The following is a 72089-nucleotide window of genomic DNA, read 5'->3' on the forward strand; positions in this document are numbered from 1 at the left end:
AAGTCCTATAAAGGTGATGATAACGAACAGTGATCAATCTCATAAGTCCTATAAAGGTGAAGATAACGAACAGTGATCCATCTCATAACTCCTATAAAGGTGAAGATAACGAACAGTGATCAATCTCATAACTCTTATAAAGGTGAAGATAACGAACAGTGATCAATCTCATAACTCTTATAAAGGTGAAGATAATGAACAGTGCTCAATCTCATAACTCCTATAAAAGTGAAGATAACGAACAGTGATCAATCTCATAACTCCTATAAAGGTGAAGACAACGAACAGTGATCAATCTCATAACTCCTATAAAGGTGAAGACGACGAACAGTGATCAATCTCATAACTCCTATAAAGGTGAAGATGACGAACAGTGATCAATCTCATAACTCCTATAAAGGTGAAGACAACGAAGATTGATCAATCTCATAACTCCTATAAAGGTGAAGATAACGAACAGTGATCAATCTCATAACTCCTATAAAGGTGAAGATAACGAACAGAGATCAATCTCATAACTCCTATAAAGGTGAAAATAGCGAACAGTGATCAATCTCATAACTCCTATAAAGGTGAAAATAGCGAACAGTGATCAATCTCATAACTCCTATAAAGGTGAAGACAACGAACAGTGATCAATCTCATAACTCCTATAAAGGTGAAGACAACGAACAGTGATCAATCTCATAACTCCTATAAAGGTGAAGACAACGAACAGTGATCAATCTCATAACTCCTATAAAAGTGAAGATAACGAACAGTGATCAATCTCATAACTCCTATAAAGGTGAAGATAACGAACAGTGATCAATCTCATAACTCCTATAAAGGTGAAGATAACGAACAGTGATCAATCTCATAACTCCTATAAAGGTGAAGATAAAGAACAGTGATCAATCTCATAACTCCTATAAAGGTGAAGACAACGAACAGTGATCAATCTCATAACTCCTATAAAGGTGAAGATAAAGAACAGTGATCAATCTCATAACTCCTATAAAGGTGAAGACAACAAACAGTGATCAATCTCATAACTCCTATAAAGGTGAAGCCAACGAACAGTGATCAATCTCATAACTCCTATAAAGGTGAAGATAATGAACAGTGATCAATATCATAACTCCTATAAAGGTGAAGACAACGAACAGTGATCAATCTCATAACTCCTATAAAGGTCAATATAACGAACAGTGATCAATCTCATAACTCCTATAAAGGTGAAGACAACGAACAGTGATCAATCTCATAACTCCTATAAAGGTGAAGATAGCGAACAGTGATCAATCTCATAACTCCTATAAAGGTGAAGACAACGAACAGTGATCAATCTCATAACTCCTATAAAGGTGAAGACAACGAACAGTGATCAATCTCATAACTCCTATAAAGGTGAAGATAACGAACAGTGATCAATCTCATAACTCCTATAAAGGTGAAGATAACGAACAGTGATCAATCTCATAACTCCTATAAAGGTGAAGATAACGAACAGTGATCAATCTCATAACTCCTATAAAGGTGAAGATAAAGAACAGTGATCAATCTCATAACTCCTATAAAGGTGAAGACAACGAACAGTGATCAATCTCATAACTCCTATAAAGGTGAAGATAAAGAACAGTGATCAATCTCATAACTCCTATAAAGGTGAAGACAACAAACAGTGATCAATCTCATAACTCCTATAAAGGTGAAGCCAACGAACAGTGATCAATCTCATAACTCCTATAAAGGTGAAGATAATGAACAGTGATCAATATCATAACTCCTATAAAGGTGAAGACAACGAACAGTGCTCAATCTCATAACTCCTATAAAGGTGAAGATAACGAACAGTGATCAATCTCATAACTCCTATAAAAGTGAAGATAACGAACAGTGATCAATCTCATAACTCCTATAAAGGTGAAGACAACGAACAGTGATCAATCTCATAACTCCTATAAAGGTGAAGACAACGAACAGTGATCAATCTCATAACTCCTATAAAGGTGAAGACAACGAAGATTGATCAATCTCATAACTCCTATAAAGGTGAAGATAACGAACAGTGATCAATCTCATAACTCCTATAAAGGTGAAGATAACGAACAGAGATCAATCTCATAACTCCTATAAAGGTGAAAATAGCGAACAGTGATCAATCTCATAACTCCTATAAAGGTGAAAATAGCGAACAGTGATCAATCTCATAACTCCTATAAAGGTGAAGATAACGAACAGTGATCAATCTCATAACTATTATAAAGGTGAAGACAACGAACAGTGATCAATCTCATAACTCCTATAAAAGTGAAGATAACGAACAGTGATCAATCTCATAACTCCTATAAAGGTCAATATAACGAACAGTGATCAATCTCATAACTCCTATAAAGGTGAAGACAACGAACAGTGATCAATCTCATAACTCCTATAAAGGTGAAGACAACGAACAGTGATCAATCTCATAACTCCTATAAAGGTGAAGACGACGAACAGTGATCAATCTTATAACTCCTATAAAGGTGAATATAGCGAACAGTGATCAATCTCATAACTCCTATAAAGGTGAAGACAACGAACAGTGATCAATCTCATAACTCCTATAAAGGTGAAGACAACGAACAGTGATCAATCTCATAACTCCTATAAAGGTGAAGATAACGAACAGTGATCAATCTCATAACTCCTATAAAGGTGAAGATAACGAACAGTGATCAATCTCATAACTCCTATAAAGGTGAAGATAACGAACAGTGATCAATCTCATAACTCCTATAAAGGTGAAGACAACGAAGATTGATCAATCTCATAACTCCTATAAAGGTGAAGACAACGAACAGTGATCAATCTCATAACTCCTATAAAGGTGAAGATAACGAACAGTGATCAATCTCATAACTCCTATAAAGGTTAAGACAACAAACAGTGATCAATCTCATAACTCCTATAAAGGTGAAGATAGCGAACAGTGATAAATCTTAAAACTCTTATAAAGGTGAAGATAACGAACAGTGATCAATCTCATAACTCCCATAAAGGTGAGAATAACGAACAGTGATCAATCTCATAACTCCTATAAACAATACAAAACAGAGAGTGGACGATTCAATTCTTTATTGTCCTTGAATTATACAACTCATCGGAATACATTTAGTACATGTACATGTATTTACACGATATATCTAATTGTATAAGATAAACAACAGGTGAGTGAACAGGAGAAGATAGGAGGAAAAGAAATTACAAATAAAAATGATATATGTAATAATATAATTATGTAATCGCATTATGAGATGCACATGTTATTAAAAAAATACTATAATTACATTATTGACTTACAATGCTAAACTTCGTATTTTCACAGCTTGAACTAAGAATTTTCCCAAGTTATTGAGTTCTTTAGTATTGTCTACACTAAGTAGCTTAATTAATTTAGAGACACTTGGTTTTGTGTAATAAAAACTCTTAATAAGTAAAACTTATACGGTACCAATATTTCTTTCTCAAATCTTTGTAAAATGGACATTTCAGGATAAAATGAAACTCATCTTCTATATCATTATAATCACATAATTTACAAATCCTCGCAGTCCTTAAAACATTGTTAGCCTTTTTCAATATTCAAAGAATGTGAAGACATTCTGAATTTAATGATAATTTTTTTCCCTTTTAAGTTGATCGGTCTTTTGAGATATGATTGTAAACAAAAGTTATCTATTAAATGTTGATAAAGAACACTTTTTGGTGAACTTGAAAGAGACGACATTGGGTTTTGTTTGTAAATATCCAATATTCTGAATTCTATTATTTTATAATCTTTAAACTGATTCACACACGACTTTTCAAACAAATATTCTAAACCAATGCTTGACAGATCATGTTTCACATTAACAATCCAGCTGTCATTGTTTGCAATCATATTTTCATAACAATCTTTCAAAATACAGTTATTCGTGGTTTTAATTTTTAACCAGAATTTAAAAATTCTCAATTTTCTTCTAACGTAAAGTGGAAATCTGCCAAGTTCACAATATACCATACTATTGTTGGTTCTTTTGTTTACTCCTAACACTTTTTTACAAAAAGAAAGATGCACCTTTTCAATATCCGGTGCTTTATGAAAACCCCAAATTTCACATGCATATGAAAGAATATTGTGTACATAAGTATCAAAAATTGAACATTCCGTATCAACATTAAAAAATAATGATTTCTCAAAGTATTAGATAGTGCAAAAAGTGCTTTACGTCCTTGTTCGGCAACATGTTTCTGTGTTTGGAAAAATTTGCCATTGTAATTAAACAACATTCCTAAATCCTTAAATGTATTTACAACTTCAAGACATTGATTATTATACATCCATTTCTCATTTTCCATAATTTTCCCACTATTTCTAAAAAAAGAGTGGACCAAACACGGACCCCTGGAAGCATCAGCGGTGGGATCAGGTATCTTGGAGGGGCAGGCATCCTCTGTTGGCCAGTAATCCACAGTCAAAATCAGATATAGGGATGATTTCATATTCATACAAATGAATATTCTAAATATAGTTTCATTACAATTTCTAAATTGTGATTCAGGATTTTCATGACAGGATTTTTGGACATATTTTATTGTATAAGTGTATACTAATATGCAAACGTTTTGTTCGTTCAGCTTACGGGGTTCTCACCTTAAATACAACTGTTGTTATACTAATTAATATTATAAATAGACATAATCAGTTCTTAGTTATATGGCGGGAAAACATATTTCCAATATTTGTAATGATTTTAATGAAAAGTAATATCAATGGTTTTTATGTAACATTCACTTTTAAATGTACCCTATAAGTACACAAAGTGACTCTTAAATTCTCGTTTACCGTTTAACGGTTTTATTCCAATCCATTGTGCACAGAAGCTATAAATATTAACATGTATCAAATTGAGTTTTCTCTTAGCATTTCCATCTGTTCCGAAATCTGAAAATGCTTTTAAGTTGTCTAGTATTAAGTCATAAAATTTGGTTTTATAATCATTTTTTAGATTTTTTTTTTAAAAACGAGAAAGGGTCATTATTGGTATGAATATTTCAAGAGTTTCTCTTCCCTTTATCAGATCTAAATATTTTACGATCGATTCCACTCAAATCATTTTTTGAGTTATCTGTGAAAGGGAAAAATGCAGGTCATTTCGGCTATAATGATTATTGATTTATCAATATTTTTTCATCTTGGTAAACAGTCCGAAATTAAAAATGAGAAATGGTTTCCTGGGAGATTTCTCCGTTATCGTGTGACGTCTGTAAATTAAATAGCTAAATAGCTATCAATATTTAATGGTTGTATAGATCAACTCAATGAGTTTTATTTGATTTCATTATGTTTCAACCATTCTTAAATAAGTTTTAACATATAAAAATCCAGTACTATTGTTCAAAAGGTAACAAATCATTTACAAATTGTTGTAGAATTTAATTTGAAAAAAGAAGAAGATATTAAACATTTTTTTTGTTTTGATTTTCTAAACGCTAAGCCATGAATGTAAACAATTATTATGAGGATTTATCTATAATATGCAGATTAATTCGTGTGATGTCGATTGTATATTATATGTTTAGTTTGTAATGTATGTAAATGCAAGATCACAGAAAATATTATATATCAATGCAAGAAGATCAAAACAATAGGGATGGCAAACACCACAAAGAATTGAAATCAATGTATCTACATATGTATATTAAGATTTAGAACTGACGAAACCGATATTACCAATAAGCGATGTTTGGAGATAATGAAATCTAATGATCAATATCAGGACAAATAATTAGGTAGACCTGTGATGAAATCGCTACATTTCACTCTAAATATCACATATAGAGTAGGAAAAGGTGTTGTAAAGTTACACTCATTTACATGTATAATGTGTTTGGTTTCAATGTACCTATTTGCTAATATTTTGATTAAATTGTTTCAATTCTCAAGCCGGGTTTTTTTTTAAAATAAAGCTATTTAATGAAAAAAAGGTTGGATATATATTTCATAAATTCGATTTCATCTATAGAAAATATCAGTATTTATAAACAAACAGCGCCTTAGCCATATAAAACTTATCTCCCTTAGCGCACCTGACACGTGTTCGCGACGGTTTATCCCGGGGAAAGTGATACTTATTGATTGTACGCGTTTCTTTTCCCCTGACACGCAGAAAACACATCCTTTCACGAGCTGTCATTTAGAATGTAACACCTGCGATGCTGCTGGATATTAAACCTTGGCAGAAAACCCAATATATTAACGTAACAAAAGATGGCGCACACGGGAGTCGGCGATAACCTGCGCGAGTTCACCGCAACATTCAGAAAGAAACCGAACAATGAATTAACAACAGAATAAAACTGTTCACGGATATATATTAAGATGTAGACTTTGAAAATCTATAATATATGAGCGGACTAAGGTTTTGAAGCAGATGCAGCACAGGTGCGTTGAAACGTTTCGGATTTCCGGATCCGTTCTATTTGATTTGACCCGTATGCGACCTCTGAATTATAGTTTCCTGCAACTCACATTTATCGTTATGTGAAAATAGCTTTGTAACATAACTCTTAATTCATATGACCCAGTACTTCAACATCTTAATTGATTGCTAAAGCAATCGTTTTAACAGCATTATTATTTTGGAATATGAGAACACTGATGTTGTAAAAGGAGCATTTCGAATTTCTTAAATTGGTCTTTGATTTTAAATTGTTTGGTTTAAGGTGAAACTAGGGGGATGCTTTTGTCCAATTACGAATGCATTGAAACACTCACAGTTAATGATCGGAAACCTGCTAGTCTAATCTATATAGATATCTTTAAAATATTTCAATGAAGTACTACAGTATACACGCTGTTTTAAACTCGTGAACGTGGTTTGTTTAATTCTTATATGGAGAAATCAATCATTGGAGAATGTGAGATGGTTAAAGTTTTATCTCAAAGACTACAGTGTAGATTATACAATACTGACCTAGATAAATATTAATGATTAAAAAAAGCCACTCCCAAAAGTCTGAATGATAGATATTTGAAGTCCGATTATAGATTTTACAAACTGTTTGTTGATATTAGCAAATGGAGCAATACAGGCATAAATTCTTTTGTGAAAATATTATATCTTACAAACACATTGGCGATAGGGAAACATTATGTAATGGAGTATGTATATATTTATATTGTTAGTTTAAGCAAGTTGGAAAAGAAATGGTACTTGTAGTAACTATTGTGCATGCTCTGAAATTTTGCACATTAGTAAACTAAATTCTAATACATAAATATAATTAAAAAACCCAGATAATACAAGTGAATATAAAAGCAGCCCTTTCTTTCAATAAATTAATGAAATAACTTAACTAATCAATTTGACTTTAACCATAATTGCAAAACAAATGTACATGTATATTGTACATATTGAGTGCCTCATGCACCTTATTGTATTGGTCTGAGAGAATAAATGAATTATCTTGTATAGCGTTTGTGAATTGATAGTTAGTTCAGTTATTCAACTTCTGAAAGGTATGTACAGGTATAAGTACACTTTTGGTAGTATCAAATTTGCATTCAGTTACGATGAATTCTCTCAGCGACATACAATGTATATAACAAAATTTTTAATTTAGATTAACCTGCATTGTAAATACATTTATACAAGTTCTCTTCGGGACTTGGAAACTGTATAATTCTGAAAGCATTTCAATCAAAGAACTGAATGTAAGGTATTGGGTAATTCTCCGTGCATTTATATCTCATTATATGTTTATTAATCTATAGTAATATACAGCCAAATGACTGTACATGCGCAGACATCGTTTAATATGTTAAATTGCTTAAAGTGACATATTTGTCCGTTGAGCCGGGTATATTATTATATTAACATGTATCTTTCTGAAATACAAAAGTTGTATTACTCGTGTCACTATAATAAAAGATTTACTTACTTACTTATATTATTCTTGATGATACAGAGTAATACTCCATGTATCTATAAATTATCTCATTATGTGTTTATTAATTAACATTATTCTTGATGACACTCCGTAATGTGGAAAAATTGAATTTGTTTGAATTGTATGAAATGAAAGCAATAAGGCGTATCCCATACGCGCTAAATTGAAATGGGCTATTCTCAAGTAGAAAACATTAGTGAAAATTACATCTCATATACAGCAACCCGAATCATTGAGCTATTACATGTACATTAAGAAAATATTGATAAACATGTGGTACTTATAATCATTTCATAAATCAGAATGCCCAAATGACAATTATTTGATAAAATGACGTGTATATCACAATGAAAAATCTGGCTTCCATTCATATAGAAAAAAAATTGATGGAATTAAATAGCAGCCACATGCTTATGACTTGTTGTCATAGTTATTTCACACCTTGGAGACGACAAGTGTCCAGTGAATTTTATTAGAAATGTAATGTACCATGAACTTTCCGTAATGCAACATTGAGCAAACGAGATGTAAATTTGCCTATGATGATAATTGAATGAAATAGTTGTCAATTTTCTAGCCGTTTTGTTTTTCTACTGTGTGTTTTTGTTGCGATAAAATGAACCCCTAATGGAACTTATCGAACGTGTCATTGGTTTAATTATATTATTAAAGAAATATTTACCCGTTGACTTTATTAAATGTTTGCTTTGGTCATGCTACATATGGCAAGTGCAAAGTTTGTTATTTATTGACAATTTATGGTGGATTGAACGGGGAGATATTATGATGAATTAAGATTGAGAGAAAAATTTTCATTACCAAGTAGAATAATTTGTCGTGTAATATAAATATCATTATAGGAATATTTCAAAAAAAAATATCATCCTTAGTTTCGATCGAATAAATCTGTCAATTCTCAAATAGCGAATTGACGCCCACTAATTCGGTGTTTCTGTACAGACTTCAAAATCACCTTTATCGCAGGTGACGCTCTGGTTACAAGTGAAAAATGTGCCTTTGAAAAAAAATGTCAGGAAAAACTGACATTTTCTACAGGATTTTTAGAATATTTTTTTTTATCCATGGAGATTTTAAAAATTCTGTATGAATCTAACAAATCGCTACAGAAAGATAGTTTTTCTATGGAAAAGGAATTTTCTACAGAAAAGATGAAATTTCCCATGGAATTAAAATAAAAAAAATCTACAGGGCTCTTATTTTCCTACAAGAATTTTCTCCCTTACGAGAATTAAAATATTCATATAGGAACATCGAAATACCCGAAGGATTTTAAACCCACCTCTTGCCTTCATGTATTTTAACTTGTCATTTTCTCTTCTGATTGTTTTGTTTATTTGTCTACATGCATACAATATCAGTTACACTAGTACTATTGTGGTCTGCATACTGTGCATATCTGTAAATTCACCAACACATAAAACGCTTTTATAAGGACACACATGCAATGTAATATAGCTGAATGTAATCAACATTTACAGTCCCTGCATACAATTAATACTGTGTGTGGCGCGCCGATATCACGGAACTATGTGAAACAATGAATTCAAATGGGGTATTGTTTTTTGGCAAATTTGCAGTGCAAGCTATATAGCTCGCCATCTTGAATTATATCTAAACCATTTATGCGAGGCCTGATGCAAGTCTGAATGCCTTATAGATTACAAATTCCTAAATCACATGTATCACGAAAAAATTATATAATTTGCATTTGCAACACTAACATATTTAGCGACTGAGAGATAAAGCATGATAATGGGTTATGATTTTAACCCAGTTTCAGGGAGACACATGAAAACATAATTATGAAAAATGTAATTTTACAAATAAATATTTAATCCGCAAAATTTAATTTCCAAACTATAGTTTACAAATGATAATCCATAGCAATTACTAATCATACTTTTTTGAATTTGCAGCATGAAAAACGTGGTTTTGTATTCGTAAAGTATGTAATTATTATAGTATCATGGATGAAATGCATTGGACGCAGTTTATAAAACAATAATTATATAAAATCGTTTATGAAATAATTAATTATAAATTGTACTTAGGAATCAGCTCATAGAATTCAAGATCATGCATTTTTTGTGTTTTTAGTTCTGTTTGTGATATTGGCATGTCTTAGAGTGTTTCTGGAATTCCACTGCAGTTTAGTTTTGGTCAAGAAATCAAAAGGCAACGGCCCTGTCCTCTCCTGCACTGCCTCTAATACAAGCAAATGGTCTTAAATGAAACCCTGCAACACTACGATGTAATTTCAAACGCGCACGTGCACACGTGGACAACTAAATCACCAATAACTGGGTTTGACAAAAACTCAGAGACTCTTAGGACCTGTGCTTTACCATGTACACATGACTTTTGCCTATTATTTGCTCAGACCCGTGTACATATTATGTGATCAGCCGCCACAGTTGATCAGGTAAAGCCACATGCTGCATCAAAAAAGAAAAACATTTCTGAATCTCAACTTTTCCACACAGGAATGCAACATGTACCCTAGTGGGTCAAGACACGATAAATCGTATACTCCACCGAAACAGGATAATCTGTCAAATACAGTTTGATGAGAAATGTCAGTGGCCTGCACGATTGCCAGGGAGACGTTGACCTATGACGTGCGGTCGTAACTAATCCTGCGACCAGTCATTTGGTGGGGCAATTGTCCACTCTAATGACTAGTCTTGAACAAACGGAATGATTCACACATCTAAGGAATAAATTTAAACATCCAACACCTCTTCATACAAGGCGAATACGAAATTGGTGCTATTGATTACATGCTTAACTTTTGTGAGTGGTCAGCTGGTCAAGGAATTATCCACTCGTCTAAGTAATATGTACTTACTGACCAAAAAAAATAAATTACAATATTTTATAGATAGGCTAACAGAGGGTTAATACAAAAGAGAAAGAAAAAATCAGGAGATAAAAGATATTAAAACAAAAAACATTTTACAGGTTATTTGATCTTTAATAGAGAACAAAACATAAAGCACCAAACGGAAATCGAACAGGGGGATGACTGGCTTCTTTGTAACAAAGGAAACATCGCATTCAATTAACGTATCAAAGATATCAATTCTGTCAACTACAGTAGATGAAAGTTATACACTCCTTTCGTGACAATACCAATAGACTGGTATTTAAAAAAAATAAAAGAAAGGAAAACCCTGAAATATATTTTCTTTGTTTAAACTTTTCCAAATAAACAATATCTTCATCTTCAACATTTTGTAAATGACACCTTTCTCCGTTTTTTTTTTTTTTTTTTTTTTTTTTTTTTTATATGAACATTTGTAAAATTCCAAAGTTTCTTGTTTAGAGTCATAGAATATTCGTGAAACATTTCATTAAACACAAATGAAAAAGTTTTGAAAATATAATTAACATCAGGGATTTGGCACTACATTACAGTTTCTCTTTGTGTATGGTTACTGGATGTCTTTGTGAGGAAAGTCACTCAAAGTGGATAAAATCACCCAAACACAATCCGCCTTACACGTACGGTGTTCAACGGTTACAGTATTTCAATGCATGAAAACGATGACGCTGATAAACCTATTCAAACACAGACAAATCCTTGTTAAAACATATAGTTTTTACAGATCGTTTTAAAATCATTGGTCATAATTCCATTTAAGTTAACGTTTCTGGACATCAAAGTCGACTGCATGACGAGCTCCGGCAGATGAGCCAGAGGTTTTTATGTGTGCGTAATCCCCATAAGACTGTGAAGTTAATCCTCTGCAATCTCTGTTGCTAGTTCATCTTTATTCAAGTCTTTGAAGACCAAAGGCGTTCTCGTCAAATATTCAGGGTTACACATTAAGTTCAATTATTTGTATCATTCTCCATCTTCCAATGCATCCGCCACCAAGACAAGAACAAATGCAGCTGTCAGTTTAAACAATGATACAACGTTGATTCTTTTGGCTGTTGGAATTTTAACTAAATTACCTAATTTTGACAATCTCCTGTATATTGATGAGTACTGTGAATGTTTGTTTGCTTGAAGTTTCATTTTCACAGTGTGTCATTGTATTTTATTTCATGTTAACTCTGTCTTCTGGTTTTCTTTCCTTATGTATGTAAATCTCATTATTCCCTGTTTGGACTCTGAATTAGAAAATAAATCTATTCTATAGCAAAAAGTAGAAACATTTAAGAAAATGTACATCCCACCCTCAACACCATCGACAACGCATGCATCTATTTCACATACACATTTCCCTTCACCGATTAGATATTGAATTCTTTATTTAAGTCAAAATAGTATCAGAAAGAAACAGCAGTAATTAAATAAATCCTGGTATCGAAATACCGTAACTAGATGTATGAGGATGACTAAACAATTGAAAACGAGCTTTTAATTATTTTAAAAATGGTAATTTGGTGTTATCAATTAACAATTGCTATCGCCCTTTGTGTGAATCAAATTAAGAAGTTTTAATATGCAGTTTTAAAAACGACACCACCATCACATAAAACAAAACAACCAACAAAATCTACAAGAAGGAAATCAAAAATCAATTCTAAAAAACCCTTAAAATAAAAAAAAAAGAAGAGAAAAGAAAAAGAAATAAAAGCAAGCCAAAAAGCCAAACAAACAATAAACAAACGAACACTCCTTCCCAAAGCAAAAAAAAAAAAAAACAACAACAAAAAAAACAACAACAACAACAAAAAAACCACACAAAAAACCAACAACAAAAAAACCAACAACCGCTGTAACAAAGCCTGTGCGTACATTGGTAAGCGTTGTAAGGTTCCGCGTTGCTGGTTCTATTTTGATGGACATTTCTTGCTATTTTGGTTTTATTTCAAGTTTGATGCTTTTATGTCATACATCATTTGCATGTAATTTGTTATTCAGCCTGAATAATTCAAAATATCGAGCATATATCCAGAGGTGTTTACACAGTACTGATTTAACTCCAAAAACAATCACACTCAATATTGTGAATTTAGAAAGGCGTCTAACTAATATTTTTCATTTCACCTAGTAAACCCAAGTCTTACTTATTTTTCTGATGTCAGATTCCCTTTAGATATATATTTGTTTGTCCCTCCCGACTTTCTATTCTAATTTAGGTAGAAGAAATATTCTATGACCCGGATACATGTACCTACAGAAATCGGGATATAATCGGTAAAACTAATATCAATACTAATGTTCATCGTAAAGGAGTCGGTCAAATTGCAACAACCTTTCAGTTTCAATCTGAAAATTGATATTCAAGAATACAAACGGTGATGGTCTATACAATTTATCATAATGTAGAGAAATGTTTTTATTTTGAAAGACTATTTATAAACACTGTCTGCATTACCTGATAAAATCCAGGTAAACAAACAAATTAAACTATTTCCGAAAGGTACACGGATCTGAGTGAAGACAGGTACAAAAATATGTAATGTCGTCACTACTTGGTCCTATTCATCTTGTTCAGAGTTTCCCCTCTCCCCATTGACACGTTTCTCGTACTATACCATGTCACAGGGTGCTCATAGCTTAGGGCATTTTGTACTTAGCCAAATTAAGTAACGAAGTACAAAGTTATTACAACCTAGTTATGTTTCTAACCCCCCAGTAACTGCCGTGTAATGCTGAAAACAAAACGGGATACATGGTTATTGACTATGCATATGTTTACCTCAAACTGCTAATTACCAATTAAGGAACGTTCTGAGTGAGGGATGCACTTTTTTATTTTCAATATCCTTTTTTCCACGTGATTTGAGCGTGAGAAAATGTCAATGAGGAGAGAGAGAGAGAGAGAGAGAGAGAGAGAGAGAGAGAGAGAGAGAGAGAAACACGCAGTGTACGATAGAAGAGGCAATAAGGAAAATTTATTACGATGCAGTGTACTGTTTGGGTCTTGGCTTGACACACTGTATTTCTGATCAGTTTATGGTTTTCAACACAACAAAGAAATAGATAGCAAATTTTTGAAATATTAAAAAGTACAAAAAGAGTGATGTTTGTTAGATAGCGATATACTGATAACTTTACCTGGACCCAGTTGCACCAACAGTTAAACTTGTCATTAACTCATACACCGATACAGTTTTAACTGGACGCTAAATGTCGGTTAAAGTTGATTAACTTTTGTGCAACTGGGTCCAGGATATTTAATCATAACCCGTACTAAATTCAATATATATGAATAACTGCTGTTACGGTAGGATGTGCAATACAAAATTGCCCATGATTTTATTACTTATATTAAGAGAAAACAGCTGTGCACCAGAAACATGTCACCATTTTGTTTACTTTCACAGAGACAATGAAACATGTCCCGTGAGATCACCGCCACTGTAGTTTAAGATGGTCTCCCTTTGCTAAGATGATGACTAGGTTTGGCTTGAGTGACCATTTCCATAGGTCAGACTTTGTTTATGGTCTACTACTGACCAAGGGAAGTAAAACATATACTTTTAAAATGCACAGGTGTTTTCATGGTTCATTGAGCGTGCGTGTATCACCTTTCCACACTGGTCACTTCTGCCCAATGTCCATTTGTCTCCATGATTTGGTTTACTCCCTGCTCTCCTTCGGAGGCTTTCTCTACAGGATTGTTTTCTGATGTGGAATTTCGAGTCTCTCTCTGTTTTTCTTTCTTGTACACGGAATCTTCGTTTGAAGACTTAATTGTCACACAGTGGTCGCTGACAGCTGTGGTCGCTGAAGACAAGCAAAGCAGTACATATACGTATAAAATAATTTATGAACTAACAAATATATCAAGGTTTTGTTATACAAATTCGAATACATGTAAATTTTAACAACTGTTTGATGTACAGAAAAGGATATGGATCAGATTATGCAAATTATTGTAAGACTTGGATCTCCTGGTTATAACTATGTTTTCAACCAATGTGTGTCTCGTGTATTGTTTTGTATAACACTCTTCTCAACTATGAGAACATTGAAATCTTCACATTCAGCACTTCTTCAAATACTATATTTAACAGGGAAAAAACCCCAACAAAAAACCAACAACAACAAACCCATAACAAAACAAAACAAACAACAACAAAATGTACCGGTAATATTTATTCATTGATATGTAGACATACGCGCAAATCTAAGCTTGAAAGAGATAAAAAAAAATCTGTCTAAAAGAAAGTTAAATCAACTCTCATCATACACGTACACATGGGAAAAACCAGATGCCAACCGCTGCGGTTTTTAGGCCCTTGTTATGTCGGGGTCAGTTTGACCGATGTTTACAGACTTAAAACTATTCAAACCTTTAAAAAATGATCGTAAGGCATGTGTCCTGGGAGTGTTGTGACGTCCAGCCTTCTTTGGAGGAGGATGTGCAATAGATGTCATGATTGTTTAGTGATATTTTTGTTTTTGTTCCTTCAGATGATAAACAAAACCCAAATAGAAATATATTTCAGAATTTTAGAGGTTAATTTAACTGGACTTAAGGATGATCTAGAATGTGTAAGGTTCCGTTGTCTGAATACTGAATATAAACACGATCTGTTCCCTCATGTTACATGTACGTCCATATAGAACCTGCGAATATTTTTCCTGGCCACTTGTCAATTATCAATTTGTTTTCTTCAGTAAGCCTCAACAGAATTTATGAGTTGCTCTAAAAGTCACTGAGTTCATCTTGAAGTTGATTGCAGTAATAGCGATGTATATAGCACTAAAAATTGATTTCAATCGGCGTCAGACTAAGATTTGACCCCTTCTTGTCAGGGTCGTAGACAAGAAAAAAGCTATTAAAGCAAAGCAGTCTATTCTGCTTAAAATATGAAACTTCAAGGTTAAAACTATGTTGATTGCACGCAAGGCAGTCTTTGATCATCAGTGGTGTTAAACGTCATGAAAAATATCGAAATGGTGTATACCATAAAATTTACAGAATGCTTAAACATAATTACGATTATGATATGCGAGTTTCATCTTGTGTTTCTTTTCTTCATATGCCAAGGCATTTATAATGAAAGTCATGCTTAAATCAAACAGTAATACAACACGTGAAAAACAACCCAGAAGTTAGAAAAAGCAAAGCAAAAATGTCAAATTCCTCGGAGTGTACGTAAACATAAATAATTCCTTCATTACAGAAGTAATGAAATGCTTCAATCATGTAAATGCATTCAATTATAACTCAACCTTTGACTTTATCAAAATGTCAAATACACACGTGACAGAGTAACGATCGGAATGCCACAATGCTGCAGTGAAATGATATGCAACTCACAAAACGGTAGAAACAATCTCTCCTATTTACGCTTCAGACCCGTCATCCGATACAGCCTTACAAACGTCAGCCACCGGATTGTTTCCATCAACTTTTAAAAAATGATAAGCATACACTAAATGTTTGTTATTCATTATATTTAATATTTGAATTTAAACTAAATGGGTTCTGAGACATTCCTTTGGGTTAGAATTATGTTGTTGTGGCTACATCAAGGAAACAGTAATGCACCAAATATTTAAGCTTTTTCACAACGGTTCATCAAAAATATAGGTAGTTCTAACGTTAACGTGATTCAGTGGACTGTGGATTTTGTCCCGTGTGGATGCTGACAAATATTTCGTGACTAACAAGAAGATTGTAAATAGAATACTTTTAATTGTAACCATTTTCATTCATGATTACGATGAAAAAGTTTTTTTTTTGGTTCGTATTATGATGACATCGATGAACTCGTTGTCCAGATCATCAACAACACAAGCATATTGCACACGTGTGCTCTCTTTTCTCATTGAGCTTTATAGGTAACGTATACTTTGATAAAAGCTACAAAAATCTACAAGTACATGTATTTACACAAAACGGCTGTGCGGAATATATCAAACTATATCTTTTTCTCCGAAGGATGCTTCGAAAACAAGATATTTCTGCACAAGTGATAAATCTGACCTTATACCTTAAATTTAACAAACAAGTTTTTGTTCAGAGGCGGAAACGGTTTCCTTAGAGCAGTGTGAAGGTAACAAGACACAGAGCGGGTACCGGTAACTACAGTTCAACAGGTGGTTGTCGATGTTTTGCACACGCAAGTTCATTTACATTGTGAATCTTCTCTCTTTCTATTGCTTAAAAACAGGCGAATATTTCAGATTCTATATCTACCTCAGATATATAGCGATAAGGATGCTTCGTTAGGTAACCTCTAGAGGAATGTAAACGATTTCAAAAATGTAAAGCAATACTTCAACCACTAGCTGTGAAAGTTTGGCATTGCATAAATTATGTATATAGACTCTTTTCTTCAGGTTCAAGTTGTTAAATGTTTTGAATTTAGTGTATGGATTCGTATCAAACAGAGTTACTTTAAAAAACTTCAGACTGTGAGATCAGCGAAGAAATAGAATTTCACTTAGTTTCTCATCATTTTCACAATTAATCATGGTGAATAAGTGAATATAACGAATAGTAATAACTCCTATAAGGAATGCAAAATTAAGGGTATATGGCAAACACGGACCCCATGGATGTACCAGAGGTGGGATCAGATGCCTAAGGGGAGTAAGTATCCCCTGTCATACCCGCCGTGAGATTGTCTTGATCAGGGAAACGAAGTAATCCGTAGTCAAGAATGGCCTAACAATCGGTATGAAACACGTCAGACAGCATTTGACCCATTGATAGGTTGTATTGGTAGAGTAGATCATTGTAACGACCATGTAATTTGAGAAATCTGACTTTAAACGAGACTGTTGAAACCCCTGTAACATCAATGTTATTCAAAGCATATTTTTATAACATCATCTCCTTATGTTAATATCTTTATTGTTCATATGCGTATCCCATTCATATTTTCTCGTTGATCTAACAGTAATTTGCTTACTCACGGAAGGCGTGGGTGTGTTTCTCCACTAGCATGTGGTTTTCATTCAAGATATATATATATATATATATATATATATATATATATATATATATGATACAGTAAAACGGTTTGTGGACGTCTATCAATTTTAGAGAGTTCTTAATATAGACACAGCTGTTTTGCTATCAATGTGAATATTTTTAGATGACAATACAGCACCAATCAAGCACAACCAAAGAGAAGTCATACTATAAAATCTACCTTTCTCATCCCAACAGAGATACACTAAATCAATTACACACACAATGTACATTTCACAAAGTATTTCACTTACGTATTCAAAGTTATTGAAAGTACATACAAAAATAAAAGTTTTCTGCGAAACCTACCTACAGTGTACATGGAACAGGGAGGTTGGTATGTTTGTGGTGATTGTCATACTTACACGTGTCGTAAAACTTCTCAGCCCTGTAATTCCAATTCTGTCACGATGTTTCATTTTCAATTGTTATATCTAACACACACACACACACACACACACACACACACACACACACACACACACACACACACACACACACACACCACTACATAAAATATAGAGAAAAGGATTTCCATATATAGTTTCAGGTTAGGGTATTCAAACATAGATAGCATGCATTGATAGATTCTAATCACAACGTGATTCAACCCCCGGTACAAGAAGTTAAACGAAAAGAGATTGAAAACAACAAAACGTGGACAGCTCTCCTGAAAATTAAGCACAGTAAACGAAGCAATCTAGATAGAATAAAACAACAACATCCCCTGCATCAGGCCTATGTTACATAGTATTGATGTGTCATGACAACGAAGACATGGTCATTTCACGTAAGAAAGTAAGTGTATGGCTGTCCCATTCATTGCACTTTCCCTATGAATTAAGAGGTTGAAATTTTACAGGATGTTAACAACATAACTACGTCGTAGTACGCAACCGGATACCATCCTGACTCGGAGGCCACATTCTGGAGAAAAGCATTCCATCCTGTCATTATTCAAGTTTTTCCGTTGGTGTAGCAACAGGAAGGGCGTATTCATGCAGGAACTTCCGGATTGTGTTGTGTTTTTCACTACACGTACGTGGAAAATGGAGTAAAACGGCCGTTTCTTTTCAACAAATATGTAATTTGTCAATGCAGATACTACACTATCATTCTAACATTAGCAACATGGTACACAGAAAATAAGGAATCTCAATAATGTTTATCCAACAGCGTTGCGAAATGTTATACAGGAGTAAAGATATTAATCCGTATCTCTAAACCTATACATGTTATACAGGAGTAAAGATATTAATCCGTATCTCTAAACCTATACATGTTATACAGGAGTAAAGATATTAATCCGTATCTCTAAACCTGTACATGTTATACAGGAGTAAAGATATTAATCCGTATCTCTAAACCTGTACATGTTATACAGGAGTAAAGATATTAATCCGTATCTCTAAACCTGTACATGTTATACAGGAGTAAAGATATTAATCCGTATCTCTAAACCTATACATGTTATACAGGAGTAAAGATATTAATCCGTATCTCTAAACTTATACATGTTATACAGGAGTAAAGATATTAATCCGTATCTCTAAACCTGTACATGTTATACAGGAGTAAAGATATTAATCCGTATCTCTAAACCTGTACATGTTATACAGGAGTAAAGATATTAATCCGTATCTCTAAACCTATACATGTTATACAGGAGTAAAGATATTAATCCGTATCTCTAAACCTATACATGTTATACAGGAGTAAAGATATTAATCCGTATCTCTAAACCTATACATGTTATACAGGAGTAAAGATATTAATCCGTATCTCTAAACCTATACATGTTATACAGGAGTAAAGATATTAATCCGTATCTCTAAACCTATACATGTTATACAGGAGTAAAGATATTAATCCGTATCTCTAAACCTATACATGTTATACAGGAGTAAAGATATTAATCCGTATCTCTAAACCTGTACATGTTATACAGGAGTAAAGATATTAATCCGTATCTCTAAACCTATACATGTTATACAGGAGTAAAGATATTAATCCGTATCTCTAAACCTGTACATGTTATACAGGAGTAAAGATATTAATCCGTATCTCTAAACCTGTACATGTTATACAGGAGTAAAGATATTAATCCGTATCTCTAAACCTATACATGTTATACAGGAGTAAAGATATTAATCCGTATCTCTAAACCTATACATGTTATACAGGAGTAAAGATATTAATCCGTATCTCTAAACCTGTACATGTTATACAGGAGTAAAGATATTAATCCGTATCTCTAAACCTGTACATGTTATACAGGAGTAAAGATATTAATCCGTATCTCTAAACCTATACATGTTATACAGGAGTAAAGATATTAATCCGTATCTCTAAACCTGTACATGTTATACAGGAGTAAAGATATTAATCCGTATCTCTAAACCTATACATGTTATACAGGAGTAAAGATATTAATCCGTATCTCTAAACCTGTACATGTAGGTAGATTTATTTAAAAAAAAAAAACCCAACCAAAATCAAAAGACATTCCTATATACGATGTAAAACATACAATAAACTAAAACACTGAACGTATACAAAAATATTATACATACATCGAGCTAAACAAGATACGCTATTGAAAAAATACAAACTTTGTATATACCTAAAATTTAACATTGATAAATGAGCATGACCGTCATGGTTTAAATAGATTTGAACTGTCCATTCACCAAGTATGAAGTCTCTCACCATCAATGGATTAGCAATATTCTTTACTAAAAAGGAGAAATATTTTCTCTTCAAGATAAACGCTTAGAGGGGAAAACTGTGTAGAAATCAAACACATACTTCTTAAAGATGATTCAATAGTACATCTAAGTAAGACCCATTTGAACCAATTTCCTGGGTTCACCGTCAGGTCTTTACAACCCTCTAGGAATTTATCCCCTCCTAAGCTGGAGTATTATATCTTCTTGGATTGCCACACCATATAGTCCTCATGAAAAGGTGAAGATAACGAACATTGATCAATCTCATAACTCCTATAAAGGTGAAGATAACGAGCAGTGATTAATCTCATAACTCCTATAAAGGTGAAGATAACGAACAGTGATCAATCTCATAACTCCTATAAAGGTGAAGATAACGAACAGTGATCAATCTCATAACTCCTATAAAGGTGAAGATAACGAGCAGTGATCAATCTCACAACTCCTATAAAGGTGAAGATAACGAACAGTGATCAATCTCATAACTCCTATAAAGGTGGAGATAACGAACAGTGATCAATCTCACAACTCCCATAAAGGTGAAGATAACGAGCAGTGATCAATCTCATAACTCCTATAAAGGTGAAGATAACGAACAGTGATCAATCTCATAACTCCTATAAAGGTGAAGATAATGAACAGTGATCAATCTCATAACTCCTATAAAGGTGAAGATAACGAACAGTGATCAATCTCATAACTCCTATAAAGGTGAAGATAACGAGCAGTGATCAATCTCACAACTCCTATAAAGGTGAAGATAACGAACAGTGATCAATCTCATAACTCCTATAAAGGTGGAGATAACGAACAGTGATCAATCTCACAACTCCCATAAAGGTGAAGATAACGAGCAGTGATCAATCTCATAACTCCTATAAAGGTGAAGATAACGAGCAGTGATCAATCTCACAACTCCTATAAAGGTGAAGATAACGAACAGTGATCAATCTCATAACTCCTATAAAGGTGGAGATAACGAACAGTGATCAATCTCACAACTCCCATAAAGGTGAAGATAACGAGCAGTGATCAATCTCATAACTCCTATAAAGGTGAAGATAACGAGCAGTGATCAATCTTACAACTCCTATAAAGGTGAAGATAACGAACAGTGATCAATCTCACAACTCCTATAAAGGTGGAGATAACGAACAGTGATCAATCTCACAACTCCCATAAAGGTGAAGATAACGAACAGTGATCAATCTCATAACTCCTATAAAGGTGAAGATAATGAACAGTGATCAATCTCATAACTCCTATAAAGGTGAAGATAATGAACAGTGATCAATCTCACAACTCCTATAAAGGTGGAGATAACGAACAGTGATCAATCTCACAACTCCCATAAAGGTGAAGATAACGAGCAGTGATCAATCTCATAACTCCTATAAAGGTGAAGATAACGAACAGTGATCAATCTCATAACTCCTATAAAGGTGAAGATAATGAACAGTGATCAATCTCACAACTCCTATAAAGGTGAAGATAACGAACAGTGATCAATCTCATAACTCCTATAAAGGTGAAGATAACGAACAGTGATCAATCTCATAACTCCTATAAAGGTGAAGATAACGAACAGTGATCAATCTCATAACTCCTATAAAGGTGAAGATAACAAACAGTGATCAATCTCATAACTCCTATAAAAGGTGAAGATAACGAATAGTGATCAATCTTGTAATTTCTATAAAGGTGAGGATAACGAACAGTGATCAATCTTGTTACTTCTATAAAGGTGAAGATAACGAACAGTGATCAATCTTGTAACTTCTTTAAAGGTGAAGATAACGAACAGTGATCAATCTTGTAACTTCTATAAAGATGAAGATAACGAACAGTGATCAATCTTGTAACTTCTATAAAGGTGAAGATAACGAACAGTGAAATATTTATTAAACAGCTATGTAGAATTATTTTTAATTTTCTATGGGGGTCAAAAGATAGAATAAAAAGAAAAACACTAATTGGTAAAATAGAAGATGGCGGTATTGGAGTAATAGATATACTTACTAAATTCCATGCATTGAAAGCTGCCTGGATACCGCGACTTATAAAAAATGACGGTCATAACTTTATACGTTCACACCTTGATAAGCTATTAAGAGCTTATAATGTAAATCTAGAATATATATTGAAAATGAATTGTTTACTTACTTTAATCAATGTAAAAAAAATACCTAATGTGCAAAATATGAACAATAACGAAATATTACAAGAACCAATTTGGAACAATAAGCATTTTTTGTTTAATGACAAGACTATATATTTTAAAAATTGGATAAAAAATATTAAATATGTAAAAGATTTGTTCAATGATAGCGGTTTTAAGACCATTGATGAAATAAGCAAAGAAATTTGCAAAAAAGCAAATGTACTTTGTGAATATAAAATAGTTAAATCAGCTTTTAAATACATAAGAGAGAAAATTCATGGACACGAATCAAAATTTATAAACATAAAAGATAAAAGATATTTCAATTTTACTAATAAATATTGTACGGTTGAAAAACAAAAATGTAAATTTTTCTATGAAATACTTTTGAGTAAATTGTTTATATCACCTAAGCACTATAATTTATATCACAAAGAATATAATGTAAAGAAATGTGGAAACACATTTATCAACAAAAAATCAAGTTAGCTTTAGATAGAAATATTGCTGAATTTAATTATAAACTGATGCATAATTTGCTTTCCTGTGAAAAATACATGTTTAAATGGAAAAAAGAATCTTCTGACAAATGTTCTCTGTGTCTAGAAACAGAAGATATGAGACATCTTATATATGAGTGTAAAAATGTTTCATTGGTTTGGAATATGGTGTCTTTGGCGTGCAAAGTCAATATTCAATGGAAAAGTATTGTTATTGGTTTTTATTTTGAATGTAATCAAAACAAACGCCTGCTTAATAACTTTATTTCCTTCATTGCGTTGAAGATATACAAATATAAAATGAAACTGAATATAGCATATCAAATCATGTAATTATGCATTGAAAACAAATGCTATTGAACATTTCATAAAACTATTGTAATTTGTCTATATTTTTTCTGCAATGTAATGCATTGTACCTGTGCTATTGTACTACTGATGGTAATAAACTATGAAATCATAAAAAAAAGAAGAAGATAACGAACAGATTAATCTCATAACTCCTATAAAGGTGAAGATAACGAACAGATCAATCTCATAACTCCTATAAAGGTGAAGATAACAAACAGTGATCAATCTCAAAACTCCTATAAAAGGTGAAGATAACGAACAGTGATCAATCTTGTTACTTCTATAAAGGTGAAGATAACGAACAGTGATCAATCTTGTAACTTCTATAAAGGTGAAGATAACGAACAGTGATCAATCTTGTAACTTCTATAAGGAATACAAAATAGAAAATTGGGCAAACACGAACCCCTGGACACACCAGAGGTGGTATCAGGTGCCTAGGAGGAGTAAGCATTCTCTGTCGGCAGGTCACACCCGCCGTGAGCCCTGTATCTTTAATGGTATGTTTTCTTCAATAATATGTATGCCAATGGTCTGCAATTGTACAATCATTATCATATTCTGTTTCAATATCGTTTTCTCTTAGTCATTTCATCTTTAATATCGAAAATGAGCCTTCAAAATTCTTGGTAATTGACATAAGAATCATGTTTATCGACATAGCAATAATTCACATAACAAGTGGGTCACATGGTACAATAATCGATCTAAATTTAACAAAACTGATCGTGTTACAATAGTAACAATTTTCTGGTTGATAGCATGTTGCTCATCTTAAAGTTTGCTTAAAATATACATGTAACTATTACAACCATACTATCACCACTGAATTTACAAATTACTTTGGAAGTCAATTCTTTCTTTTCTCAACGTTTCTATTTTGTTTTGGTGATTAATAAGTTATTCTCGAGTTCTTACTTCCTGTAAAATTTATGATTTAAGCACTAAAAATAAATTTCGAAACTCCTCTAGGAATTTAAATGGAGTGATTCACGTTTTCCTTCCAAATTTTGCTTTTTCACATATAATGATCAAAATCTACTGCCTAATGTGTTTAATTAACAAGTTTCACAAAACAAAATCAAGGTTATACTATACATTATTTGTTGTGTAAAAAAGTTTGGAGTACGTTTTTGTTTATGAAGTTTTGAAAGTGTTTGCTTATCAATCTAAGTTTATGATATACATCACATTTCAAGTATTCTTTATGTAAAATGTACCATCTGAAGGTCAAATCTGTGTCTGTGCAAAATTAGGATGCTTTTAATTACAAAATAAACATTTTACTAGTTTATTAGACTTACGTTTTGTTTACACATAACAGAGTTGATGCCAAGATATTGCCCTTATCCTTACATTATAAAGTTTCAAACGTTAGTTGTCAACTTTGATTGATTGAATTATATTTTGAATGTTTAACATCAAAAATTAATATATATATATATATATATATATATATATATATATATATATATATATATTTATATATATAAAATTGGGATCTAGTCTCTTTAATGACTCATAATGGAAATGACGTGTAGTATATTAATAAAACGTCGTGTCTGATCTTGTTGTTAAGAATTTAACAAAAAAAAAACAAAAAAAAAAACCTTCCTCCTTATATGGCCTCTTCGTTCTATATTAAGAGCCCGAGTATACAGTGGCCTGATTCAAGCTGTCTGACCTTGAATCTATTTTAAATGCTTATTCAACATTGCACAATAACATGTTAGAGCATGTTTGAACTTGTCGCAGAAATTTGTATCAGACGTGCATCTCATGTACTGAGATGTTCATGTAGAAGAACTTTTTATAATCATTAAATTTAAGCTGATACTATTGCACAAGACGAATTGGTAATGGACTTAGACACAACATTTATACAAAGCGTAAAAACAGAAGTAGTCCTAATTCTTTCAGTTCCATTTATTTTTAAGAAGTATTAAACTTCTTCGAGTCTTTGTTGCATACCGTATAACTATGAAATGGTTCTCTAAGTACTAGTAGGTAAGATACGAAAGCCCCGAACAAAAGAGAGCGGAAACCCTTTTCTCTTCCGGCACTTGAATGAAGTGTGCCTTCGCTTTATTTATTCAAAACTAAAAATTGTTAATTACAAACATATTTACTTTACAACTCTTTGGAGTGGACGGAGAGGAAATGTAGAGAAATCGGAAGTTTAGATAAAACGCAACAAGCTGGGGCTTGTTTTACTATGTAGGCCACGAGTAAATCTAACGTAAGTGTGTGTATCCAAGGCGTAACCAAGGTGTCAAAAGCGTGCAACATGTCAAAACACGATTTAAAGCTAATAAATAATCTTGTTTCAACATAATTAAACATCTTGGCATGCCCGCTGAAGTGACACGGGAAAAAAAGACACGCATAAACTTGTCCAGACTTGAATTAAAAATTTTCGATGAAGGTAGGTATAACCATATATTTAAAGCCCGGCAAAACCACGCGTAATCCATGCAGCGATACTACAAACATGGCGGAAATCCCGTTATATGGAGACGGGTGAGATGAAATAACGTGTTTACTTTCACCCAAAAACCTGAGCAAGTACAACCCTAAAAGGGCGTGCAGTACAAACTTTGATACATAAACTAACCGTAACACCCTAGCCCTGAGACAAAAGTAGGTGGACAAGCATGCGAAAACGATCTGTCAAAGGTTGTGATTTTTTAGATGAAGAGGACCCTTTCATGATCGGACTCATCAGAGTGGAACAATTTCTGTTCGTAATAGCTTCCAGATGAACCACTAACAACAGTATCTTTAAACAATGCCGTTACAGAATGCTGTTATAGGACTGCGCCCCTTATAGAGCTTGAAAAAGACTTCTCCCCATTTCAATTAACCGGGAATTGTAAACAGTTAAATCATCACATAGGATGGAATTCATCTTCGAAACAAATATCATAATGCATCAAAAGACACGAGTATGCAAAATAAAGTCTTTTGTTCAACATTAAACATCACTAAAAGTTCCGTCGAGATTGTGTACACCTGATACGAAATGCAATCTCCTAAAGATCAGAGAAACATTCGTTTGTGTGAACATATCACGAAAACTAAATAAAATACTAATTAGGGTAGCTCTAAAACCGTAATTATGCAAATAGAATATGATGTAAATAAAGATAAATCTATTTTTTCTCTTTAATTCAAAGAAGCATGCAATTATTTCTCACGGTGGGAACTGCCAAAACCTCATTGACTGCATAAGCAGACACTTACTGTTATGCTTTCGTCTTTTATCTGTTTAATTAATTTCCGAGAACACCCTAATCTTGTTTAACTACTTGATCTGCACTTCGCGTGCTGTTCCTAAATAGAATTATCAACACTAAAAGAGTCAATATATTGAAACTTCTGACAGATTTCCCAATAAGCGGATTCGTTTGTCAAATGGGACCACCCTCAAAGAGAGAGAGAAGATTTTTGATGACGTAGCCAAGGCTCTTTTAAGAGCTCATCCACTACACCGGAGATAAAATTAAGCATAAATTCAACAATAGGGAATAGGACGGATTAAACGTTACATTGAAAACATTGATAGTGTGCACAACTGAGAGAAGGAATTAGTCTCTCTCTCTCTCTCTCTCTCTCTCTCTCTCTCTCTCTCTCTCTCTCTCTCTAATCCAGAAATAATATAGAAAAAATAGTATAATAAAAAATTATATATATATATATATATCGTGGAAATAAGTAATCCAACTTTGAAATGTGTACCAGCAGCTGGGAACAGTCAGTGCAGTGACTATGTTTACTGTTTTTCTCCATTATTTCACGGTTTAGATATAAATGTCTGTACGTTGACTGTGTTTACGGTAGACAGGCAATAAACATATGGTAGATATCTCAGACAACAAACATCTTACACAGGACAGAAATCATTTACTCACAATAAATGATACAGTACACACAACAGTATAAAAAAAATATATTTCATAAAACAAACATGCTTGCATGTATAAACATATATTATGACACAGTATAGGTCTCAATAAGCTTATCATGTTTTCTTATGCAAATATGTACTCGGTGTAAGAACGCGCAATATACTAACGTGCCTCTACATCTGCAGGGAATATATACTAGGTTCAATATTAGTATTCTTGCGTGTAAAATCACATCAACCTTAGGCAACCTTGAGGAATCCCGATAACATACGATAAGACATCTCATCTAATGGGTTACAGCTTGACAGGTAGGTACGATCTTCTGCCCAGCCTACACCTCAGGGAGGTTTACCTGACATCTTATCTGTTCACTATACCTGCTACATCCAGTGTTTATATTACAGTCAATTTCCTAATCAGTTCATTACATTCTTGTAATTACTTGTATTAAGGAATACCAGAAAATCAGGCTTTTGCACAGTTACTCCATGTTTGGCACTTTTACCTAAATGTTCTTATCTCTTCTCCTCCAAAGCAGAATTCTTTTGTACAACAATTAAATGAAAAAACATAACCTTCTTGACTGTATACATATATAACATCTCACACAGCCTCATAAATAGATACAGTATATATCATGATGTTGAATACCAGCATTGGTTAAACTCCATCTTTCCCCACTCGGTGATTAACTCTGATATTCCCTATAATACTTACCCTGTCAGTAGAAGGGGCATATTTTGAGAGGGCTCAATTTTCGTGGATTTCTTGGGTACCCCAGGAATTTTGAACTACGACGATATACACTATTTATCTACAATCTTTCGATGTATAAAGAAACTATATCAACGAAATTACATTCCAACGAAAATGTAAAATTTCGACAATCCGCAAAAATGATTCCTACCAATTTAAATAATTCCATAGTGTGTTCTAGTAAATCCAAGTATTTTCTATGAATATCTGAACTACAGCGTACATGTATATATAGGATATGAAAAATAAAGATAACGAACAGTGATCAATCTCATAAATCCCATAAAGAATACAAAATTTAGGGAAGGGCTAACACGGACCCATAGACACACTAGAGGTGGGATCAGATGCCGAAGAGGAGTAAGCATACATGGTTGACCTGTCACACCCGCTGTAAGCCCTACATCTTGACCAGGCAAACGGAAGTTAAACTCAATGTGTATAGAACAGCCTAACACACAACAGACAGCATACGACACAGTGATACATGTACCTATGTACTGGTAGCTTGTATTTGTAAATCAGATCATTATAACTACCATAGAATTTGCGAAATGCTGACCAGAGTGCTGAAATCCCTGCACCATCAACTTGTTTGTCAGTGGCTTGCCTCGACTCAAACAGAACATACTTTAGAATATCGAATCAGTTGAGAAACAGAGGCACCATATGCAGGTGATAATGGAATATTGTTATACAAATATGGGAAGTTGACGTGGAATCTGAAGTAATTTCGTTTGTTATCAAGTTGTGTTTTCAGTTTACCGTTGACATCTAAGTTCATTAAAATACTAAATCATATGAACGGTATAAGAGGGATATATTGATGATTTCCCATACTGCTCTGTAACAATCCCATATCTTTTCTTCTCACAAAAATATTAACTGCTGCGAAGGGGAAACTTCAGACGTATTGCGCCACAATATATATTGCAAGAAGTGGTGTAATTCAAATGTGAATTCTCATATATTCTATAGAATGTTTGGTAAATTTGAAACCATAAAACTTCTAAAGTCAAAAGCATTAAAACACTTCATTCCTCTATTCATCACGATCAAATAAAGAGGCACCTGTTTCTTCAAGGAAAATGGAAATCGGAGGTATTCATATCTTATGATCAATCATCCAAACTTTACTTTGGTGAACACCACTCTAATTCTAAGCACAAATACTCAGAGGTTGATATACACTGTAATAAAAAAAAAATGCTGGAATTCCTCATTTACAATATCAAAGTAGTATTTTGTGATTAGGTCTGTTGGAATTCCCATGGGCACAAATTGTGCTCTATAATTAGCTGATCTCTTTAGGTATTCTTTATCAAAACGTTTGTACATGGGAATATGTCTTTTGCATTGTCCTCCAGCTCGATAATTATCCATCGTATATATTGACGACGTTTGTACATGGGAATATGTCTTTTGCATTGTCCTCCAGCTCGATAATTATCCATCGTATATATTGACGACGTTTGTACATGGGAATATGTCTTTTGCATTGTCCTCCAGCTCGATAATTATCCATTGTATATATCGACGAATTTTTATCTAATAACAACGTATGTCAAATCTTGTGATAAGCCAAACTTAAGATTGTCCATCACTAACCTCCCAAATTTATGTAATACTCAACATTCCATTATAACCTGTATATGCTTTCTATGTCTCTCAACTGATTTGATACGCAAGTGATGGTGATATAGGGCTTTCGGCGGATATGACGGGTACACAGGGGATGTTTATTGCTCCTAGGCACCTGATCCCACGTCTGGTATGTCCCGGGGTCCATGTTTACCCGCATCTCAATTTTGCCCTCTGTGTAGGATTTGTGCGATTCATATAGAGATGTCACTAGTACTTCGTAAAACTACACATAATAGCACAAATGGTTTTGATTTCAGTCTACTTTTTGTGTACGCAATTGTTTTCCATCAAAAACATTCATTGGTGCATTTTGACGTTATCGGTTTCAGAGCGTGATGATATGGAATGTGATGGTCTGGAAAGTCGGATCACACTCCGTGAAATCAACATTATCGACACGCGGAGAAAGGATACGTATACAATAGTGCCTATTGTAAGATTTATGACGTTGATGACTGTTCGTTATCTTTTTTTTTTTTTTTTTTTCTTCATTTGCATGAAAACGTTTATTGGTAGCCTTCACTCATGTGCAAAGATAATTGCAACGGAGTTTATAATACAATTTTACATGTGATAGCAGGGCTTAAAGGATTAGATCTCAGTAAATCAAATACTCGTAATTCACATTCTACATACATGGATATATATACTGTCCCCTAGTACTGACATTTCAAACTAATGTGTGCATAATTTATCACTAAATTAGCAGCTGTTCGCCTGATAGATCTCTTATAATTCTGTATATAAAGTAAAAATTGTGTAGAAAAGTACTTTAAAGAGCCTACTTACCTGCATTTGTAAATTGCGATTGCATCGGATTTATTTTTAGATGTTGCCTAAGCTCTATATTTAGCCCACGTATATTACGAATTCTACATGCACTGATGGATATTTTTTGTAATGCTAGAGGTATTCCATGATTAGATAGTGAGGAAAAAACAAATACGTTTTTGTAAAAGGTTTTAAATGGTCGTTCTTCCTCTGACATTATACTATCATTTACCCTTTCAAAAGTGTTAAAATATGTAACTGTGTCAAATGATTAATTAAAACAAACTTCATTCATTATCATTCTGGGACACAAAGTCACCTTGTGTCATTGTTCCATGAATAAAACAAAGCGTTTTTATTTTTTTTAAATATGAAATAATTCAGATGCTTCATAGCAAGGTCAATTGGGAGAAGGGTAATCGTTTACAAAACAAGTAAATAGGGACTCAATTGTCGGCTTACTTATCTGATATTTTGCACACTCTATCGTCCAAAGAGGGAGTCTGATGATTTGGAAAAAAGATGTAATCTGCCAGAATTCTGACAGCTTGACTGTCACGTGTCAATGCACGAGGTCGAGCAAAAAAAAAGAAGAAAAGAAACCAAGAAGGTTATCAGGTCACGCCGGATAGAAATGTGCATTGAAATCGTTTATGTATAAAATGAAAAGTTTATTTTTCCGATATAAAGACCTCACTAGGTATTTAAAGCTCTTTGGACACTTTAAGATGGCGGGAAACATTGTTGGTAAACACGACCTAGAATCGCTTATCAGTGTGACCCAGCTATGTTCGGTTTCTTTTTAATTCTGTACAAAAAGAGATAGAGTTTCTGGCCGCTTGAAAAAGCAAGTGATTATTGATGATGAGATTTAGAGGTTAAGAGCATTCATAAAAATCTCGTTAAAATCAGTCAGGCAAGTTTTGGCGGGAAAATGTTAATGCATCTTTCCTATATACGGAAACACACTGCACCTCTATTGAAAGCCCGTTGTTTCCTATATAATACAGCACGAGAACAATTATTATATTGTTTTGGGAAAACAAAATATGAATTATGCGTATTGAGTTTGACATTTGAAATCAAATGCTTCCATATCTTACTATCTACAATGTTTCATTGTTTCTGAAGTGTTGGCGGGTAATGCATCGCGACAGTTTCTATCAGTGGAGGTTGTTATGAATGACACAATTAGTGAGTAAAAACTATGATGAGTAGTTGATGTCGACCGTAAATTAAAATTTTTATTTAAAGTACGAAGAAACTAAAACTACATCAATTAACATAAATTATTTACGAGTAATTTCTAGGAAGCATCTCAAGTGAGGTTTTTTTTTTTTCAATAGACACACAAGCCCAAGTGAAAATGATTTCCGCTCCGTGGGAATATTTTTAAGATGTATGATTAATAAAAGTTGATATGATCCGATAAATTTGCGTAATCTTTCCTGATTCGTGCTTCAGAAAGCAAGTGGAGCAGAATTTGTTTGAACTTTTAAAACTCAAAACTACAAACGCTATGATACCCTAAAAGTCTTAAAAGAGAAGCTGTGAAGATGACGAAATGGTTCTTTATCTTCCAAAACATATGAAAGGTGAAGATAACGAACAGTAATCATCTCGTAAATCTCATAAGCAATACAAAATAGATAGATACACAGACCCGAAAACAATATTTCACATTAGCATTGTACATGAACTACAATTCAAACAAAAGGTACTTGTTATAGAATCACAAAAAATCCCAAGGTATTTGAGTTTGTACCATGTATTGTTTAAAAAAAAGGAAGACACGCCTATTCATTGAAATAGCGTCTTATAACACCGTTATCATGATTTGTGACAGACACTTTCAAATATTCTCTTATTTATATTTTCTTGTTGGTCGATAGTCATGAACATTATCGAGTGGAAATTCAAAATATAGATCTCTTACATTTGTATATTAGTCTGTTAACGACAGGAAAATACACCGATTTTAGAGACAAGCAACTGCTAAACACAATCTACACTGATATACATGAAAGATAGACACATCCTGTAGGATATACTAGCATACCGTGAGAATCAGCCACAATTTATCATAGGGAAGGTTAACGTAAGGGAAGAAGGATACTAAATATTGAGTGGAAAATATATCTAACGGGATGTAGAATGTAAGGACTATGAACCCGGAGATTTACAAGGCATCACACGAACCCGGAGATTAACAAGGTATCACATGAACCCGGATATTTACAAGGTATCACACGAACCCGGAGATTTACAAGGTATCACACGAACCCGGATATTTACAAGGTATCACACGAACCCGGAGATTTACAAGGTATCACACATAATTCTAATATTCTCTAAATGTAAAGCAAATTGAAAGAAATAATTCTTAAGGAGATGTGACATACGAATTCTAGCATTTTTACCCACTGAGCATACATATATCAAAATATATCAAATATTGTATCAAAATCCTTCATTTATACAGTCGAAATTACTGAAAATTCAAATATATGAAAACGGCGTAGCAATGAATGTATCCTTAAATATTTCAAATTTGATCACAAAATTGAACTTGTCATACTGAGAGTATAAACAGAACTGAGTTTTATCAATGGTGTCAGCTTTCATATATTTACATATTTCTTCTAACGTCGATATCAAATTGAACTCACTACATTATACAGTTTGTCTCTCAAACAGATTACGAATGACCAGAGGATGCAGAGGAGGTATTCAAATCACGAAGTCACTTGCCATCACACTGACTTTGACTACGGATAACTCCGTTTCCTGATCAAGACATACGGCTCATGGCGGGTGTTACCGGTTGACATGGGATGCTTACTTCTCCTAGGCACCTGATCCCACCTCTGGTGTGTCCAGGGGTCCGTGTTTGCTCAGCTACCGATTTTGTATTGCTTATAGGAGTTATGAGATTGGTCACTGTTTGTTATCTTCACGTTTCATTAATTTACTTGTTCTGTGCAGTTTATCCAGAGGATGCAAATGGGTTATTCAAATCACGAAGTCATTCGCCATAATCAACATTGGTGTGTCTCGGACGTTCGAAACATCATGATTCATAATTCGATGTTTAACTTTCTGTAACGGCAAATGGCTTACCGATACCAAATTATCATGCATAAACGAGAAGCAGGACATATATTTCATCACCTGATAATCGACAGGGCCTAAATTGTTACTGTCAAGTTGTTTATGGTGAATTTAATGGATGAACAATGAAGTATATTTACAATAGGAAGGTCAGGCAAAAATAACCGCGAGTTGCTAATAATAACATGATCCGGTTGAAAAATTACATCATCAGGTGTAGCTTCAACTACGAATGATAAAAATGCGTTCGTTGAGCCACAAGATTTTTATCCAAATGGAAGGAAGAGATTTTGGGTATAGTGACACAATGAAAACGTAATATGTATGAAACATCAAAGTCTGTAGTTATAGTTATCGGTTGAATATCGTTATAGTTTTCCAACTTCATTCGATGTACATGCATCTTAACAGAACATACAAATGATCAGGAACTTAAAAAGTACACTATCTTTGAATAATTCAATCTAATCAATATTTTATATTTTTGCTTTTAAATACACGAATAATGCTCAAGAACGATTAAAAGTTTTCAAGGATTTGAAAAAGATTTCTGTTTTTATTCAGGAATACACAGGTACATGTAAATCATATGTTTGAAAACATATGATTATCATATGTTTCAAAACATATGTTGCAAATTTTCCCAGTGTACACCTCCAAGCCTATGTGATCCTGCAGATTTTGCAAGATAACATTTTGTCCGACAAGTCACAATCGTTAGCCAGTATTTCAAGAGTTTCCAAATATAGAATGTTTGTCTGCGTTTCACCAATTGTAGGTGACGTGATATGATCTATATCTATTGACGATTTGAAATTACCCATGCTCTGCCACGAACGTTATAGCAAAGAACATCAGCTCCTGTTGCTTAGCAACGGGCATCACTATGTTTCCAAGAATGTGAAAATTTACAATACGACCACTTAGATATTATATGTTATGAATTTCATTGATGCTCACGTGTACTCATAAAAAGAACAATCCTAATCTAAAGTTACGTGGTATTTACATTAAGATTAAAACATACATATCAAAAATATTTCTAAGTGATATACAAACAAAAAATGCAGTGGTATACCTTGATAGCATGCAATTCAATATGCATGAAAACATAATGGAAAGCTGCTGACATCTATATCATATATATTTCCTGTTTTGGAAACCTTAGCACCAACAAACTATTAATAGCAGAATGTTCGGGCTTAGCCAAGGTCATCCACTGTCGCCGCCATTTTTAATTAAATTGATGATTCATACTGCGGGTCACTGAGACGCCAGGACATTACAATTACGTAAGCTAAACACGTCTCAGGATTAAGTCTACATTTGATAGCTAAACAAGACACAGATTACTCTGTGATTTGCCAAAAATAGTTTGCATTGTAACTCGACTAAATGAGATATGTCTATGGTATAGGTAGCTTAATTTATACAGAATAATGCAAGGTGAATGTTTTAGTTTTGCTGTCAGTAGTCGAATTTATTTTATACTAAGAGCATTTTCCTGTCCTCGATGGTACAAGTGTTGTTTACTTGTGTTTAAGGAGGTGAATCCACAATCTTGTACACAAATTGCTTACTATGTAGCGAACAATTAGTGCACATTAAAATTTATTTTAAAAGACTGATTTCTACATTAACTGTAACGAAGGTTATTTTGTTTTTTAATTCATTTATGCATGTTATGCCAGTGTAACGTTCTGGACAAAGGACTTAAATGCACGTGCATTTCCTGCAGCACTCTTTAATTTGTCCTTCACCTGTCAATTAAAAGTTGGATGAATCATCCATTTGAGAGAAAAAACTACTCTGACTAAAATACGACCACCATCGAAGTCATTAGATGATAAGTCCACGCCATTAAATAAAATAAAATTGCATCCTAAATAAAGGTAAATATAAACAAAGGCTCATCTTAGCCGATGACACGTCAAATATCTTATTTAAAGTTTGCCTGGGTTAATCTCAGAATGCATGATTCATGTTGGGGTCTGGTGGGGGGGGAATGAAATCCGGAAATAAGAAGTGTATGTTGAGTCATTTGAAAGATTATATGCGATCATCACGTACTTTCGATAAATGTTTAACTGCTTTTTGGGAATGTTGCTTTTGAATTTCATTCTTTCCCAAATCAATTATGAATTAAATATTCTATATCCAATACTATCTTAAGTAAAATTTCTTCAGAACAAACATGACTCAAAGCGGATGGTACTAGCAATAAAATACTTATCATAAGTTGCATCCCCGCTACAAAAGTATTTTCCACTCTAGATATGGCATGCTGTTCATTTTCCGAGTTCAAATTAATTCTACATGCTCATTAATAAACTTCATGAAGTCTTAACCTCGTAACTTAGGAAAGTCTTAGAAGCTATAAAAAAAATCCCAGACATTATGCCCATGGGACTTCATGGCCACCTGAGCATCACAGAACTATTGGTTTCTATCAAATGTGCAACATATTAATGATATTTTAAACTTTCAACACTAGATGTCGTTTGTTCTTGTGGTAAAGACTTCCATTGTTTAAATACAAATTTCTTATCCAAACGTTTTCTTTTATTGACCTCAATCGTAGACAAACGGCATCAGATTGGGTTATAGATTGGGTTATAATGCTAAATTGTCTCGTCGTATAGGCAATATATGTGCAAAGTCTCGTTTAAAGTCAGCATCTTGCAAATTCCATGCCCGTTACTCAGCATTATTGTCTTATAGGCAAACACAACATGCCATTAGGTCGAGTGTTTCATAACAATTGTTAGGCCCTTCTTTACATACTGATTTTGATTACGAATTACTCCGTTTACCTGATCAAGATATAGGGCTCACGGAGGGTGTGACCGGTCAGTAGAGGATGCTCACTCCTCTTAGACATCTGATCCCAGCCCTGGTGTTTCCAAGGGTCTGTGTTTGTCCAGTTGTCGATTTTGTAATTTTATAGGATCATTACTGATCTTCACCTTTAAGCAAAAATGGTGATTTTTGAAATTTAAATGCATTTTCACTAAATTCCCATCTGGGCCCCGCACTAAAGCCTGAGCCCTTGACCAGGAGGTAGAATAGTCCACAATTTTTTTAGATAACTAAATGCATTTTAAAACAATGTAATCCCATGAGGATCCGGGTTAGAATAGGACTTCAGTACCCCTTGCTTGTCATAAGAGGCGACTAAATGGGGTGGTCCTTCGGATGAGACCGCAAAAACCGAGGTCCCGTGTCACAGCAGGTGTGGCACGATAAAGATCCCTCCCTGCTCAATGGCCATAGGCGCCGAGCATAGGTCTAAATTTTGCAACCCTTCACCGGCAGTGACGTCTCCATATGAGTGAAATAGTCTCGAGAGGGACGTAAATCAACATTCAATATAACAATGTATACAGTATTTCTTCACAATCAATGATAAAAAGGCTAGATGTCTATGTGTAAAGAAGATTTTTCAAGATTGTATGACTTTTTAAGTTTTAACTTTTGTCCAACCATCAGATCCCCCGACCCCGGAGCTATGACTTTCAGTTTAGGAAGAAAATTCTGTCTTCGTTATTACTACGTACTAGATTTGGTTGTTTCATGAATCTGATTTAAAAAATAAAAAAGATATGTACATTTTAACTATAGGAACACGAAAAACTCACCCTAGTACCAGAATTCCTGACCCAGGGGACATGAATTTCACAACGTTTGCTCAGTTTGTCTGCTAGATGTCCCTGATTGTACAGACCATTTTTACAGATGTCATCATTTTCTAAAATTTGACTCCACCCTTCAGACCCCTTGGTATAGTGACTATAAGATTCACTATTTCAATTTCACATCTAAGAAGTTCCATTCTAAATTCGATAAAAGAAAAAAACCCGGTCATGTACATACAGAAATCTTAACGACGGACGACGGACAATCGTAATAATACAACTAACTTTCACGATGTAAATCAAATAATCCTGAGCCACTGACCGTCACATAACAAGTATAGTAAGATATATCAAATATTATTAGTTACACAGTTAGTTAGTGACCTGACACGGAAAAATGCAAGTGTGAAAAGAAAACCCATATCGGGCGAGGCGAATTTATCACGTCGAAGACCTCTAACTGTATATGTGGGGGTCTATATCATACAACTTATCGCTTCGCCAATTTTGAAACGGCTGCAAGTCGAACCCGACAATAAATTACTCGCTCAATACGGATTTTTTTTCGCATGATACGTTTTTTTCACGGCATCGTGTGACCAAGATCTGACCAATTAGATTTCAACAATGTTGTCTGAGGCGTGATAAAGCAAATATGTCTGGTATTATCGATAAATGTTCAGAAAGAAGAGAAATTCTAAAGATATATACCGAAAATTAAAGATTCGTACAGTCTTATCAGGGGGTCTCAACTACGAAACCGGGAATTATGAGTTATTCGATACAGACCTTCTTTATCACGATATTTGATTTTGATAAGAAGAAAAAGGAAGACTTTCAAAGATGGTATGCATTTTCAGTATGGGTTACACAACCCTGTAATGTTGGTAGAAGTCTTAGATCACTCTACACACAAGTACTCTGATATAAAAAAAAATCCTCGAGTTCATCTCTGACAATATATTCGAAGTCTTTGGTGACCAGGTCTTCAAACAGTCTGTTGGAATTCCCATGGGCATGAATTGTGTTGAGTTATTAGATGACCTGTTTAATATCCTTACGAGGCAGAATGTGTTCAAAAAGCTTCTATCTTGCTGTGTCCTTCAGCTCGACATTTAGATATCCAGGGGTCCGTGTTTGCCCAATTCTCTATTTTGTATTGCTTATAGCAGTTATGATATTGATCACTGTTCGTTATCTTCACCTTTCAAATCGACGACGCTTTATCTATCAATAATAAAAATAATAATTTTCATTCATATATCTACATGTAGTCGATATCCCAAAGAACAAGAATGACACCACAGAGTCTTCCACATCTGCTGTTAACGGCAAAACTTTATGACAAAAGGAATGACTTCAGCTTCCCCACCATCTACTTCCCATGCATATCTATGTAGCATAATTCAATTTTCACCTTCATATGGTGCTTATGTCTCTCAACTGATTCGATACGCAAGAGCTTGTTCTGCGTATGGTCAGTTTTTACATCGAGGCAAGCTACTGACAAACAAGTTGATGGTGCTTAGGTTTCAACAGTCTCGTTTAAAGGCAGTATTTTGCCAATTTTATGGCTGTTATAACGCTCTTGCCAAAACAACCTGTCATTGGATCAAATGCTGTCTGACATGTATCATACCAATTGAGGCTGTTCTTTACACACCAGTTTTGAGTACGGATTACTCCGTTTACCCGATCGAGATATAGGGCTCACTTTGGGTGTAACCGGTCGAAAAGGAATGTGTACTCCTCCTGGGCACCTGATCCCACCTCTGGTATATCCAGGGGTCCGTGTTTGCCCAACTCCTTATACTGTATTGCTTGTAGGAGTTATGAAATTGATCAGTGTTGGTTATATTTATCTTTCTATCTATAAATCCAGCGTATGAGCTACATATTTAGAAATGAAGATCTTTAAAGGTGTGAAGCACATTCATTCCATACAAAGATTCAGCGAAAGATTTTAGAAGGGACGTAAAAACAACAAAAGAATCATACACAGCTGGGGTTTCAAATTCATTTATTTTCTCAAAACCATCTATAATACACGGTACATCAATATGTAATATACAAACAGTTCTGGTCAGAGATACAAGTTATACAGATTCACAGTATGGCAATAAGAAGACAAAATGTAAGTAAGGGCAGGCTAAATAATATATCTTCATGATAAACATTCAAAAGTTTTATAGTGACTTCAGGTCTGGTTTTGACATGAGATGGTAAAATTTTAAGTACATTTGGTCTGGGAAAATAGTTTGTTTACATAGTTCCTTCATATGTAAGAAAGTGCGAAACACTCCAATATATAATAAAATTACCTTAGTATATACCGGTGGATCAAAACCTCCACATGTGGTTTTTTTTAAGGGCATTGGTGTAGGTTTCACGTAAAGAATAGTTTTATGTACAAAAAAACGTTTGCGGTCCTCTTAGAGAACGTGGACTGAGCAGTCGTACTAAGCAACATCATAAAGAAAAGCCATCATTTCTACACTTTATTCTCGATCAGTCGATTTTTTATTATAGTATAAGATGTATGTACAATCCAAGACGATGAATATTTGATGATATCAAAATCAAATAAACAAATAAATGAAATAAATCACACACGCGCATACGTGATCTGTGATCTGTGTGTAAACTGAGATAAAACTGGTACGTTCAGAAGCGTCGAAAAATGTCCATCAAGATTGATATAAGGATATGATCTGTTGGCCTGTCAATGTATGACAGTTTAGTGAATGAATAGGAGTACACAGCCACGCTAGGCAAGAAACACAGATCTGATAGTCAGTGACGCATCAGTGAAACACGGATAACCACTCTACTGCTACAACAGTCGCCGGAGTAAGCTGGTTAGGGTGACCGAAAGTTAAGCATACATGTTTATACTTTTTTACTCCTTTAAAGCAACTTTTTCCGCCTTGAAAGAAGATGCAATATGGATGTGGTATAATGAAAGTACGACTTGAAAAGGAACCACTTCATTTTTCACCACCATCTACAAAATCTTATAATCTGTTTCGGGACGAGCCGAGTACTTTTGGGACAAAGCTTTTCTTAGTATTCAGCTTGTCCGTATATTTACCTGGCCATGGCAAATCTGAACAATAACATATCGGACAAATTGACGCCCATTTGAGTTGTAATTGCATTCTCATCCCCACTTACGTGAGAAAAGTCATCTGGTCGTGATACCTAATAGCCCTGTAATTTATTTTGCAAGGGGTCAAACCATTGCGGACAGTTTTCTTGTTTTCACTATGTCCTTTAAGAACATCTGTGTTAGTACCTCTAAAAGCTTGTAGGTATTTCACCTGAATGCTGAACAAGTAATTTTGGAACACCAGTATCTAGGTCATCATAGACTCATTTTTGGCTCTTCTGTTTTTAACCTGACCTATATTTAGGAAATCTCTCAGTTTCTGAAAGTATATTTCAAGTCTATTTACTTCGGAATATTGAATGGAGTGCGTTACATTTCAATCATTTTAATTGGTTGTTAGCTTACACGTGCGTTGGGTAATGCATACGCAGTGATTAACATACATGTATTTCAAAAGTTGAAAGTTTGAGATTTTAAGAATGTTAAGGGAGAACCAGATTCTATGTAAATATGTGTGTAAGGCCCTTGATTTTGGTTATCCGTATATACAATGTACATGTATATCTAAACTTCAACAGAAGTCTCAGGAATGTGCTATAAAAATAACGTGTAGCAATATATGATTATATGAGTGTTGTCTCTCCATTGGTAAAATAAACTGCGAAGAAGTGAAATTCTGTTTATACAATAGGAAGTTCTGTGAATTGTGGCAAAGAAGTGTTTGGTATTTCCATTTAATCCCTGAATGCACAGGTGCCCTGCGACTTGAAGTGCTGTAAAGTTAATAAACGATTTCTCTTTGTATTAGGAAGCCGCTTCGTCCTTTCCTAACTGTCAAGTATCCTAATTCATCATTTGTCAAACATTTTATTATGTATTAAATCTGAGGTATACTTAGAACAAGGTAAGTAAATTTTAGCGTCATCTTGTGAAACACCATGGGAGATCGCCGATGATTTAGAGGTTTGATCGCTTTATATTCCTCTTTAGTTTTTTGGATGTGCTTTAAATGAACCCCCACATGACAGTATCTTGGCAAATGGGAAGACTTGACACAGTAACTAAAATCACACGGAAAACTTACGACATGGGCATTATAAACGGTTTTTATTATCATATAAATACCTCAGTAGTTGAAGATTCCCACTCTCTCTCTCTCTCTCTCTCTCTCTCTCTCTCTCTCTCTCTCTCTCTCATTGATAATAAAAGTACATCATTCTATAAAGTCGTAGTGGATGATGACACAGTAACGACCTGGCCTACCTTGTCTATTTAAAGGAGACCTTACCTTGGTACGCAGGCCAACGCTCAGAACTGTAGATGCCGAGAAACCCAACCCTGGCCGCACAGGTAAGAACGAGTGTTGTCGTCTGGAGTCCGTTTACCTGCACGAGGTGTTGATCGTCTGCACCATCAGGACATCGTGGTGACTCCAGATCATGTCTCCCGCCGCAGTGAGGAGCCAGTCCGAACCTGGATTTGTTGTAATGGTGAACCATGGAAATCTTCAATAAAGAAAAAGTTATCAATTGTTCTGTTCAATTTATAACAAAACCGTGTTTTCCCATGCTTTGCATCAATACCTTAAGTTCTATTTCATTTTTTTCCCATCAGCGTTAATATTTGCTGTTGTCAGGATTTTTTTTAACTTAAACTTTATCTGGTACTAAAAACATTTATTTGCATGCCAAGTTGAACAAACTTTTAATTATACACCTTTTGTTTAATATTCAGTGCATGCGTATGCCAGTCTATATATCTAAAAATCTATTATTTCCTGCGATTGTATCGAACAAAACCTTCCCTGTACGAGTTGATAACATCTTCTTCCATTACGTTATCGGCGTGGAATGATTCAGGAAAGTGTTTCAATTTCCGGATTTTAATTTCTTGTCGAATAACGTTCGAGAGCTATTGGCAGGGTGTCAATAGCGCAAACTGTGAAACTATAGAACGCCGTGTTCATTGTGGTGAACTTCAAATTGGACCAGGCGCTTTTCAGATCTATGACGTTTAACTCCTCCTGAACGCTTGTCAAACTTTAGTGGGGTAGAATGCCAAGCGCCCTCCTAAACACCGGGAACAACGACAATTCACATCCTCATTACATGTCAGCAACTTCCGCTATATTGTCCTCAAAACGTCAAACCATGCTGGCAACCTGGAAGTTCCACTTCCTGTTTTTATTTTTGTTTTTCTTCACATCATACCACATCCTTGTTAAAAACGCAGGCACTTGAAATCGATGGATATTAAATTTCTCAGATGAAAGCTTACACACGTTCAAGTTTTCCAGGAAAAAAATTCTGCACGCGAAAAGAGGTATCTGTCACGTCAAAATTTTAAATGTTGTCATTATCATTGTATTCGTTATTTACATTTCGGAAAAAGTAATGCCCACAAACAAATTAACAAATAATTAACATATGATTAACAAATAATGCAATGCCTCCCGTTCGAAATACTTGTGTATAATACGGTTATAATTAATATTTACCGCGGTACGGAAATTAGCGGAAAATAATTGTCTTATAGATTCGGGAATAAGTTATCCAATTAAATTGGTGTATTAAGTCACGTGGTGTGAGTCTATGAGAAGTGTTCGAATAGCACGGAGAATCAGTTCTAGCCCGTCTTCAGAAGACACGTCAAACTTAAATAAAAATATAATTTTAATTATATATTTAGTATTTGTTTCAAAAGTTTCATTATAGGGCTAAGGTTTCCAGAGTTTTTTTTCTTTTTTGGAAATATAAGTTTTTTATCTCTGGTTTTCATCCTGGCCAACAAGTTTTTCATATTAGTAATACAGCATGTTATTTATTATTCATATTTGTATTTTTATGCCATAAAACGTATATTATGCTTGTCAAATACATTGTACATGTTTTGATAAACTTCCGGCTTCCCAATATGCTTCCTGACCTAGTCAGCAAATATATTTGCGTGGTTTTTTGTTGTTGTGAGAATAGAGAAAACTAAACTTTACTACACTGTACGCGATATCGATTTTCACTAGGATTGTTTATTCCCCCTGTCCAACACACCATTTCACGAAAAAGTCGGATGAGTTTTCTTTGAGAGAGTAAAATAAAAAAAAACCCAACTCGTTATCTCGTTATAACGAATTAGTTATCGCATTATAACGAGTTAAGATCTCGTTGTAATGATCTAACATTTCGTTACTAAGAGTGAGGTATCTCGTTATAAGGAGACATTTATCTCGTTGTAATGATCTAACATTTCGTTACCAAGAGTGAGGTATCTCGTTATAAGGACACATTTATCTCGTTATAATGAGATAATTAACGAGATAATTGTTTCCCTATTACAAGATGACTTTTGAAATGAGATAATTAACTCGTAATAACGAGATAACATACAGAACCCTTTCAGGGCCTTCTCTTGTTCCCGGACTCTAGATGTAGCGAATTAAGATTAATTAGCAAGCGGTAGTTATTGTACAATTACATGTACTTATAGATGTTGCGAATTAAGATTAATTAGCAAGCGGTAGTTATTGTACAATTACATGTACTTATAGATGTAGCGAATTAAGATTAATTAGCAAGCGGTAGTTATTGTACAATTACATGTACTTATAGATGTTGCGAATTAAGATTAATTAGCAAGCGGTAGTTATCAGCGACGTAGCTTGGGGAAGATAAATATGGAAGCAGAAAGGGCAGGGGGTTTGGGTGGGGGCCCCCAAGGGCGAAGCCCCCGGAAACTGGTGCATTTTAGACAATTAGAAAGGTATTTTCAAAGTCTCCAATACACATTTTCTTTAATTCTAAACACAGGCACATGGGTAAGGACATCGTAACTTCCTTCAATTTCTGTTTTTATATTATTTAAAATCTAATATTCATTTTAACTTGACTTTTAAATTTTTTTAAATTTTTTTTTACCGCAACAACGTGGAAGCACATGCTTCCGTGCTTCACAGGAAGTTACGTCACTGGAACTTATGGTACAATTACATATAACTCTAGATGTAGCGAATCGGAAGATTAATTAGCAAGCGGTAGTTATGGTACAATTACAAGTGCCTCTAGATGTAGCGAATTAAGATTAATTAGCAAGCGGCAGCTATGGTACGACTACATGTACTTATCGTCATGTCAGCTTCGTTAATTGCATGTCGTCTGCATCTTCATGGTTTAAAAACAACCATCAATGTGTATCAACGTGCAGAAATCTAATACGTGGCTGAAGTCGTTTGTAAGTTTATAACATACCTAATTTTTTTTTTTTTTTATGAATAGTTTTTTTTTTTTTTTTTTTTGGTGATGCTGTCGTTTGCTTGTTCGGCCCGCATTTTCTGTTAAAGTTTAAATCCATGCATTAATTCAAACTGAAGTACATGTACACGTATAGTCCTAATTTTCTCTGCCCGCGGCCTGGTTATTATTAATATTATATCATCTATTGGTGGATTGACATTAAGCAGTATGAACATATGTCTATGTAGATCATCGATAAAATCTACAACTAGCCTGGCTGATTTTTCGCTGAAATATTGATTTGGCTATAAAACTGAAAAACCATTGGTGTGCAATTCTACGAGTTATTAAAACAATGAATACAATTATATTAATTCGTTTGGAGTTAGAAATTAACATTTTCTGGTCATCTTTACGACGACCTACATGAATCTAATAGGTATGGTAACACAGCAAGAGTCTATAACTGTGGATATTGGAGAAATCATTGTATAATAGACATGCAGTATAGGAAATACCGGCATAGGAGTTATTGCCCTTGACATCATTTTTTTTAAAAAGTATAAAAAATTGTTTATCTATGGAAAATATAAACTTTTTAGTACATATAGTTTACTTTTTTTTTTATTTCATGCAGTGAATAAAATTCTCCTGAAAGATATATTTCTATCATGCGCAAAGTTTAATTTGATAAAGATTTGTGCAAAACCCCATGACATCGAAGTGGAAATGTCGCTGAATGTAATACGACTTTTTAACACATTAAGGCTCTATGTATATAACCTGAACAACTCGTGGATCTCGCCTTGGTTGCAGTTAAATTAACATTATAACATGTATCTTCATTACAAAAACCAATCCAATAAAAGGATTTTCATCCTGGTTTACACATGACTTTTGAAAGATGATATATACGTGTTGTGCAACTCACCGAAAAGATGTCAATATCGTGCTTGATTTTTTTGACAATATCTTCTCCTTTAATCAACCAAAAGATTTAATGAAATCGGCTTTGATTAACTGTCGATTACTGAAATGTTGACTTATTCACGTTACATTAACGCGACATATTTTGGACGATTTGTTCAAATGAAGCCAATTTTATGACTTTGAAAAGCTGTAACTTTATACTATCATTTAGAACTTGGACAATAAATATATCGATTTAAAATTAATGTCGCGATTCGTTATCAAAACGACTACGTAGTCAAAATTGCTTTTATTCAATCGCTGGGTTGATTAAATGAAAAGATATTGTCAAATAGTATCCACTTGGAGCATCATGCTGACATCGTGTCGACATTTTTGGCGACTTGCAACAAATATAATCTTTCAACAGTCGTGCAATAACCAGGGCGACATTCATTTTATTGTTGACGATATACAAGTTATATTGATCTATCTATAACCAAGACAAAAAAAGGTGTGTGTCGCTCAGTGCATAAAGATGAAGACTTACCGAGGTTAAAAATGTCGTTTAATTGTAAACATCGGTGACGTATCGACTTCTCGATATCGACATGTTGGTGTGAAATGAACAAGACTCGACACTTATAAACGTTTCCGTAGAAATATGCCACCATAGATTAGCTCGTTATACCGTGTTCATTTTTTTTTCATTTAAAAAAAAAAAAGCCCATCAGGCTCTGATAGCCAAAAGAAAAAACACCTTTGAGGCAAAATATATAATACTGTCCTGCAATGTGATGTTCACCACAATAGTTCATAATGAGTACACAAAAACACCTGGAAAAAATTTCAAACTTTCGCGGGATGAATTTGAAATAAAAATATATTAATCTTTAGAGAAATATATATATTTTTGTTTTTGATCGAGGCAAGGCAGTCGACAAGATCGAGAAAACAAACGCTATACTATGCAGTTTGTGCACATGCAAAATACATGTCTATAGAGAAACTGCTGACACAATATGAAGGGTCACACTCTTTAAATTGTCAGTTATGCAACAGCTGTCAACATCCCTCAGTTCTAATTAGCGATTCAAGCAGATCAATAGTGGCAGAAATTACTCATACAGTACGACAATTGTCGAATTTGGGGGTCACCGACCGAAATGTTCGGTATAGACACACATGCATCATTAATAGCAAATCGATAATTTTGACACCGGACTTACCATAAACCTTTCCATTATTCTTATGACGGTATGACGCCAGTTCGGCTTCACAGAAATTATTTTATGATGGGAAAGCCCCCGACTGGGGATGCTTACAGTCATAGACCTGGGCAGAATCCGCTCCGCGAGTGTTGACATGGCGACCGCGTTGGATCTCGTCACTACGGTAGGGGGTCAGCGAGGTCACGCACCATTAATGATAAAGTGAAAATACATACAAAATGAAAGTATATACAGAAACTTTTACCCATATGCCTATCAGCTCGGTTTGTGAGATGTGCGCTTGCGCTTCTTTATGGTGTTTCAGTTTTTCAATTATATTTCGTGTCATTGACCTATGTGTAATTCTTCTCTGACAAATTATCCCCACTAGACATGAAAGTCTCGTGATAAACAAGCATCCCTGTTGATTTCAATTAAAACTTGGAGAAAGTGTAATGTAAGGACGATGATACGATATGACTACCGGCCATTGACTCAGGTTTACGATTCTCGGGAGCTGTATCTTGCTAGCTGGCTCTCGTGATGTATGATTTTCCATTTAGATAACGTAAGCCAGTAAAATTACATGAAAATTGAATAATAAATATGTCTGATCATAAAATGCTATCCCATGCGTTCCATTAAAATACGACACTCTGGTCGATGGTCTTTCAATTTTACGGTGTAAATGTACTTAAAAGCTTATAAACGTACGTCATTTTCCCTTAATTAAAGAAACGGCCGCAGTCATGGGGTTCGGGATTGCTATCCTGTAACAGGCTGTGGAATTTTCCGCTTTGTCAGAGTGACTCGTGTATAGAAGGAAAATCGATTGAGAAAACGACGTGCAGTACCTGAAATGCAATCACATAAAAAAAAAGCTCGCATTCTATTTACAAATCTCGCCGATCAGCTTTGTTCATAAATCTGGCTGCGTTTTCTCTCGGATACTTTCTGCCGATGCCACCTTCCGATAAGAAATTCCTGTTACTTTTCAACTCAGACAGACAAACAAACGCAACGGGCCCTTGCATAACACGACAGATAAAAAAGTTGAAAGTTCGATTCCGATCTTCCCTTGACAATACACTCTTGAAACCTGAACCCAGGAGGGATGTTTACGGGGGAAGATCTCTGAAGATATCCCCTCACGTTGATAACTGTCAACAAGGAGTTTCTTTACATGAGTATGTACAATCTGATCTCAAGTGTTTCGAGTGTTTTGGAGCATGCACAGAGCTCCCAGATGTTCAGAACTTAATACATCGTAACAATTCTCTATTCTTCTTTTGAAATAAAGACCCTCTGTTTTTACTCCGCTATAATTTCCCCCATCTTTTCACCTGGTTACTAAAGGTGTTCTTTTCTACATTAGGCTGTTTTCTCTCGATTTATTTGAAGACAGAATAATTCCCGGCGACATTTGGGGTCTGCAACAAAGATAAACTAAAAAAAATTCTTGTACGAAGGAACCACTATGAATCATCTTTGAGGCTCGTGCTATCCGTCAGTTGCCATGGCGACTAATTTTGGTTCTTTGTTGCTGACAGCGGCTGGAACATCTTTAAGAATTTTCTGAAGCCTGCTTCTTTTTCAGAAAGAGTGGCACCGACCAGAATTTCATGTTGATTTAGAAGATAGAGTCGGCGTGTGCCTTATGTCTATTGCGCACGTGTGCATGATTAAACCAGTAAACACGCCTCGGATTTGTGAATTCTCTAGTGAGCACTATGCCAGAAGGAAAGAGTAAATATTCAAGTCTGACCCGCGTGTGGATTAGACAGCACGCGTGTTTCATTTGGTTGCTATGTAACATTCCATTATCAATAAAATCCAAATATCATATTATACTGTACTGTTAATTTTGGGGTTTGTTTGTGATTTGTTATACGTCCTATTCCATAAATTTATGCAGGGTCGTCACCAGCTCTTGGTGAAGCGCCACAAATTATGACCCATGCTTGACGTTTTCGGCCGTAACATTGAGGGTTCTAAATAGTGCCAACACTACCGTGAAATGAGAACTCCGTTATTTCAGGTCACGTCTCCATCTGAGTGAAAAATTCGAGAGGGACGTTAAACAATATTCAATCATCAATCATATCTGAAAGACAGGTGACTCATTTCTAATGCATCAAGAATCGAACCCGGGTTCGAACGAGCGCCCTGATAACAAGGCTATCGAGTTCTGTCTGTACCGGAAGTGAAGATTGGTATTTACCGGAAGTGAAGATCGGTCTTTAGTCGTGACACATTGAATACAGGGGCAGATCCAGGAATTGCGATTATGGGGTAGTGGGTGGTGGTGGTGGTGGCGCCACTTTAAGAGGCAGAGGGTCTGGGGGCCGCCTTGAGGTCCCCAGTGGATCCAGGGCGGAGCCCTGATGGGGAACCAGGGTATGAAGCCCCTGGATTTTATAGGTCTTGAAATATGTCTCCTATTTAGTCATTTGTACTCTTTTCTATTATTTTTAATAAAGTACAATTATTAAAATGAAGCACATTTTAAGTGTTCTTGGGAAAAAAAAAAAGTTCTCCCAATAACGTACTTCAAGAAATCAAAAGATTTTATCATTACTCCGGGAGAGGACGGAATTGTTGCTTCTTTTATCGTGTAGTACATTTTACCTTAAATTTGAAAATTTTAGGGGGGGGGGGCTACAATGTAGGGAGTTAGAGGTCACGACCCCTTGACAGAAAATATGATTGTGCAACCATATACATTCAGTGCTTTATGAAGCTTCCTACTCAATAACAGGAACACTTAATCAAACACTTCCGTGTAGTGTTTTATACGTCATCCCCCAGAATCAACACCTTCACCAGTCTCCGAAAGTACGAAATGGTACGCGGCTTACATTGTGCATACAAGAAATGTATCACATGGGAAAACGCCCCCTTTCCATTTCCTTTTATAAATTGCCTACTTTTGGTACACTCCGATGTGCATGTACTGCCATGGAGTTTTCAGTTCTTGTCTCATCTCATTTCCCTCGCACTAAAGTTTTACAGAGAGGTTACACCCCTACAAACTTCCCCCACTCATTTCTATGGTATGTCTTTTTTCCCCTAAGCACAGCAAATGATTATTCGCCAGCAGCTGTTTGCAGTCGATTTATTTTGACGTATTAATCAACAGCTGCTATAGATATTACAACATATTATGTGGCATCTCATCTCCGTTCCTCGCTGTTCGATTTTTATGTTGTCCTCTTGCATCGACATAAATAACTTCCTTTTCATTCACAAGAGCTAGAACGTGTAAAATTTCCCTATTCCCCATTGCAGAAAAAATACGCCAGTCTTATTTTTAGTATATCTTTATTTTTTACAACAATAAGTTTCTCAACAACTTGTCTGTAATTCCTATATTTATCTCAAGAACACCAAAAAATGATGAAAGCATACATACATTCACTACAAAACAGTACAACTATCAGCAAACACAAAATCTCTTCATGCTTGTACACTAAAATGAACACTTTGGATGTTTTATCAATATGCGTTACAAAATACAGAAATTTGAGATCACTCCAATGGATTTTCTTAGCAATTTTTGCGATTTCTTTTACAAAAGTCCGACAGATGAGAGAAACTTGTTTTTCTATTTCTTTTGAATTTTTTTTTCAAATCTTTAATCTTTCATATCTTTATTTTCTGGTATTATATACCACAAACAATAATAAATATGACAAAAAAATGTGTCAAAACAGTCTTCGATAAAGAATCTGAATATATATATATTACTTTATATTCTCGAAGGTGTAGTGCCGTTAAATTTCTTTTTACAAATAAATAGGACAATTTACAAACAGGGATTTTTTCTTTATAAGAATTGACACATAATATAAAAAAAAATAAATAATTAATGAGATCATAATGTTTACAATGACACGGTCATTGTCAAGTTGTCAATTGCACATAAATATATAAAGTAATAGTGTCCCTGCACGTGACCACTAAGTCCATAATGAAAACAGTACTGAATGCACCGATCTTTGTTTAAGCAGCAGCCACCAGCTGTGCAAGGGAGTCTGTCAATTGTAATATCTCGACGGAAACGGGATTCTGCAGGGAATGCTGGGTTCCTGGGGTTGCTGTTTCTTTCTCTTCTTGGCTATATACAACTTGTCAAATGCATTGTATATTGCAATGCATTACTAGTGTAGCGTAAGCCTCGAGAATTTTGGCAAGAATTAGGCTTTCTCTCTCTTTGGCAAAGTAATCCCGCTCGGAATGCCCTAACTGCGAAATCTTGTGTAGACTTTGTGAATAACCTCAGTCCCTTCTTAACAGATCCCAGTTTCTAGCACTAATTTCTGTAAAACCAAAGTAAAGACAAATGAGTCAAACATTTTTCTCCTCACTAACATGAAACTTCGCTAATCTGACGAAATAATGTGGCAGTGACACTTTGAAACCAATTAACCATATGCTCAAAAAGAACATTAGCTTTATCAAGTGTTTACTAAGAGGTTATTGGCATCACTATGTATAAACCTTAAAACTTGTCAACATCTGGTTTAAAGTTGACAGAAATAAACGAGAAAAATGTCGTTTTAGTTGTAATCGTGTACGACGCTATAGGTTTTATCCCTACGATGTGTCGCGGAAACTCTATAAAACTTTTTTCTTCTACAATTTACGTGTAGAGGTGAAATTGACTTCATTTACATACCAAGTCATGATAATAAGCGTAAGACGACCTGAAGCCGTATCCCACAAAGCACTGCGGCAAGATAAAGTGACAGTTACGACCTACATAGAGCTGCATAAGGAATCGGGCTTTATGCAAATGTACGCGAGTTCCCAGGCCGTTTCTCCGGCGGAGCGCGAAAGGCCTCGTGTTTAATATTACTACAACGTACTATACACTACGCCGTGATTCTAAATGACCCCGTTCTCGAGTGTCGGCCATGTGGCTTTTCCTCTGTTTAAATTTAAATCTCCCAAATTTTATGGAGAAGCGTGCTATTACCGTGGGTTTTTTGCTAGTCATGCACTAGCTCGACGTTTGTGACTGCCACTAGTGCACTCTTAGGATGCTTCCCACAATCCATAGTACTAACTGATCTTCTATAATCACGATACAAATCTCCCCAATATCCCTGTGAGCTGTGACCTAAATATACACCAGTTATTTCACATAACAACATCTAAATGTGAAAACTGGGAGGTTAAAAATATCCCCACTAATTCCTTCCTTGTTATGTTATATGTATTAATTTTTATCTGGATTTCGTTTGGGGTGGGGTTTTTTTTCACCTCAATTTTTACTGTGCGAGATATGTTGTCTCATTTCTAGTTTAAAGACCGCAAAAGGAAAATATAAACAGAGTTAATACCACAGGTTGATACGTTTCCAGATTTTCTGGGCATGGCTCCAAAGAGCAGCTTAAACCATCGCATGTTGCGTGGGTCTACACACTATTAATAGATCCAGTATTTGTTTTGGTTGTTCCATAGTGATGCCAACTCCGTTTTCCATCATTACGTTGAATTACAAAGAAATCCAAAGGCGTCATTGATTTTATACAGGTTATACATGAATAATTGACTTACATAATGTATCTCGCCATCTTACAGCCTCAGTGGTTTCGTCGTGAGGGCCGGCGAATCTGCCCTCTTCCTTTTCTTTAACAGAGCTGCAAAAAATAAAAATATATCTTAATATGTGACATTGATATTTTCTAATCTACTTGGTATTGAAGAATCAATACGTAAAAGTTATTATGCAAATTGTGTTTATTTCAATCAGTATCTATGTTTACACAACAAACTAATGTATAATACGACGTGTCAACAACTCTTAACATTAATTGTAATTGGGAAACAAATGCGAAGTGTAAACATATTAACGATCTCCATTGTCAATGGTCAACTGTCGATTATGAAATTGACAAACCGCTGATTTCAGCTACTTGTTTATTACAGCCTGAGTATACATAAAATAGCACGTGTCTACACTATCGCTTGTCCACTCAGCATGGGGTGGCATGATTGATATAGCATTGCTAACGACGACACAAATAGTCAACTCTAAATGTTGGATACACCGCGCAAAAGCGAAACAATGAACAACTTTGTATAAACTTGCACACAGAGATCATGAATGAAAGCCAGCTTAAAGGGAAAAAAACTTGGCATCTCATCAACACGAATCGACTACGGCAATGGTGACAGGTTTGTACAAGATTTACCTCGCGTCCAATCGCGCGACCGAAATCCTGTTTCAAAACATTCCCGCACAAAGTTTAAAGATCCGACCCAACACGTAGGGTTTTAAATAACCTAAAATGCACATGGTGTTTCAATATTCTGTCTCTGAAATTAACAATTTCCCCATCAGCTAATCATAGTGTTTGTGTGGTTCGTGACTCACCGCGTACAAATACACATCCGCGCTGTGTCAAAATTACAACTGCTAAACACTGCGTAGTATTTTCTATCAAGTGCCGTATTTGTTGTTATGACCTAAATTTCAATAAAATGAGTTGCTTCAAACGTAAATGCCATATCAGGTTGTTTTCCCCGATTGTTTCTCTTAAAACTGTATCTTGACAAGTGTGTCATGAAGAAATCTACGCGTTAAATAATCATTTGACGTTCCTCAAAGCAAAGACAAAATACCGATTGGAAACACGTATATTTGCATTCACAGAGAGCATTTCAAAACATCGAATGAAATGTCTTTTTCTTTCTGAATACGAGTGAACAAGACATCTATACTTACTTGTCAGCTGGAGCTGTATCATGGGTCTGTTATTGCACGATGTGGTGTTTTGTGACTGAGTTTCCTGGTCACTATCATCAAAGTCAATTTTCCTTTTTAACGGGTTCAGTCGTTCCTGTTTCGATTTGTATACCCTAGTGTAAAAGTCCGGAGCTGTTGTAAGCTCCCATCTCTCGGATAGGGGTCTGTCACAAGAAAAATCGTATTCATAAACTTCCTTTGCGATTTTAAAGTCTTCCTTAAGGACGTCTTCATAAATTTTTGACATCTGTTCCCTCTCCTTATCACTTGGGGAACCAAATAAATTTCTACAACATTTGGGTTTCGGTTTAATTTCCAGTGGTACCATATTTTTAACACTTTTCACGGTCGTACCGTCTCCGTCTAACATAATGAAACCACGTACTCTCACATCAAATAATAACACTAGAGTAAGGCAAGTATGAACACGCTACGGTAATCTTCAACTGGATAGCCAATCGCTGAGCAGGTGGGCGGGCCACAGCGTCACATGACTGACGCACCACAAATATGTAATCAATATGCATGTTACTCGACAAGCATGAATATATACTAGTAAATGTTCACTGTGTTTTACTCAAATTAAAAGACGCTATATAATATAGAAATTGTTAAGTACATCATGCATAGAAAGTACTTTTTGTATGTATTACAACTTTAAAGATTTTTGTTTGGGTAAATGGTGAAATATGAAGTGTATTAAAAATCTAATAATGCTAGTTATGGTTTACTGAATATCTAAAAATAGAAACAAACTTGGCGTGTTGGCACTTGCCTCGGTACCGAGGCGAATCGTTACCCAGTATTCAAAGGGAGGTAACACTAACATCAACTGATTTCGCCAATTTGAAATTGTCATAAGAACGATGATTTTTAATTTAAATGAAAAATCTTATTCAAGGGAAATTGTGTTAGAGAACATTTGTCTATTATCTTTAGCCATGCTACTCAGTCACATCTATGATTGTTTATGGTCTGCGTTTCGGGTTGGGTCACGGCTCGCCTATCTTGGATAAATATTTAGCCATCTTGCGCACAAAGCACTAATCTGAAGTCAAACAATCTACCCGGCACATAGGATTTCAATTAATCAAAATCATCTGACATTTGGTATACCAAAAACGTGGGTGTACAGGAACAGAAAATTTAAAAAAAAATTAATTAATTGATGTAAAAACAATTCCCCAACTGTCCGTTACATCATTCAATATTTCACGAAGATTAGAACGTTATAGCCAATCGGCGGCCGCTATCGAGTCCGACATCCGATACTGTTGAATTTTCCCTCTGTGTTACGCTGGCAGGGTCTTCATTAACAGTAATTAGTATGGTTTATCAAATAATCAAATGCACGTTAACGTGCTGACCACAGTCCCGGATGTTAATGAGCTGTATCCATGTACATGGCGCGCAATATCCTCCATCCGTGGTAATATGTATCTACAATGAACGAAGTGAGGAGATGTGTTTCTACGTGTATATGTCACTCCACCTCACGCCTTTGTCACAATCCCCGTCAAACTGTGTTTGTGTATGTAAAATAATGGACGTTTTCACCTTATAATCTGTATTTAATCAATGTCTAATCAATCAGAAATTTCACTTATCACAGACAGATACAATAACCGGGGATAAAAAAAGCTTCGGAAACTTTAAAAACTTCTTCAGATCACCTAAAGAGGATTATCGCCGCTGCTTCCTAGAAATCAGACGTCTTAATATTATGTTATGAAAAGATAAACCCACGACACGTGTTTGTTTATTCCTTATACCACAGGGATAAGCCAAACAAGATATATTTAAGGAGAGATAGTTAACAAAAGTAATCTTTAGAATTATCGCCTCCCTAGCGCCCAAAGCTATAACCCTAAAGGAGAAGAGAGTATAAATTCTGGGAGGTCAAATTATTATCACTTACTTCAAGATTTATGAGAAATGAATTTCATATTTCTTCTCTTTTCTTTTTGTGAGTTATCCTTGCATAAATGGTCTATTTCCCGCCAAATGTTAATTTTATGATAAATCCCGCGGGAACGGGCGGACGGACCCGAAATAGCTCCCGCCGAGAAGTAACAGTTTCGCCGCATTCCGGTCTTTGTCGGCAAGACGATCCAATTTAGTCAGCACTTATTTCTAAATCGATAAAATCACCATGTAATGATTTGTAATTGGATTTTTATTGTGCAATCAAGCACTAGTATCTTTGAGGTTGAATTAGCCAACTTCTTCAGGGCTACAAAGATCAAACAGAGGCAGACAGGCCATTCGAAGCGCCACCTTCCCTTTACGGTTAATTTCGGTTTATTTCCGATAATCAAAGAAACAAGTCGCTGAAGTAGAAGCAATTTGTAATAAATGCCTCTGCATGTGTTAATTTCACGTCACTTTAAAGCTTGTTTTCACCTCCAGTTGATAACGTTCTTACAAGCTGCTTGCGCAAACAGATGCACAGATGCGTCAAGAATTAACAAAATGGAACTGATGATTACTTAAAATTAATTAAGTTGGCTTAAATCAAGAGACCGGACTTATTGCCTTCTAAATTTTGTATGATGCATCTGTCACTTCGACATGATTCTAACTCTGACTTTACTCAGTGTAATAAATTCAATTCACATCGTACGTAGTTCTAACAGAGACATCATATCTACACTAGAGATTCGAGTTCAATTAAAAACATTCATAGCAAGGCATTGATGTCATCCAATTTCTTTTGACATGCTATAGATATCTTAACACGAAAATCATCAAGGTATTACAAAGTGATTTTTCATCACCAACCCTCTAATTGGCCTGGATTATTTATACATGCCCCCCGTTATCGTCCTAATCTAAATAAACAAAGCCTTTGATGGACAGTAAATGCAGATAAAGAATCCTTTTATTCGCTAATTTTTATCTCCGTAAAACGGATCACTACACGTTGTATAAGTCCTTTGACTGGCCGAATCACTTATTTGTCCATTTACATACCGCAAGTTTCTGTTGTCTGACCACGTGGCTAAATTCAAATTACAACAGTAGACGTGGATCAGATGGATTCTAAATAGACTGGTCTTTTTCTTCTTTTAAAAAAAAGAAAAGAAAGTATTTTTGTTGTCATAGTTCGCAGTTTTCCAATTCTTATGAATTTCGTTGGTTTTGTCCTTTGAAAAATACTTCAAATTTAAACCGATATTCCTCTGACATGTCACAATATAAGAGCGGGAGTAAGAGCCAGAGAAATCTCGAATTACTTCAAATTGTATGAATAAACACCTATAAATTGTTTCAGAATTGTTTATCAGTTCTTTAACCCACAAAAGTTTCGACCAACATCGGTAAAGCAGATTCTACTCGCTCATTAACGGTCTTTCTGTATGACAAGATTATCAATTTGTGCTATGGAGCAGATGCCCCTCGCGTTACGTAAACCCCTCCACGGGACTGAAAATAAGTGAGAATTGTGGATTAATTTTCACAAAGCTTGAAAGACATACCGTCCAATGCCCGTTACATCACCCCTCAACGAGAAACAATGCGCCGCAAAGGCGAGGAAACCCCCTAACTACTTGATATACCGTTTTGCTTTGTGTTATCTCCCTTTGTTCCCGTTAATTGTGAACATGATTGTAAACGTGTTTCTCCGCCCAGAATCCGACACCAAAGCAGACGTGGGTAAATCTGGGACTCCCGGGGTGTACCGTTACCCATTCCCGCCATACCTCAGCGGTATTATCACCACTGGCTTTGAAATGTCCGGAAATATCGTGCAATGGTGTAGGAAATCTGTCCAAGGTATGGTTTCAAAGAGAACAATATTGTCTATTATGTGATACGTACACTTGTGTCTGATATAATCTCTGAATGCGATACCGAATCACGGAACACATGATGTTCCGCCACAGGTCTGGTTTTTCTCATAATTCTAGTGGAGTTTGCCGAAATTGCAGATGAAGCCGTAGTTTGATTTAAACATATTATCTGATATCAAAGTACAAAATGGATTGAAACAAGTTATATGTTACCAGTTCCATTCTATAAAGATTATGTATTCACAATAACCATAAAGTTGGAAATGGAATAAAATATAGATGCGAAAATTGAATTGAAAATACATAATTTGATATAAGTAGTTTTATCAAATAAAACATCCCGTAATAAATTTTTCCAAACCCATGAATATATTTTTGAACACTAGAAAAACAAACATCCCCGAACATGTCACAAAATAGGACGAGAGAGAGAGAGAGAAAGAGAGAGAGAGAGAGGAGAGAGAGAAAGTACGAGAGAGAGAAAGTAATAGAGAGAGTACACAGAGTACAGAAAAACTTTTTCTCCAAGTAAATGAGACACGTGCTGTTTGTGTCGTGTAATCCAAAATTGTTAAGAGCAGTTTGATTAATTTGAACTTCATGACTTGCCATTTCGGCACGAAATCTTCTTTTGATTCACAGCTAATGGAGTGGTCACTCTAAAAGAAATATTGATTGAACGAATCCTTGTATGTCTGGTTGAATAAACAGTTCGTCAGACGAACTCTCACAGATGTGTACCATGGGATATAAAAAAAAAAAAGAAGAACGGAAATTACACATTGTCGTTCCTATTGAAGGAAATGCGCCGCTGATATAATTTTAACAAGTCTTTAAATTTTGAAGAGGCGAAGGAAACGTGTCATAGGATGCCAAAATAAGCAGTGAGCGCTGATGTTAGATACCTTTTGTTTGGGATGAAAGCAAACTTGATACCCAATTACCTTATGGTAGATGTATCAATTAAGAAAAATCTTAAGAACAATATGGATTCTTCTCCATAGACTGTTTACATTATTCGGGTGACAGGCCGAGTTGTAGAAGCCAGGGATGCGAGTGATACAGCGACACCGCTGTTAGCAGCGAACAATATCGACCCATTTCACAGACTCCGACCATATGACACGGGTACAACCCCAGGCGAATTTGCAATATTGTGACAAGTGTATATTTATTAAGCGAGATCAATTTGATTAAGTTTGAAAATTTTTAACAGCAATATGGTTGCAGGGCATTTGCGCCTTTTAGTCAAATTAGGTTGTACTACAATGGGAAATCATCTACTTTAATTACGTATGTGTACATATATTTGATCTGATGTCGATAAGGTGTCAGAGCAGACAAATTAATGTGTTGTCATTTATGTAATGTGTAAGGAACAAATTCCTTTATTACGTTTCTCGATGAAGGCACAAAAAAGCCCCGTGTCAGTGGCAAATCGGCGGGTATGAAATACCTAGATTATCAATTATTTTACCACATTAACCACAAAAAAATCAAACTGTCAAATAAATCCACTCGCAAACTTTTACATTTGTTAGCGGATTTTAATAAAATGTGAGAGATGATAAAATCCTACTTACAAACAAGGCAACGGTTGGGTTAATTAGGGGTTGGGGCCATTGTCCAGTCTACGGAGATCTGATAGATAGTGTTCGTATTACAGGGGGCTGTTTATTGAACCTGCCAGCACGTCATCACCTTTTTCTTCACCTGTCTGTCATTGGTACCTATCTATTGTCTATATAACTGTCAAATACCTGTCTAGGAAAGCACTGTATCTATATGAATATCAGAATTTTTTTTTTTATAATTTCGTTTTTTTGCATTCATAAATAAACTGTAGTGTCGGAAATGGATAACAAAAATGACACTAGTTTATTTTTATACGGTCAAAAAGAAATTGGTTACAAAGAAGTAAAAACGACAGATTTTCTTTACAAGAATTCAATCTCCGTAAAATCGAGTTGAGGAAAAGCGAACGAAATGAGCAGCGTTATGATTCATTAGTGTGGGTTGCTTCGTACAAATATAAATCCTATTAATATAATTTCCCATCCATGGCAATCTTAGGATAACTGCACGCTGTTGTGTGAGTAAATAAACCGTCGCCATTAGAAAGTGACACAGAAAATAAAAATCTTGGCAGTCAAGTGCGATCAGTTGGCAGACTGTACATGCCATTCGACTAATGCCTACTTTTGGCTCATTAGCGTACATGTTTGGTAATTAAAATTCTCACTGTAGTTGATCGAAATTAATCTTCTTTATGACACATTAATAAATCATAAGATTATCTGTCAGAAGTCGGAAAGTAACTCTCGGTCAACGTTTGAACGCCAGGGGGTAGACTACACACTAGTGAAATTCACGCGGTGGATTCACCGCGTGCAGGCACAGACAAGCAGACGATCCTAACCCGCGAGGGAACAGGAAACCACCCGCTGAGAATATCTAATAGGTTATCTCATGTATGAAATAAGCAAAAAATGAAAAGGATACATGGATATGTGCAGTTTTAAAAATATTGAGCTCATTCACAAATCAGAGAGAGAGAGAGAGAGAGAGAGAGAGAGAGAGAGAGAATGTGTTCCAATTGCTCATTACAAGAGATCGAAGATAGATGCATTTCAATTTTAATGTCAATTCTTTGATGATATGACCTTGTTTAACAAATTTCTGTGGTGGATGAATTGTGAAGATATACATATTTTGTGCAAATCTTTTTGAATGTTAAAATCACAACTGCATGTATTTGCATGTCTGTATAAATAGTTCTATTTCTGCCATCCTTATTGTGTCATTTGTTCAAGATGTACCTATACGTGTATCTCCAGTGTGGACGAACAATTGCCCCGTAACACCAACTCTCGCTGGTTTTGGTAGAGAGTTCACACACATCACTTGCGTGATCATTCATCATATATATACAGTTATAAATCTCACAATATGCAGTGATATATATTTGTGTGATTAGTAGGAGATTGATAATAGTCCCGTAACACCGACTATTGCTAGGGGTTTTGTGTAGAGAGTTCATGTATATACATGAATATGTTTATGTCAGTGAATGACCTAACTAGATAAGTATAATCTCATAATATGCAGTGTGTATTTTCCTTCAAATGAATAATCAAAAGTAGACTGATAATTTTTCTATAGCACCAAGTGTTGCTGTTTTTTTGTTTGTTAGAGAGTTCACGTATATATATATATATATTCAAATTAATGATATTACTGGCATAATGTGTATTTTCCTTGATGAAAATAATTAAAGGGAGATTGATAATTGATCTATAACACCAAGTTTTTCTGAGGTGTTTTTTGTTTGTTTGTTTGTTTTTTGTTCTTGATTTTTTTTTTTTGTGTGTGTGTGGTTTTTTTTTTTGGTTTTTTTTTTTTGTACTTTGTGAATTGTTTTAAATATAGAGTTAAGTGCTTACAAAATTTAACATGAATTAATTCCTTAATGTTTATTTACTATATAAAACTCAGTTGTCATTATGTTTCTATGTATTACATGTACTCTAGCCAACTTCATCGCATTTTTATATATGTTTGAGGTGATGCCCAATATTGGGCCCTGGTTTGGTAAATAAATTCATCTACCTGTATATCTATGTATGCGTCTGAATAATTAAATATTTGTTATTGAAATATTATTATTCTTTATTGCTGAAGACATACGTCTTATGGTATACATGTTTACTAAAATAATAAACAAGTTAAGAATTGTATAGTATGGCATGACATTATATGGTATGTTACACAATACTGATGTGAATTTATAGACAGAGAATGCTACATAAGTAAATCATTATGTAAATTAAAGGCACAGTAAAGATATTTCCCCAAATTACACAACTTTTTGAAATTTTTTACACTTAATAATTGTATAAGTTTAAAAACAGATGAGTTTTTCCAATAATACTTCTTGATATATTTCCTGCGCAATTCAATAAAGTAAGGGCATTTTAAAATAAAATGAAATTCATCCTCAATATCTAAATTACAAAGTTTACAATAGCGGTTATTTCTTGCTACATTAAAATGACGTCCACTCTCAATGGCAAGATTATACGAAGACATTCTAATTCTACCAATATGTTTTTTATAAACATGTGGTATAGCCTTCATCAAGTAAAATTACAATGAAAAATAGTCATAAATGTACATATAAATTTTACATCTTGGTGAGGAGTTGATTTGTTCAACAATACTCTGCACAAAAATATCAGAAATTCTTTGCTTAATTATTGGGAAATAAGTATTACAATATACGCCATTATATTCTTGATTACACCAAATATGACCCAAACCTACATCAAATAGTTTGTTTTTTATTGGATAGCCCAATTAATCACACGATTTCCACCCTTGTCTGCTTCTTCACGTAAACTTTTGTAACATGTTTTCAAAATACTATTTTCACTTTGTAATAATTTAAACCAAAATTTAAAATTCTAAACCAGCGAACAATGTTCATGGGCAGTCTGCCTGTTTCTACATACACCATAGCATTATTTGTATTTTTCCTGACACCCAGTACAGACTTCAAATATTCCAAGTGCACTTTTTCAACATCTTTTGCACTATGGCTACCCCAAAATTCACAACTGTAATTAAGTATACTTGCAACATATGTATCAAATAAGGATAACATTGTTATATATGATATCAAAGCAAAACTTGTATCTGTGAAAAATATCACTCTGAAAAAGGTCACGTGTATGCATGAATCCAATTTATTTCACCTTCAGTGCATATAAAGTCATGTATGAATATACAGAGATTGTTTCAAAATATTTATTCCATACTTGTACGTAACAGTGATAGGATATAAGAACATAGTTGTCTTATTTAAAAATCTATACTTCAATAAACCAGTTAGATTGATTGAATTCGATTGATTCATTAATAGAAAAAAATATGATAGAAAAATGATAATTTCATTCGCTTGTATTTTGAACATATTTTCTTTATATCCAACAAAAGGACTAGAAGCGAGTTCTAGTAATTTACTGGGTCCTTTCTTAAAATGTATGTTTTAAGAAATATCACCGCAAAGAAACTATTGCAATGTAAAATTGAATATGTGTTGTACAAGTGAAAATTATTGCATAAACTATTTGATTCTATGCGATTCATCTATACAGTAAAACTGTTGTTTCATTCGGTGCCGTAAACTGTCCCTGATTTTTACCTGGTAACTCGTAAAGTATATAGTGCTTTAACTAATCATGATTTAAATTCTAAATAAAGTTCACAGTAAATATGTGCTAGATTTGTTTACATTCAAGAATTAGTATTAAAGTGAGAGAAATTAGGACGGGGATTAAACTGCATTCCTTGCGTAACACATTTGCCCAACACTGACCTCGTTTTTGGATGATACCATAGAAACAATGATACGATATGTGTTATATATATATATATATATATATATATATATATATATATATATATATATATATCCAATAATAAAAGTCAAGAAACACAAAACTCGAATAACATTTCAGTGTTAGCGCTTTCGGCTTTAATGCCTCTTCAGACAGTTATAAAATGAAATAATATTGCTAAGTATACGTCAACATATCACGACGTAAGTAATTGTCCTTTGTATCAAATACCGAATTCTTTTTTACAAACTATATATATATATATATATATATATATATATATATATATATATATATATACACAATGTATATATATATATAATTTGTTGTATTTGACCTTGTATCTACGTTGTGGATCCGACACTTTTGGGTATCGGGTGTTGTTGGAACTTCGTGCTTTTATATATATGCATACATACAATGAATTTGACTTCTACATTGATCACAAGTCAATTTAACAGCGCCTGAAAAATATAGTGTGCAAATGATAAAATGGATTTGATTTGAACATATTTTATTGTAAAAGTATATATGATACAAACGGTTTGAACACAATTTCTTTCAACGTACGGGGTTCTCACTTTAAATATACTAATTGATATGATAGACATGCTAATCATTAATTAATAGACATGATCATTTCTTAGTTACATTAAATAAATAAATAAATATATGCATGTATCAAAGGTCAGTTACTTGAATAAGGCACGGTGTTAGGTAATAGTAACAGTAAATCTTCCTGAATCTCTGGTGAAATTTTGAACAGAGGAAAAAATATGATGGTTTATTTCAGCATGTTGAACTTCGTCTCCCCCATAGAAGTGACAATCAATAATAGATAATTGAGTAAAATTAAGGGACTTCTTAATAATAGACTTTGGTCATAATTATATTTGTTACGTACAAAGAAAAAATTAGTCCTCAGGTAAACCACACGAACAATTGGGACTTTCAATAATATTTTTTCTAAACAAATCATAATTCAAAATGCAGTTACAATGTCTGAGTTTGGTGTGAAAGATATCAAGTCTTCTATTTCCATAACAAGAATAAGCAAAATGGATAAAGGAAAAAGGGGATTGTTTGATAATTTAGGTTTTTGACAAGCAGAACGGATTTTTATATTTCTTTTCTTTTTCTTTTTGTCCTTATTTCTTATGTAGAAAATACTAGATATTCCTTTCTCTCCTTTCCTTCTTTTTTTCTTTTTTTTTCCTTTCCTATTTTGTATCAGACCACACCGAAAACGCATAGCTTTTCTGAAGACATCGGACAGTGGTCAAAACAAATCTTAATTTTTTTTGTGTCTGTTCAATAGTGTTCGTGGTCAGTGTTCTCCAGCCACTAGACGTCCCATTACTGCCATGCAGCGTCTCTGATGGGCCTCCATTATAAAGGTGTCCAATCCATTAGCCTTCATTAACAGTACTATAAAAACGTCAGATGAGGTGTCTACGTTGACGTACGCGTCCATCTATCTCCATGACAATACAAGTAACAATGTAAGTAAGTGGTCTTTTCTTCTCCCCACCCTTTATTTCCCGTGTCAGCCAGCCATTTCTTTTTATTGATGAATGAGAAAGTGAGGAATTCGGCGAGTTATGAATCAAACAGTTAATTAAAGGCCTGTCTTCATGGGAAGCGGGCAATTTATGTGCTTCTTTACATGAGTAATTTCTTTGAACGATTTTCCCACTGAAAACGAAATGGACAGAAAAATTGGACCTCTTTCCTTTTTATTAGCTTCAGTCCCTCTCTGGTACTGTGTTAGGAAATAGCGATCGAACGCGTTTTATCTGTTGGTGATTTCAAGTACAAACAAAAACATGTCAATGGGAAACCCGGATGGAGTTTCAATGGTTATGTACCCGTGCACATTGTCAACTCGATAAGAACGACATGTGTCGCTTTAACGGCCTTTCTTTGGAATCTGAATTGCAATAATGGGCCAATAATGGCGTATACAACCGTTAAACAAATTACGGTATTTACATATGACGTAACGATGGCTGCCAGTTTTTGGATTACTGGACATTGGACTGATAGTATTCTTGATCAGACTTCAGTGCGGGATTGGTGCAGTCCCGCACTGAAACGTTCCCGTTATTTGTCCTATACCTCTTGTTTTCATCGCAGTATTTAGATAGGGATTATAAGTCCGAGAACATAAATAAATCGCAGATAAATTTGGCACTGAAAGCTTGATAACAACATTGCTTGTATGATTACTGTATTTGTAATTCACGCCAATAAAGATAATGGGTAGTACTTCTAGTAATATATACTGATAGGGGCAGGACGTTACGATACACACAGATTTAATCAACCATGTGTGTAGAAAAGATTTAGTAGAGGAGTCTGGTATCATTGGGGCACTGGGTAGTGTAGCATAATAGGGCAATTACTTGCTTGAATTGCGTAAAAAGCATGTGAATTGACTGACTTCCACACTGAGCGGCACTTTTCTGAAGTGACAGGAAGAGGATATTGGCATATAGATCCATAAAGGATTTAATTTCAAGTGTATATACACATGTATATAGTTATTCATGTAAAACTCTTTGTTCTGAAAGAGGAAACGTTAATTTTTATGCATTCTTGGTAAAACTATAAGTAGGACATAAAAATGATGAATTATGGGTAGAGTATTTCACTTCACTCAACTGTAGTCTTTGTTTTATTAGACTGGAAGTACATGACAACTGATTGTTATAATGATTAAGCGAGCGAAGTTCAGATTGTGCCATTGGTTCTTTCATGCAATATGTTCAAGATGTCCACCGTTTGTCGGACGCGCCATTAACGATTTCAAAGATCTGTCGTTTTTTCGTTTGTTCTTCATCGTGTTAGACCGACGTCTGATTAAATTCATCTGTCCAAAACATTGTAGATTTCAATCAAATTGTGTAAGTTGTCGTCTAACGAAAGTGAGGACCTCTCCCGGCTCCTGCACGCGTCCTGCACGCGCTTTCTCTGCGCGCACCTGCTCACACGTTGCGACATTCTGCAGGGAGCAAATTACGCCATAAAGAAGCTGCACATCAAGATTTATCTTCACCGCCACCCGTAATCACCGTCAACCTGTCATTTTTGTAGCATACTTAGATCTAATGAAATTAAAACTTCATGAAGTTTTTTATCTTTAAGCACCCTGTTATCCAAGAATCGATCCTGAAAGTTGTCATCTGTTTCTAAATTACAGCTTAGCGGCTTCAGGGTCGATTCGTTATCTTGCTATTTATTGAAATAGTTCGCTGTGAAATTTATTTAATTATGTAAGTGAAACTTTATAAATATGAAAACCCGACCATTGAGACACAGGTGGACGTTTCTAGCAGGTAATAATTAGCTTTTATGCAGCGTGCCCCAAAGGTGTCAAAGGAGAGTACCCACAATGGACCATGTTTGATTGACAAGTGAAGGATTTTGTCAACATCCATGGAACGTTTTGTCAACAACTCTCTACACACGCGTTCAGCTGGCACTTTCCTACTTCATAGGTACTTAGAAATGAGAACTGATGATCAACAAAGATTTCTGAAATCATTACAAAACAGCAGAAAAGTCACGATAAGTGACAGGTCACATCGTCTTTGTTCGGGTCAGTTTGTACGATTTCAACAATGATTAGCTATGCAGATACATTATAAGTTAGACCAAGTTGGAATGGGAACTGACAATGCATGCATGTTTGCGATTAACAAAATCTCAAAAAGACACAATGCGTTTAGAAAAATTCAATTCACACAATTTTTTTTTATAGCAGTGGTACCAACCCCCAATGGGACCACCTTGTAATTTTTGTCTACAATTTCCAATTCTCGCTTACTTTTTTCTTACAAAAGCTGTCTTGTTTCTCAAAATAGGTTAGAAAAAGACAGCAGGCCTGAAGACGGTTCCGCCTTAATTTAGCACTACTCCTCTTTAAGTTAAGTGCCCATAAGTAAATGATTGCCTACTACCCTTTTGAACACCGTGGTGACGCTTCTTGAATTGTCCTGCTAATTTGTAGATTTAGACAGTTTTAGTCGAATCCGAATGAAGGATATGGGGCGAAATTATACCCCTAACAGCGCGCTTCGTTAGACTTCTTTACTTTTGACGTTTTTATGGTGTTGCGCTTTAACGTAAAATGGTCCGTTACAGCAATTTGGATAATGCCATGATCCAAATTATGTATATTTCTAAGCCATTAATTTCACTTAAATGATGACTGGTTGAAAAGCTATACAGTTTTTAATCATTGTCCCCCTTTTTTAAATAGTACATCACCATTACACGCAAATCAGATTTTTATCTCGTTGTATCCAATCCAGTTACACCTAAATTTGTAACAAGAAACCTTACTTTTTGAAGTTAGTCATTTTTATCAATTGTAGACCTCTGTATGCCCTGCATTGATTTGTGACAGCTTGCTGCCACCTCATTTAGCTGGCAAAATCTCCTTTTTTCGAGTCAATCAAGTCTCATTTCGCATCTGTTTTTGATTATTAATCAATTGTCCACTTTGTCCCATTGGTAATAAGAACTGACCAACTGGTCATTAGTTTTCAAAACTCCTCTTTTTGTCACGCGCAAGTTCATAAATCCCAATTATTCGGGTTAATTTGAACACATTTTTTGTCGAAAAAGTGCTCTTGGCGGAGACCTGTATGAACTTTCATAATTCGATCGTGACATTTTCCCGCGATTTTGAATAGCCTATCTCAAAAACTTGAGAGATTGAAGAGAACAGATGCGAAAGAGAGAGAGAGAGAGAGAGAGAGAGAGAGAGAGAGAGAGAGAGAGAGGAGAGAGAGTCTAGAGGGGTTTGGGTCCCCCTGGGATTTTAAAAGTACATACCATTATGATTTATGCAAACAAATAAGTTATTATATCTATAATATGATAGCACTAAATGACAAGATTATCACGAAATCATCATATACAAAGTGGAATGTATACTGGAACGATTTGTTTGCTATCCCTCTTTAATTCGCAATTTTTAATAATTACCGATGATTGATGTCACAATATCATTCTTACTCGAAGTTTAAACATAGGTCAGGAATCGACGTATCAGTATTTACAACCTTTCACTATTTTGCTAAAGACAAATTGGACAGTGTAAAACATTGACTGACAGTATTTTTTTTGGGGGGGGGGGGGGGGTATCTGATTTAAATATTATTTTTACATTTAGAAGAATCTGACAAGTAAAGAGTATTGTACATGTAGGCTGCTGAATTGTCGTAAAGTCATTGACCCTCCCACTTTATTTGGATAATATACCTTCTCTGTTATTTCTACATTAGAAGTTTGATCCACTGGCTGTTTGCCCCCCCCCCCCCCCGATAATTTTTTTATTAACAAAAGACAATGGAAATGTACGTTTGAACCGATGAATTGTTTCCAAGCACTGAAGGATCATGTCTCGATCTAGGATTCTGAGCCTTGGGTTGAATATAATCTTTCACTCTTTTATAGCGTTAATTTTCCCCCAAAAGTTCGACTCTTCCCCCTGTAAAAAGTCTTGGATCGAGAGAGAGAGAGAGAGAGAGAGAGAGAGAGAGAGAAGAGAGAGAGTTGTATATACTTCATGTGGTGACGATGGTAGATCTCTATCAGATATCCTACCAGCTATCGAGTTAATGTATATTTAATTTATGTCTATTTTTAGTACTTTTACACTTGCACCTGTTACAGGGCAAATTTAAGATCACATCGTGGCTGTCATCATTGAAATATAAATAATCGATAAACCTGAACCTGAGTTCTGGGGTGCTTATAATGGTTCAAACTCCACTTCACAAGAGCAAGATGGGGAAAAAGACCCTCGAAATACCACATAGTACCACGGAAATTTACAACTGGTCTACACGTGTATCTTTCATGCTGCAACCAGAATGTTTCATTGTCACTGTTGACAAACAAGTTATCTACCTCTATCTAAAATTGACTCAAAATCTCGAATGTTGCCCGGTGTCAGATTGGAATGTCTAAAGGACAAGATTGTCCATTGACTTGCGAGTTTATCTAACGGTAGCTTGTCTTAACGATGTGTCAAAACTGTACAAAACTTTATGCCCCAAGTCTGTTTACTTTTACGGTCTTCTTATCACTTCCTTATGTTACGACAATTATAAGATTTTGCTTTTCTGAACACCTTATTTTATGGTCTTTCGAATTTTGTTGACAGCCAATTGCTCGCCTCATTCATCGGCAGATCAGACGAAATCACATGTGCTGATGATTGTATTGTTACGCAATTAACGATTATACACAAATTGCTTACCTTGTAAACAATTAAGAAAAGTTGTAAAATTCTTGAGATCTTCATGTTTTACCTTGTTGGTGTGAAAGTATGTGCCCCGAAGACAAGACACAACGCTATCTCCGCCTTCAGACGGAGCCGCCATATCTAATTACGTCACTACCTGTCAACAATGTCGCGATTTTCACATTAGAAGAGGAAAATGGAAAACAGTTATATGATTTACACTGTATGCGATATGAGTAACAGGTATTAATATATACAATGCACAGTTAAGGTAACTTCACCTTCATGTGACGTCATAAACTTTGTGCATGGTAGAAATTTGTAGATCATTTTGTAGGAATTTTATTCACTGGGGCAAATATCAATAGATAGGTAAACTGTTTGATACTGAAAACGTTTATATTTTCTATAGATAATCGATTATCTAGATCTATTTCTTAATGTTATCAAAATAATTTGGTCATTTAAGAGTTTCAAAGTATTCTCATTATTTTATTTAATGAAAATGTGCGATTTTTTTTTTTTAATGTTGACATGTGTGTCTGACATCTTTAAAAGATGGCAACATGTACATTTTATTTAATTATGGATTGTATATTAAGTGGAAAATAATACAGTTTTTCTATGTATATACAACTGAACGTTGGACACATAATAATGCAAATATAGATCTACCTTAAATACTGCAAAACTGCATCATAAAAGGACTTCATAGGATAAGAGTACCAAAAGCGACATTTGTGTTTTTGTATTATAATTAAGTGTATTTTATGCCAGAATCCGATGCAACTTCGTTATCATTCTCATTCCCCGGAGTGTTTTCACGTAGGACGCGTCGAGTGCAGAATTAGACAAATTTTATACATATGTTTTAACCCATGATTTATCTTTCCAGTATACATGTGCCATAGAAAAGAATTGTATGTCCAACGCTGTGCTCTATGTTTTCTGTAAGAATTCAATAACGATCACCAGAAATTAGCAATTTAAATATAGATCTGAGTAAAATTGAGAAATTACGTCAATTTGGATGTTGTGCATTTCTACTGACTGTACATATTACAAATAAATATTATGTGAAATTGTTTTAGACATGATCACTTTTATGAAATGAAATAATATTTAGCCTTCTCTTCAAGCTTTTTTAAGATATATATATTGTATTCCTTTGTGCATGCTTTGGTCATCTTAAGATATATATATTGTATTTGCCATCAATCATGCAAATTTTTCTTTTTCTTTCTTTTTTTTTTTTTTTTTTTTTTTTTTAAATTGGATTGATAAATAGGCAAAACTTTTTTTTCTTGAAAAGGTTCGTGAACATTCTACAATTAATTATATCATATGGGTTCTAGCTGCTCGGAAAAGAAGCTTTACACCGACTACGACAGAATTTCAATTTTTTACAAAAAATCGTCAAGTCAAATTGGACAATTTTGAGTCGGGAAGACCATTGGGCGAGAGCATCTTTAGCACATTCTTAAGATTTTGCCTTCTTGGATTTTTTTTTAGTACAGGCAATAAATAATGACAAAAAATATTTAGTAAAAAATTTATAAAAAGAATAATGACATGTAAAACGAACCGTGCAACGTAAAGAAAAACGTTAAAGAACAATAAATTTAGTGAACATTGTCAAGAGATGTGAAGTTCAACCGCTTTATTAACGAAGATAGTAACATGTGACAGAGATCAAATTTTGATAAAATGTGACGAAGTGTTCCGAGCGCCGCTTGACATCTGCTGAGATATAAAATCCAATCTGTATACAGCAGTCGAGTATGCTCATCTCATTTACAATTATATTATATATTTTTCCTGACGAATGACTATGTTATTTCTTAGGCTTGTGAGCGCGATATTGTATCCTTAACAACACCAGCGCACGCGAGTATTTCCTCGTCTCATTTTCACACGAAAAGTATACAATCGCAGCAGATTAGAGTTTCCAATTTATTTTAACACCAATGGAACTATCACTTTAACTATGGACATTTTAAACAAGTTTTCGGACCTTTAATCCAATTTCCTTCTCATGGATCAATATTGACCGAGTCATTGGTGTAATCAGTCACTGACCCCATGAAATCACGTGGAATGAGCTCAGCGCCCGGGTGCTCGGGTACTCTCGTCAACTGGCCTTACATTTACATGTAACAAGATATTAGCGCAAACTCCTCGTAAATGGCGACGAATATAGCCTTATCGCAACGGACTAAATTTAGCCCTCTTACAGTTTCCTACTTTCAAAAAGGACAAGTTTTGTACATTTTATCTTTATCTATTTGTAAATGTAATATGGACTTACACAATTGAAAAAAAGGATTTCAGGGTTTTTTTTCCCCTTGACAAATTAATTTGTTACGTAGCATCTTCACATTCAGATCGAATGATTACGAGAAATGTTTGCAAAGTTACCCTCAGAAAGATTGGGATTTATTTTTATCGTCCATGAAATAAAGGTCCTGTGTGTAGAAATTTTTTCTAAGTATTTATATTCTAAATATACGAGTATAGGTTTTCATTTTCAAGTTAATTCATAAAAGAATTGATAAGAATTGAATCATTCCACAATTAGGGTTGATATTAGTTAACAATACATTGCTAATTAAATCTGATGCATATAAATAAAACAAATCAGGTTATCAGTTGAGCTTGCATCAATTTTAAATCAGAAACAATGACCTTGATCTGTTTATGGAAACAGTCTAAAATCATTTCATTATTTTTATTATCAACCTAGTTCCAGTTCAGGAAGAAGTTCCATACAGCGGTACACTATGGGCGGATCCAGATTTCATCGAAGGGGCGTGGAAATAAATCTGAAAGGTGGAGGTCTGGGAGCCACCTTTAGGCCCCCACTGGATCCAGGGCGAATTAAACCCCCGGAAGCTCCCGTATATTTTGTTAACAAAATCTAACGTAAAACTATCGAATGTTTTCTCCTCGCTCCTTCAATATAAATGTTTTTGTACTTTTTAAAATCTTTTTC

General features: G+C 34.6%; 2 protein-coding genes and 1 long non-coding RNA gene across 6 annotated transcripts; all 3 read right to left on the minus strand.

The window, feature by feature from the left end:
• Positions 1-10930: 10930 nt before the first annotated feature.
• Positions 10931-31357, minus strand: LOC125675799 (uncharacterized). Its single transcript, XM_056160028.1, has 3 exons — positions 30709-31357; positions 14467-14665; positions 10931-12096 (listed from the first exon to the last, which is right to left on the minus strand). Exons 1-3 carry the CDS (start codon positions 30905-30907, stop codon positions 12024-12026), a joined length of 471 nt encoding a protein of 156 aa, XP_056016003.1. The 5' UTR covers positions 30908-31357; the 3' UTR covers positions 10931-12023.
• A 10374-nt stretch (positions 31358-41731) lies between these two features.
• LOC130053225 (uncharacterized) lies at positions 41732-42466 on the minus strand. Its single transcript, XR_008801750.1, has 2 exons — positions 42129-42466; positions 41732-42050 (listed from the first exon to the last, which is right to left on the minus strand). It is a non-coding gene; the product is annotated as an uncharacterized LOC130053225 (long non-coding RNA).
• A 7729-nt stretch (positions 42467-50195) lies between these two features.
• On the minus strand, positions 50196-54134 carry LOC125675375 (uncharacterized). 4 transcript variants are annotated; one of them, XR_007370478.2, is made up of 3 exons: positions 53625-54134; positions 52454-52536; positions 50196-51210 (listed from the first exon to the last, which is right to left on the minus strand). XR_007370478.2 is itself a non-coding variant. In XM_056160030.1 (2 exons), the coding sequence occupies exons 1-2, from the start codon at positions 54013-54015 to the stop codon at positions 52472-52474; spliced, it is 456 nt and encodes a 151-aa protein (XP_056016005.1). In that variant the 5' UTR covers positions 54016-54100; the 3' UTR covers positions 50196-52471. The 4 variants fall into 4 exon arrangements, 1 of the variants encoding a protein (XP_056016005.1); XR_008801751.1 differs by lacking the exon at positions 53625-54134 and adding an exon at positions 53092-53595; XR_008801752.1 differs by lacking the exon at positions 53625-54134 and adding an exon at positions 52797-53595.
• Positions 54135-72089: the final 17955 nt, after the last annotated feature.

The sequence above is a fragment of the Ostrea edulis genome, chromosome 3 (assembly GCF_947568905.1).
Source record: "Ostrea edulis chromosome 3, xbOstEdul1.1, whole genome shotgun sequence".
NCBI classification, from domain to species: domain Eukaryota; kingdom Metazoa; phylum Mollusca; class Bivalvia; order Ostreida; family Ostreidae; genus Ostrea; species Ostrea edulis.

What these genes read in the sequence shown, in the direction of transcription:
- LOC125675799 (XM_056160028.1), bottom strand. Translation starts at nt 30,907, where the DNA reads ATGTCAGAGGAAGAACGACCATTTAAAACCTTTTACAAAAACGTATTT. An exon ending in ATCGCAATTTACAAATGCAG is followed by an intron (nt 14,666 to 30,708) that starts GTAAGTAGGCTC and finishes GCTTGTCTTCAG; the next exon opens with CGACCACAGCTGTCAGCGAC. An exon ending in GAAGTGACCAGTGTGGAAAG is followed by an intron (nt 12,097 to 14,466) that starts GTGATACACGCA and finishes TTTCTAATTCAG; the next exon opens with AGTCCAAACAGGGAATAATG.
- LOC125675375 (XM_056160030.1), bottom strand. Translation starts at nt 54,015, where the DNA reads ATGTTAGACGGAGACGGTACGACCGTGAAAAGTGTTAAAAATATGGTA. An exon ending in GATACAGCTCCAGCTGACAA is followed by an intron (nt 52,537 to 53,624) that starts GTAAGTATAGAT and finishes TATTTTTTGCAG; the next exon opens with CTCTGTTAAAGAAAAGGAAG.